Raw genomic sequence first — 72089 nt, 5'->3', positions numbered from 1 at the left:
CTATCTTAAGCTAACCAAAGATTCACTTGGGGTAATTAATTGTTTTTCCACTTAAGGCTAGTGATGTGGTAAAATATAGAACAAAAGGGAACTAAAAGGCTCAAGGTGGCTAACAAAGGTGATTGAAAGGTTAGGCTATTTGGGATAAGTAAGCTAATAATAAATGATGGCCTCAATCATATGCAAGCATGTAAATATACTAAACAATGGACATATAGAATGGAACAAACTATAGATTACAATCATAGAGAAGAAACAGACAAGAATAAAATGTTATGGTTAAATAGTGTAACCATGTAATTAAGCTCAAATCTCACAGGTTGTGTGTTCTTAGCTATAATTCATGTTCCAATTTACAATCCTGAAACAAGTTTAAACAAAAATTTTCAATTTAAATTAGTGAAATACTATAAAATTTCTTGAAAAAGAAAATATTACATCAACCAAGTAGTAGCTAAATGCACAAAATCAAACAAACATGCAATCAAACATGCAAATGCAACAACTAATTTAACAAAGAAAATTAAACATTGGTGTTGAGAAGAAAATAACTAACCCACGGAAGTCGGTATCGACCTCCCCACACTTAATGATTGCACCGTCCTTGGTGCATGCTAAGATGTGCAAGTGGACGGGTTGCTACACTGATGCTTTTCTCCAAAGATTGTACAGATGGAACTTGTTTGTTGCCCCATATAGAAGTTCTTCCTGTCCCTTTTCGGTGGCCATCCTGAAAGAAGAGGAAAAAGAAGAAAAGTAACCCAGAAATAAAGATAAGAAAACAAATAAAGTAAGGGTGGGTAAGTGCCAAATAACGAGGTTCTCAATTACATGGTAGCTACAACATGCAAGGGAGAAAACAGTAGAAGCAGATGGCATATCACTAGTGCAAGAATTGCAACAATAGGGAAGAGATAGTAGGTAAGGAAAGACAATATAAATTCATGTCAATGCAAAAGAAACACAGGTGTCATAAAAGATTGGCATTGGCAGATAATTAATATCATCCCACAGTGTAAAACAAGTTGTTAAGCACCAAAATAACTCAAGAAAAGATGCAACAGTTGAATAAGAACATATAACACCAATGGAGAAAGAATAACTTTAGAAAAGAAAATAAAAATAAAAATATGCACAAAATTAAAATGCAATGAATGAATGTATGCAAATAAATTAAGTAAAATAGAATGAAAGTGAAGAAGGATGAAAAGTTAAAGAGATGAAGAAAAAGAAAGTAAGAAAGAATGAAGAAAGAAGTAGAAAGGAGAGAAGAAAGAAGTAAGAATTTAGAAACGGGGCGCGACGCGTACGCGTGGGTGGTCTAAAAGCAAAAGGACGCACAAGCGTCAGGGACGCGTACGCGTGGGTGATGTTGTACCTCTAGCACAGTACCAGCCCCGGACCATCACAACTCTCTGTTCAACACGCTTTTACGCCGATTTTTCATGCCCATACGTACGCGTCGCTGACACTTATGCGTGATTTGAACTTTTTGTAGGGGACGCGTATGCGTGGGGTATGCGTACGCGTGGTATGGCTTGTGAGCCACGCACCCCTCCCACGCGTCTCTCGCCCAACTCTCTGTTCAGGTGCGCATACACATACGACGCGCACGCGTCGTGGACGCTTGCGCGTCGATCCCTTTTTTTATGCAGAATGCAAAATACAGAATGCAGATGAATATGCAGAAATTATGAATGAACACTAATAGAAATAAAATAAAATAAAATAACACTAAGAATGAAATTGAAAGATCATAGCATGGTGTGTTGTCTCCCACCTAGCACTTTTAGTTAAAGTCCTTAAGTTGGACATTTGGTGAGCTCCTTGTCAGAGCGGCTTATGCTTGAACCCTTCCCAGAATCCCCACCAATGTTTGCACTTCCAATAGCCTCCGGGGTCCCAAACTAGGCACAGAAAGCCTTCAAGTAGATTAAAGCAAGTGATAAGGCCCCAAGAGTGTTGATTTCTAGACTGAATTCTGGGGTCCCAGACCTTGCTTTTGCACCCGTCTTCTTGTTGATCATCATTTTTCCACCCGGGTGGCAAGCAATTTGAATTCTCACTAAGACATCCAAACAACTTCCTAGACCCATTCAATTGAGAATTATACCAACCCTTGTACTTCAATTTGGAGCATGCAACCATATTGAACCTTGCATGACAATTCTTACCACTAACTATCTCCCTCTTACTCTTATAGCCACAAAGAGCTCTAAGTTGCCCATCCGTCTCAAGAAAAGCATATTCAAGTGGGCTAATTAAGCTTAGAGATGAAAGATTTACCCACTTGAATGAAGGAATGGATGGTGATGGCTTTGGGGGAGAGGTCTCCAACAACTTTGGCAAGGTGATTTCCAGCTCCATTCCCTTGAGCTCTTCCTTGACAACTTCCACCTCTTGAGAAGCTTCTACAACAGTAACCTCTTCCTCTAGTTCAATGGGAGAGAGTTCAATTATAGGTAGAAACTCATTGACTATTGAACTCATCTCATGATCAACAACTTCCAAATCTTCAACCATGATATGCCTTGGAGGTTGTACACCCTCTTCAACATCAAATTCAAACGTCTTGGAAGGAGGCTCTATGACTGGACTTTCCCATGGAGGTTTTGCATCTCCCAAGTCTTCAACCACTTCCTTTTCTTCTATAATTTTGGCTTTGTCCAGTTGTTTTAGTATAAAATCATACTCCTCCTTGATGATTTCCTTTCCATGACAACTCCTTTCAACTATTCCTTCATCTTCAAGCACAAAATCCAGCTCCTCCCTATTGACTTCCACCTCTTGACAACTTCCTTCAAGGGTCTCTCCTACCTCTACCTTTAGAGCCTCCTCTAGCTTCTTGTGAAGTATGAATTTGTGAAACTGATCCCTTCTCTCTTGTTCTGGGTCAATAGCATAATTGGGATCATGTTGCTCTTGGATTGATGGATGTGGGCGCTCTTCCATGGAGGGCGGTGATGGGATGGAGAGATCATTATGTAGCGGTTCAACACTCTCCATCTTTTCCACTTGTTGCTCAACATACTCATCCGTGGGAATGCCTTGTTTATTGCATTAGTCTCTTGGGCCAAACTGTTGATAGATGGTTGCTTAAAGTTGATCCATTGCTTCATTAAGACGATCCCTTGACTCTTGTTCAGCTTGAATAACATGATTAGGATCATATAGCTCTTGGGTTGATGGATATGGACATGGTATATATGGAGGTGGTGGTTCTTGGGAGTAATTGGGTTGGAATTAGGGTGGATCTATATACGGCTCATTGATGAGCAGATAATTTATACGCTTTTTGGCATTGTTTTTAGTATGTTTTTAGTAGGATCTAGTTACTTTTAGGGATGTTTTCATTAGTTTCTATGTTAAATTCACATTTCTGGACTTTACTATGAGTTTGTGTATTTTTCTGTAATTTCAGGTATTTTCTGGCTGAAATTGAGGGACTTGAGCAAAAATCAGATTCAGAGGTTGAAGAAGGGCTGCTGATGCTGTTGGATTCTGACCTCCCTTCACTCAAAGTGGATTTTCTGGAGCTACAGAACTCAAAATGGCGCGCTTCCAATTGCGTTGGAAAGTAGACGATATAAAAGGGCGTTGAACGCCAGTTCTACGCTGCTGTCTAGAGTTAAACGCCAGAAACACGTCACAAGCTAGAGTTGAACGCCAGAAATACGTTACAAACTGGTGTTTAACTCCAAGATTGACCTCTACACGTGTAACATTCAAGCTCAGCCCAAGCACACACCAAGTGGGCCCCGGAAGTGGATTTATACATCAATTACTTACTTCTGTAAACCCTAGTAACTAGTTTATTATAAATAGGACTTTTTACTATTGTATTAGACATCTTTGATCAGTTTTATGCTATCTTAGACTTTCATGGGGGCTGACTATTCGGCCATGCCTGAACCATTATCACTTATGTATTTTCATACGGTAGAGTTTCTGCACTCCATAGATTAAGGTGTGGAGCTCTGCTGTTCCTCAAAGATTAATACAAAGTACTACTATTTTTCTATTCAATTCAACTTATTCCACTTCTAAAATATTCATTCGCACTTCAACCTGAATGTGATGAACGTGACAATCATCATCATTCCCCCATGAACGCGTGCCTGACAACCACTTCCGTTCCACCTTAGATTGAATGAGTATCTCTTGGATCTCTTAATCAGAATATTCGTGGTATAAGCTAGATTGATGACGGCATTCATGAGAGTTTGGAAAGTCTAAACCTTGTCTGTGGTATTCCGAGTAGGACTCTGGGATCGAATGAATGTGACAAACTTCAAACTCGCGAGTGCTGGGCATAGTGACAGACGCAAAAGGAGTTGAATCCTATTCCAGTATGATCGAGAACCTCAGATGATTAGCCGTGCTGTGACAGAGCATTTGGACCATTTTCACAAGAGGATAGGATGCAACCATTGACAAGGGTGATGCCTCCAGACAATTAGCCATGCAGTTACAGCGCATCGGACCATTTTCCAGAGAGGATTAAAAGTAGCCATTGACAACGGTGATGTCCTTACATAAAGCCAGCCATGGAAAGGAGTAAGACTGATTGGATGAAGACAGCAGGAAAGCAGAGGTTCAGAGGAACGAAATCATCTCTATACACTTATCTGAAATTCTCACCAATGATATACATAAGTGTTTCTATCCTTATTTTCTATCTATTTATTATTTATGTTCAAAAACTCCATAACTATTTTATATCCGCCTGACTGAGATTTACAAGGTGAGCATAGCTTGCTTCATACCAACAATCTCTGTGGGATCGACCCTTACTCACGTAAGGTTTATTACTTGGACGACCCAGTGCACTTGCTGGTTAGTTGTATCGAAGTTGTGAATGAAAAACGATTTATTAAGACTTGCGTACAGAGTTTCTGGCGCCATTGCCTGAGATCATAATTTTCTTATCTTTTCTCTTCTAATCCTAATTTCTTCCTTCTCTCTCCTTTCTCACTTTTCTTTTTCTACTTCTCATTCTTTTTCACTTTTATTTTATTTTATTTAATTTATTTGCATACTTTCATTCATTGCATATTTTATTTTTCTAAAGTTATTATTGGTGTTCAAATATTCTTATTCAACTGTTATATCTTTTCTGGTATTTTCCTGGTGCTTAGTGGTTTGTTTAATTCTGATTGAGTAATAGTACTTAAATCAATGCCTATATTTTATATTTGTATTACTTTTGCATTGACATGAATTTATATTATCTCTCCTCCCCCACTCTTTTCCCCATTGTAGCAAATTTTGCACCATTGGTATGCCATGGCTTCTATTGTTTTCTCACTTACATGTTGAAGCTTCCATGTAAATGAGACCCTTATCATTTGGCATTAACCCAGCCATACTTCTTTTATTTTCTTATCTCTATTTCTGGGTTACTCTTCTTCCCTTTTTCTTTTAGGATGGCCACCCGGAAGGGAACCGGAAGACGTTTACATGGGGAGACAGACAAGTCCATCTGCACAATCCTTAGAGAAAAGCAACAGTTGAAACAACCCGTCCACCTGCACATCTCAGTATGCACCGAGGACGGTGCAATCTTTAAGTGTGGGGAGGTCGATACCGATCTCCATGGGTTAGTACTTTCCTGTCTCAAACACCAATATTTTATTTTCTTTGTTAATTGTTGCATTTGCATATCTAATTGCATGTTTATTTGATTTTTGCATTTAGTTACTGCTTGGTTAGAATAATAAGTTTCTTCTTAAGATCCTATTTTTTGAAAATTTTCACTAATTTAAAACCAAAATTTTTGTGTTAAACTTGTTTGAAGTTGTATTTGGAACATGGTTTTTGAGCCAAAGAACACACAACCTGTGAGACTTTGAGCTTATTTACATGGTTACATTATTTAACCATAAATATTTTATTCCTGTGTGTTTCCTTCTCTATGATTGTAATCTGTATTTTGTTCCAGTCTATATGTCCTTTGTTTAGTATATTTACATGCTTGCGTATGATTGAGACCATATTTGATTATCAACTCACTTACCCCAAATAAGCCTACCTTTTACATCACCTTTGTTAGCCCCTTGAGCTTTTAATCCCCTTTTGTTCTATAACCACATCACTAGCCTTAAGCGGAAACCAAATTAATTATCCCAATTGAATCTTTGGTTAGCTTAAGATAGAGATTGTGTAGCAAATAAGTGTGGGGAAATTTTGGGAACTTGGGTTGATAAGGGAATGTAACATGTTTCTAATTTATTTGAATATTAGGAATTTGGGAACCTACTCATGAAAAACCAAAATAGAAAAATAATAGAAAAATCCATGTGCATTGATAAGTTATGTTTATTTCTCTACGAAAAAAAAAAGAGAGAGAAAAAGAAAAAAATATATATAATATAAATAAATAAATAAGGAGACAAAATTACCCCAAATATTAAGTTTAATAAAAGATCAATGCACATGTGATAAAAATTAAAGAAAATTTGGTACATGAGTATGGGAATTATACAAAAGTGGGAATTATGGGTAGCTAGGCATAAATTTAAAAGTATATAGAGTATATGTATATTAGGTGAGAGCTTAGGTTAATTAAAGATTCAATTTATAAAGCTCACTTAGCCATATATATACCTTTACCCTTACCTTAGCCCCATTACAACCTTGAAAAAAACCTCATGACGTTTGCATTGGTATATTAAATATTGTTGATTGGTTAGATGAAGAACAAGGTTTAGAAAGCATGACTAGAGAAGAGTAGAGTGAATAACCCTATACACTTGAGAGATTAGAGTGATACACACTACCAGTGAGGGTTCAATGCTTGATTCTATGTTCCCTGCTTTCATGAGCTGTCTTCTTACAAGTTTACTTGCTTTTTATTGTATGATTTGAATTAGTGAAATCTGGTTTATGTTTGTCTTGAAGAGCTTATTTACTTTTAACCAAGTAGGTAGAAACATTTTTTTTTTGCATGTAGTTGCATTCATATAGATAGGTTGCATTTCATGCATTCTACCATTCCTCTTCATTTCTTTATAGTTTCTCTTGAGCTTAGCATGAGGACATGCTAGTGTTTAAGTGTGGGGAGGCTGATAAACCACTATTTTATGGTCTATCTTGTGCTCAATTGAGTGGTTTTTATCTACTCTTTACCCACTTATTCATACTATTTGCATGGTTTTACATTTGCCTTCCTAATTATGTGCTTTGATTGAAAACATGTTTCTTTGGACTTATATTTGCTAATATTAATCCTCTCTTATTACCATTAGATGCCTTGATATGTGTGTTAAGTGATTTCAGAGATTACAGGGCAGGAATGGCTCAGAGGATGAAAAGGAAGCATGCAAAAGTGGAAGGAATACAAGAAGTTGAAGAAATTGCTAAGCTGTCCAGCGTGACCTCTTCGCACTCAAACAGCTATAACTTTAGCTACAGAGGTCCAAATGACGCGGTTCCAGTTGCGTTGGAAAGCTAATGTCCGATGCTTCGATTTGATATATAATATGTTATAGTTTCTCTGACGCTAGACGACGCGACCGCGTGATCCATCCGGCCGCGTCACAATGACAGAAATCAAGCGTGGCAAAATTCGAACCCAGCGAATTCTGGACTATTTTTGACCCAGTTTGCGGCCCAGAAAACACAGATTAGAGGCTATAAAGTGGGGAAATGCATCCATTCAGGAGGAGGCTTTCATAATTCACAATTTTAGGAGTAGATGTTGTTTTTAGAGAGAGAGGTTCTCTCCTCTCTCTTAGGATTAGGATTTAGGATTTCTCTTAGTTTTAGGAGTGACTCTCAATCCCAGGTTCTTTATTTTTATTATTTTCCCAAATTTATTTAAGAATTCTTCTATGTTACAGATTACTCTTTGAATTAATATTATTTGAGGTATTTCAGACTTATGATTGCTCTCTTTAATTTATTAATGCTCTGTGTTTATCCAAATTATTTTCATTCAAGTAGACTTTCTTCCCTTTTGGCTTTGGTTAGGTAATTGGTAACACTTGAGTTGTCAAACTCAGGAGTGGTTGAAATTGGCAGATTTTTCTTTAGCTAGGATTGCTCTAACACTAGTCTCTCCACAGGAGTTGACTAGGACTTGAGAATCAAGCTAATTAGTCCACTTGACTTAACTAAGTGGGATTAAAATCCAATTCTCATCACATCTGATAAGGATAACAAGGATAGGATTTCTGGTTCTCATACCTTGCCAAGAGTTTATTTTACAGTTATTTATTTATTTTTATTGCTCGAAAATATACCTGTGCGCATTGCCCAAACTTCCAAAACCCCCAATTTACAATCTTCATAACCAATAATAAGAACATACTTGGTTATCAATTTCAAGGGGGTTTGTTACTTGTGACAACCAAAACGTTTGTACGAAGGGATTTTTGTCGGTTTAGAGACTATATCTACAACGCGACTGTTTTTATGACATTCTTTACTGGCAAAAATCCTAACGTCAGTCAGCCGTGGCATGTCTGAGTTACATACTAAAGCTTGGTTGGCTATTAAGCCATGCCTAACCCTCGGATTGGAGCTTTAGACTAAGAATACAAGATTCCTGGAATTCATATTAAAAAATTTTGAAATCCTTATTTTCTTTTTCCTATATATTTTTTCGAAAAAAAGAATATACAAAAATCCAAAAAAAATAAAAAAATCATAAAAATAAAAAATATTTCATATTTCTTGTTTGAGTCTTGAGTCAAGTTGAAAGTTTGGTGTCAATTGCATATTCATTTTGCATTTTTCGAAAAATTCATGCATTCATAGTGTTCTTCATGATTTTCAAGTTGTTCTTGGTAAGTCTTCTTGTTTGATCTTGATGTTTTCATTGTTTGTGTCTTTTCTTGTTTTTCATATGCATTCTTGCATTCATAGTGTCTATACATGAAAAATTTTTAAGTTTGGTGTCTTGCATATTTTTTTTGCATTAAAAATTTTTCAAAAATAAGTTCTTGATGTTCATCTTGACATTCAAAGTGTTCTTGGTGTTCATCTTGACATTCATAGCATTCTTGCATGCATTCATTGTTTTGATCCAAAATTTTCATGCATTGAGTCTTTTTCATTTTTTTCTCTCTCATCATTAAAAATTCAAAAATCAAAAAAATATCTTTCCCTTTTTCACTCATAAATTTCGAAAATTTGAGTTGACTTTTTCAAAACTTTTTAAAATCTAGTTGTTTTTATGAGTCAAATCAAATTTTCAATTTAAAATTCTTATCTTTTTCAAAATCTTTTTCAAAAATCAAATCTTTTTCATTTTTCTTATTTATTTTCGAAAATTTTAAAAGTATTTTTCAAAAATCTTTTTCTTATCTTTATCTCCTAATTTTCGAAAATAACATCATCAATTAATGTTTTGATTCAAAAATTTCAAGTTTGTTACTTGCTTGTTAAGAAAGATTCAAACTTTGAGTTCTAGAATCATATCTTGTGATTTCTTGTGAATCAAGTCATTAATTGTGATTTTAAAAATCAAATCTTTTTCAAAACTAATTTCAATCATATCTTTTCAAAAATATCTCTTATCTTATCTTTTTCAAAATTTGATTTTAAAATATCCTTTCTAACTTCTTATCTTCTTATCTTTTCAAAATTGATTTTCAAATTTGTTTCAACTAACTAACTAACTTTTTGTTTGTTTCTTATCTTTTTCAAAACTACCTAACTAACTCTCTCTCTCTAATTTTCGAAAATATCTTCCCTCTTTTTCAAAATTTCTTTTAAATTAACTAATTAATTTTATTGTTGATTTTAATTTTCAAAAATTACTAACCTTTTTCAAAAACTATTTTCGAAAATCACTAACTCTTTTTCAAAAATAATTTTCGAAAATTCTCCTTCTCTCTCATCTCCTTCTATTTGTTTATTCATCTACTAACACCTCTCTTCATCCCACATCTCTGCTCTCCTTACCCTTTTGTTTCTTTCTTTACATTACATTCTTTTCTTCTTCTACTCACACAGGGGAACCTCTATACCTGTGGTAAAAAGGATCCCTATTATTATTTTTCTATCCCTCTTTTTCATATGAGCAGGAGCAAGGACAAGAACATTCTTGTTGAAGCAGATCCAGAACCTGAAAGGACTCTGAAGAGGAAACTAAGAGAAGCTAAATTACAACAATCCAGCAAGCACCTTTCAGAAATTTTCGAACAGGAAGAGGAGATGGCAGCCGAAAATAATAATAATGCAAGGAGGATGCTTGGTGACTTTACTGCACCTAATTCCAATTTACATGGAAGAAGCATCTCCATTCCTGCCATTGGAGCAAACAATTTTGAGCTGAAACCTCAATTAGTTTCTCTGATGCAGCAGAATTACAAGTTTTATGGACTTCCATCTGAAGATCCTTTTCAGTTCTTAACTGAATTCTTGCAGATCTGTGATACTGTTAAGACTAATGGAGTAGATCCTGAAGTCTACAGGCTCATGCTTTTCCCTTTTGCTGTGAGAGACAGAGCTAAAATATGGTTGGACTCTCAACCTAAGGATAGCCTAAACTCTTGGGATAAGCTGGTCAAGGCTTTCTTAGCCAAGTTCTTTCCTCCTCAAAAGCTGAGTAAGCTTAGAGTGGATGTTCAGACCTTCAGATAGAAAGAAGGTGAATCCCTCTATGAAGCTTGGGAGAGATACAAAGAACTGACCAAAAAGTGTCCTTCTGACATGCTTTCAAAATGGACCATCCTGGACATATTCTATGATGGTCTGTCTGAATTAGCTAAAATGTCATTGGATACCTCTGTAGGTGGAACCATTCACTTAAAGAAAACGCCTGCAGAAGCTCAAGAACTCATTGACATGGTTGCTAATAACCAGTTCATGTACACTTCTGAGAGGAATCCTGTGAGTAATGGGATGCCTATGAAGAAGGGAGTTCTTGAAATTGATACTCTGAATGCCATATTGGCTCAGAATAAAATATTGACTCAGCAAGTCAATATGATTTCTCAGAGTCTGAATGGAATGCAAGCTGCATCCAACAGTACTCAAGAGGCATCTTCTGAAGAAGAAGCTTATGATCCTGAAAACCCTGCAATAGCAGAGGTGAATTACATGGGTGAACCTTATGGAAACACCTATAACCCCTCATGGAGAAATCACCCAAATCTCTCATGGAAGGATCAACAAAAGCCTCAACAAGGCTTTAATAATGGTGGAAGAAATAGGTTTAACAATAGTAAACCTTTTCCATCATCCACTCAGCAACAGACAGAGAATCCTGAACAAAATACCTCTAATTTAGCAAACTTAGTCTCTGATCTATCTAAGGCCACTGTAAGTTTCATGAATGAAACAAGGTCCTCCATTAGAAATTTGGAGGCACAAGTGGGCCAGCTGAGTAAAAGGATCACTGAAATCCCTCCTAGTACTCTCCCAAGCAATACAGAAGAAAATCCAAAAGGAGAGTGCAAGGCCATTGATATAGTCAGCACAACCGAACCTGGAGAGGAAGGGGAGGACGTAAATCCCAGTGAGAAAGACCTCCTGGGACGTCCAGTAATCAATAAGGAGTTTTCCTTTGAGGAACCAAAGGAATCTGAGACTCATCTAGAGACCATAGAGATTCCATTGAACCTCCTTATGCCCTTCATGAGCTCTGACGAGCATTCATCTTCTGAAGAGAATGAGGATGTTACTGAAGAGCAAGTTACCAAGTACCTTGGTGCAATCATTAAGCTGAATGCCAAATTATTTGGTATTGAGACTTGGGAAGATGAACCTCCCTTGTTCACCAATGAACTAAGTGATCTGGATCAACTGACATTGCCTCAGAAGAAATAGGATCCTGGAAAGTTCGTAATACCTTGTACCATAGGCAACATGATCTTTGAAAAGGCTCTGTGTGACCTTGGTTCAGGGATAAACCTCATGCCCCTCTCTGTAATAGAGAAACTGGGAATCTTTGGGGTGCAAGCTACTAAAATCTCATTAGAGATGGTAGACAATTCAAGAAAACAGGCTTATGGACAAGTAGAGGACGTGTTAGTAAAGGTTGAAGGCCTTTACATCCCTGCTAATTTCATAATCCTTGATACTGGGAAGGATGAGGATGAATCCATCATCCTTGGAAGACCTTTCCTAGCCACAGCAAGAGCTGTGATTGATGTTGATAGAGGTGAATTAGTCCTTCAATTGAATGAGGACTCCCTTGTGTTTACAACTCAAGGTTACCCTTCTGTAAACATGGAAAAGAGGCACAGTAAGCTTCTCTCAAAACAGAGTCAACCAGAGTCCCCACAGTCAAACTCTAAGTTTGGTGTTGAACTCCCATATCCAAACTCTAAGTTTGGTGTTGGGAAGTCTCAACAATGCTCTGAACATCTGTGAGGCTCCATGAGAGCCCACTGTCAAGCTATTGACATTAAAGAAGCGCTTGTTGGGAGGCAACCCAATTTTTATTTATCTAATTTTATTTTTCTTGTTCTTTCATGTTCTATTAGGTTCATGATCATGTGGAGTCACAAAATAAATATAAAAATTAAAAACGGAATCAAAACCAGTAGAAGAAAAATCACACCCTGGAGGAAGACCTTACTGGCATTTAAACGCCAGTAAGAAGCATCTGGCTGGCGTTCAACACCAGAACAGAGCATGGTTCTGGCGCTGAACGCCCAAAATGGGCAGCATCTGGGCGTTTGAATGCCAGAATTGCACCCTGGAGAAGAGCTGGCGCTGAACACCCAGAACAAGCATGGTTCTGGCGTTCAACGCCAGAAATGGGCAACAAATGGGCGTTCAACGCCCAGAACAAGCACCAATCTGGTGCTGAACGCCCAGATTTGTGTGCAAAGGCATTTTGCATGCCTAATTTGGTGCAAGGTTGTAAATCCTTGAACACTTCAAGATTTGTGGACCCCACAGGATCACCTCAGGATCTGTGGACCCCACAGGATCCCCACCTACCTCCACTCACTTCTTCTCACTCCTTTTTCACACAATCCCATAAACACTCTTCCCCAAAACTTTTCACCAATCACCTCAATCTCTCTTTCCTATAACCACTTTACCACTCATATCCATCCACTCTTCCCCAAAAACCTACCTCATAAACCCCACCTACCTTCAAAATTCAAAAACAATTTCCCACCCAAAACCCACCCTTATGGTCGAACCTTACACCCCTCCCCCTCTCCTCCATATTTTCTTCTTCTTCTTCAGCTATTCTTTCTTCTCTTGCTCGAGGGCGAGCAATGTTCTAAGTTTGGTGTGGTAAAAACATAAGCTTTTTGTTTTTCCATTACCATTGATGGCACCCAAGACCGGAGAATCCTCTAGAAAAGGGAAAGGGAAGACAAAAGCTTCCACCTCCGAGTCATGGGAGATGGAAAGATTCATCTCCAAAGCTCATCAAGACCACTACTATGATGTTGTGGTCAAGAAGAAGGTGATCCCCGAGGTCCCTTTCAAGCTCAAGAAGATTGAGTATCCGGAGATCCGACATGAAATCCAAAAAAGAGGTTGGGAAGTTCTAACAAACCCCATCCAACAAGTCGGCATCCTAATGGTTCAAGAGTTCTATGCCAATGCATGGATCACAAGGAACCATGATCAAAGTAAGAACCCAAACCCAAAGAATTATATTACAATGGTTCGGGGGAAATACTTAGATTTTAGTCCAGAAAATGTGAGGTTGGCATTTAACTTGCCTATGATGCAAGGAGATGCACGCCCCTACACTAGAAGCGTCAACTTTAATCAAAGGTTGTACCAAGTCCTCATGGACATATGTGTGGAAGGAGCTCAATGGAAGATTGACTCCAAAGGCAAGCCGGTTCAATTAAAAAGACTGGACCTCAAGCCTGTGGCTAGAGGATGGTTGGAGTTCATCCAACGCTCCATCATCCCCACTAGCAACCGATCTGAAGTTACTGTGGATCGGGCCATCATGATCCATAGCATCATGATTGGAGAAGAAGTAGAAGTTCATGAAGTCATCTCCCTTGAACTCTACAAAATAGCTGAAAAGCCCTCTCCTGGGGCAAGGCTAGCTTTTCCTCATCTTATTTGCCATCTATGTTACTCAGCTGGAGCTTTCATAGAAGGAGACATTCCCATTGAGGAAGAGAAGCCCATCACTAAGAAAAGGATGGAGCAAGCAAGAGAGCCCATTCATGGATCTCAAGAGACGCATGAAGCTCATCACCATGAGATCCCAGAGATGCCTCAAATGCATTTTCCTCCACAAAACTATTGGGAGCAAATCAACACCTCCCTAGGAGAATTAACTTCCAACATGGGACAATTAAGGGTGGAACATCAAGAGCACTCCATCATCCTTCATGAAATAAGAGAAGATCAAAAAGCAATGAGGGAGGAGCAACAAAGACAAGGAAGAGACATAGAAGAGCTCAAGGAAATCATTGGTTCCTCAAGAAGGAAATGCCACCATCACTAAGGTGGACTCATTCCTTGTTCTTACATTCTCTATTTTTCGTTTTCTCTATGTTAAGTGCTTATCCATGTTTGTGTCTTCATTACATGATCATTAGTAGTTAGTAACTATGTCTTAAAGTTATGAATGTCCTATGAACCCATCACCTCTCTTAAATGAAAACTGTTTTAATTCAAAAGAACAAGAAGTACATGAGTTTCAAATTTATCCTTGAACTTAGTTTAATTATATTGATGTGGTGACAATGCTTCTTATTTTCTGAATGAATGCTTGAACAGTGCATATGTCTTTTGAAGTTGTTGTTTAAGAATGTTAAATATGTTGGCTCTTGAAAGAATGATGATAAGGAGACATGTTATTTGATAATTTGAAAAATCATAAAAATGATTCTTGAAGCAAGAAAAAGCAGCAAAGAACAAAGCTTGCAGAAAAAAAATAGCGAAAAAATAGAAAAAAAAAGAAAAAAAAAAAGAGAAAAAGCAAGCAGAAAAAGCCAAAAGCTCTTAAAACCAAGAGGCAAGAGCAAAAAGCCAATAACCCTTAAAACCAAAAGGCAAGGGTAAATAAAAAGGATCCCAAGGCTTTGAGCATCAGTGGATAGGAGGGCCTAAAGGAATAAAATCCTAGCCTAAGCAGCTAAACCAAGCTGTCCCTAACCATGTGCTTGTGGCGTGAAGGTGTCAAGTGAAAACTTGAGACTGAGCGGTTGAAGTCAAGGTCCAAAGCAAAAAAAGAGTGTGCTTAACAACCCTGGACACCTCTAATTGGGGACTTTAGCAAAGCTGAGTCACAATCTGAAAAGGTTCACCCAATTATGTGTCTGTGGCATTTATGTATCCGGTGGTAATACTGGAAAATAAAGTGCTTAGGGCCACGGCCAAGACTCATAAAGTAGCTGTGTTCAAGAATCATCATACTGAACTAGGAGAATCAATAACACTATCTGAACTCTGAGTTCCTATAGATGCCAATCATTCTGAACTTCAATGGATAAAGTGAGATGCCAAAACTATTCAAGAGGCAAAAAGCTACAAGTCCCGCTCATTTAATTAGAGCTATGTTTCATTGATAGTTTGGAATTTATAGTATATTCTCTTCTTTTTAAACTAATTGATTTTCAGTTGCTTGGGGACAAGCAAAAATTTAAGTTTGGTGTTGTGATGAGCGGATAATTTATACGCTTTTTGGCATTGTTTTTAGTATGTTTTTAGTAGGATCTAGTTACTGTTAGGGATGTTTTCATTAGTTTTTATGTTAAATTCACATTTCTGGACTTTACTATGAGTTTGTGTGTTTTTCTGTGATTTCAGGTATTTTCTGGCTGAAATTGAGGGACTTGAGCAAAAATCAGATTCAGAGGTTGAAGAAGGGCTGCTGATGCTGTTGGATTCTGACCTCCCTGCACTCAAAGTGGATTTTCTGGAGCTACAGAACTCAAAATGGCGCGCTTTCAATTGCGTTAAGAAGTAGACATCCAGGGATTTCCAGCAATATATAACAGTCCATACTTTGGCCGAGTTTAGATGATGTAAAAGGGCGTTGAACGCCAGTTCTACGCTGCTGTCTGGAGTTAAACGCCAGAAACACGTCACAAGCCAGAGTTGAACGCCAGAAATATGTTACAAACTGGCGTTCAACTCCAAGATTGACCTCTACACGTGTAACATTCAAGCTCAGCCCAAGCATATACCAAGTGGGCCCCGGAAGTGGATTTATGCATTAATTACTTACTTCTGTAAACCCTAGTAACTAGTTTATTATAAATAGGACTTTTTACTATTGTATTAGACATCTTTGATCAGTTTTATGCTATCTTAGACTTTCATGGGGGCTGGCCATTCGGCCATGCCTGAACCATTATCACTTATGTATTTTCATACGGTAGAGTTTCTGCACTCCATAGATTAAGGTGTGGAGCTCTGCTGTTCTTCAAAGATTAATGCAAAGTACTACTGTTTTTCTATTCAATTCAACTTATTCCGCTTCTAAGATATTCATTCGCACTTCAACCTGAATGTGATGAACGTGACAATCATCATCATTCCCTCACGAACGCGTGCCTGACAACCACTTCCGTTCCACCTTAGATTGAATGAGTATCTCTTAGATCTCTTAATCAGAATCTTCGTGGTATAAGCCAGATTGATGGCGGCATTCATGAGAGTCCGGAAAGTCTAAACCTTGTCTGTGGTATTTCGAGTAGGACTCTGGGATCGAATGACTGTGACGAACTTCAAACTCGCGAGGGCTGGGCGTAGTGACAGACGCAAAAGGAGGGTGAATCCTATTCTAGTATGATCGAGAACCTCAGATGATTAGCCGTGCTGTGACAGAGCATTTGGACCATTTTCACAAGAGGATAGGATGCAGCCATTGACAAGGGTGATGCCTCCAGACGATTAGCCATGCTGTGACAGAGCATCGGACCATTTTTCAGAGAGGATTAAAAGTAGCCATTGACAACGGTGATGTCCTTACATAAAGCCAGCCATGGAAAGGAGTAAGACTGATTGGATGAAGACAGCAAGAAAGCAGAGGTTCAGAGGAACGAAAGCATCTCTATACACTTATCTGAAATTCTCACCAATGATATACATAAGTGTTTCTATCCTTATTTTCTATCTATTTATTATTTATGTTCGAAAACTCCATAACTATTTTATATCCGCCTGACTGAGATTTACAAGGTGACCATAGCTTGCTTTATACCAACAATCTCCGTGGGATCGACCCTTACTCACTTAAGGTTTATTACTTGGACGACACAGTGCACTTGCTGGTTAGTTGTATCGAAGTTGTGAATGAAAAACGATTTATTAAGACGTGCATACAGAGTTTCTGGCGCCGTTGCCTGAATTCACAATTTTGTGCACCACTCATAAGGCTCATAGGGTAGTTTATATGGTGGATAAGGGTTAGGGTCATATAGAGGTGAATGGTGAAAAGGGACTTGTGAGTGTGGTGGTTCAAAGTTATGTTGAGGAGGGGGTTCATATACATATGGTGGGGCTTGTTGGTAACCACAAGGGGGTCCACCATATTCATCATCTTGGTATGCACCTTGGAATGGCTCTTGACAATAGTAATTTGGTAGAGGCTGGTTGTCACGAGAAGGTACACCATAACTATTGTCTTGGTATGCATCATATAATGGTTGTTGGTTATAGCGCACTAGAGGGGGTTGTTACCGAAAGGGTTGATCAAATCCTCGTGGCTCCTCCCATCTTTGATTATTCCAACCTTGATGCATGTTCCAATTATAGCTTCCATTCCTTACAATAACATTGGAACCAAACTCATAGCAACAGGGGTGAGAATTCATAGTATCTAATAAAAATTAAAGACAAAAAAAAATAAACAAGCAAAAGCAAATATTTACAATAACCAATAATAAGGCACACGATTGCAATTTCCCGGCAACGGCGCCATTTTGACGATCGGCTTTTTGCTAGTAAAGAATTTCACAAATAAGTTCTCGTTGTAGGTATAGTTTCTAAACCAACAAAGAATCCTTTCATACAAAAACTTGTTTTTCACTAAAGCAATCCCAATAAAAATAATAACCGAAGTATTTAAACCTCGGGTCGTCTCTCAAGGAATTGCAGGGAGGTATAATTATTATTGGTTATGAGATTGTATCTTTTTGGGGTTTTTGAATAAGGAACAAGAAAAATAAATTGCAAGGAAGTAAATTAATGATTTAAGAAAACTCTTGGCAAGTTATGAAAACTGGACGTCCTATCCTAGTTATCCTTATCAATTGTGATGAGAATTGTTCATTGCTCCCACTTAGTTAACCCTTACTAAATAAAAAAAAGTCAAGTGGACTAATCAATTTGATTCCTCAAGACCTAGTCAACTCCTATGGAAAGACTAGCTTTAGAGGTATCCAAATCAATCAGCAATTTTCAATTAACAAGCAACAAAGGAGTTTGATAACTCAAGTGTCTCCAATTAATCAATTCAAGCCAAGAATGTAAAAATCTAAAATGGAGTTCATAAATCTGAAATACCTCAAATTATATTAAATAAAGAAATCAAATCTAACATGGAGTTCATAAACCAAATAGCAACATAAAGTAATCAACAAAGGGAATAAATAAATTAGAAAGCTAGAACAAATAGAAGTAGAAGAGAAATTAAATTAAAGGAACATTGAACCTGGAATTGAGAAGAAGTAATCCTAAAACTAAGAGAAATCCTAAATCCTAAAACCTAGAGAGAGGAGAAAGCCTCTCTCTCTAGAAACTACATCTAAAACCTAAAATTATGTGAATGAATGTTGTCTGAATGAATCCATTGATTCTCCTACTTTGTAGCCTCTAATCTGTGTTTTTTAGGCTAAAAACTGGGTCAAAAACAGCCCAGAAATCGCCCCTAGCGATTTATGATACGTCCAGCACGTGGCACTGTTATGCGTACGCGTCGTCCACGCGTACGCGTGGATTGAATTTTCTCCAGGTCACGCGTGCGCATCGCCTAACAGCGTGGAAACTATAGCAAATTATATATCATTTCGAAGCCCCGGATGTTATCTTTCCAACGCAACTGGAACCACCTCATTTGGACCTCTGTAGCTCAAGTTATGGTCAGTTATGTACGAATAGGTCAGGCTGGATAGCTCAGCAATTCCTTCAGTTTCTTGTATTCCTTCCACTTTTGCATGCTTCCTTTCCATCCTCTAAGCTATTCCTGCCCTATAAACCTTGAAAACACTTAACACACGTATCACGCCATCGAATGGTAACAAGAGAGGCTTCAACATAGCAAAATTAAGGCCAATGAAGCATGTTTTCAATCATAGCACAAAATCAGGAAGGAAAATGTAAAACACGCGATTTCTATGAATAAGTGTGAGAATAGTGGATCAAATCCACTCAATGAAGTACAAAATGTATCACGAAATAGTGGTGCATCAAGCTAGAACTCTCCTTTGAGGCTGGCCATTGTTATTAGCCACCTCTTCTAGTGGATTAGGGGCATTCCCTTCCATTTCCCAACAACTCCCTTGTCTCTTGCTTCTCTTCTCAATCTCAAGAGTGTTTTCTCTTGCTCAGGATCAAAATATGTGGATTCACCTCTTCTTCTTCTTGACATAAAACTCACACAAAACCAGAAACCAAAAGTAATTCACTCTACTGCTAGAATGAGGTTAATGTTAACTTAAACAAAAACTCAAACAGTTAGTGTGCTTGACAAAAGTAAAGAAAAATGCTTAATCTAAATTATCACCCTACTTAATCATTGTCAATCTATATCAATCCCCGGCAACGGTGCCAAAAACTTGATGAGGGAAAAACGATTCCACACAAACTCACCGGCAAGTGTACCGAATCGTATCAAGTAGTAATAACTCACAAGACTGACGTCGATCCCACAGGGATTGATGGATTGAGCAACTTTAGTATGGTGATGAATTTAGTTAAGCAAATATTTGATGATTTGAGTGAAACTTGATTAACAGAAGTAAAATTGAATGGAAATAAAAGGGAAAAGGTAAATTGACAAAATCTTAAAGTGCAGAAGAAGTAAATTGGAAAAACTTAAAGTGCAAGAAAGTAAAAGAGCTGAAACTTAAATTGCAAGAAAGATAACTAAAACTTAAAGTGCAAGGTATTGAAATTTCTGAATCTAAATTGACAAGAAACTTAAATTGCATTAAGAATAAAGGGATTTGGGTATTGGGATTCAAATTGAACTAGAAAATAGAAGTGCAGTGGATTAAAGAAGTATGTGATGAAGAGAAATTGCAGAAGAACTAAAACAGAAATGAAAAATTGCAGAAGAATCAAAACAGTAAGAAAGCTTAGCTCAATTATGAAATCCTAAAAGAGAAATTTGACAATTGCAGGAGAGTAACAAGAACATACAGCAAGCAAATCTAGATCTTAGTTACTCTCTTGACCAAAAAGTAAAGAAGAAATTGCAGAAGAAATAAAATGAAAACAGAAGAGAAGATTCAGATCCAATTTCCAATTCTTAGAACTATAAAAAGGAAAGGTAAAAGATGATTCTCAGATGAAGAATTTCAGTGGAGTTCTTCAATCTGAGTTCAAAACCCAAAACAGAAAATAGAAGTTACAGAAGAAAAGAAAAATGAACACAGAAAGCAAACTTAGATCTGATCCCAATTCCCCCAAATTCTAAAATTCTAGAAAGGAAAAATAAAAAGAGCTCAAAAAGTCCTTTCTCAAATCAAACTTGCTCCTATTTATACACTTTCTATTTTTAGTCATTGAGCAATTAGAATGGGCTTTTGGGTTGGCCTTGAATGAAAGTGGGTTGGGGTGCATTGTAGCTCCTTCCAGTGGAGCGCTCCGTGCATTAAATGAGCTTTACGTTCATTCCTTGTGCGTGCCCTTTTGGTGCGCATGTTGCCTCCTAGCACTCTCCTAGTGAGGGCTTCGCACCTTTAGTGAGCGCTCTCCCTTGGTGCCAATTTCCTCACTTGGAGCGCGCCCTTCTTCCTTGGCGCTCTCTTATTGAGCGTTACGCTCTAATTTTGAGCGCTGCTTAGTGCGGATGGCACAAGGCTTTCCTCCCAAGTTTGAAAATCATGAAAAAGGTGACAAAGTGAGCACCACACTCACTTTAGAAGTGAACATTAGCCATGTTTGCTAGTGAGCGTGGAGTTCTTCTTCTTAACGCAATGTTTCCCTGATTGCTTCCCCTTTCTCTTCATTTCTTCACCTACAAGCAACCAAACAAGCAATCAAAGTCTCACCAAAATTATAAGCTCTTTGCATCATTCATAAAATCAATTAATTCTAGCATAGACCTTATGATTTTGTGTAAAATAAATGATGTTTGATTGATTCAAAATAATTATGAAAATCCACTCCAATCACTTACTTATTGTGCAAGAAAGCACATAAAACCTAATGAAACAAGTGAAAAATGCTTGTAAAACTAGCATAAGATGACTTGTCATCAAGCCCCAAGGGTCATCTCGCCCAAGCAAGAAGATAGACAAAACAAGATCTGATCAAAAAGAGGTCGGACACCAGAGTACCAACACTCTATAATGATCTACAAAAGTTGCAAAGGTATGAACAATATATCAGAGAAATATACCAATCAAAATAAAAACATTTAAAGACTCAAAAGGCCACCTAAGAGGCAGCCTCAAGAGTTTAAAAGTGTTTTGTTTTCAAAATGAAGTTACATAGAAGCAACTAAGGTCAAGAAGTCTACCACATCAAAAGTTACAAAAATAGAGTTCAATAGCCCACAAATTGGGCTGTACAGATAAAACAAAGAAATCATAAGGGGTCCAAAGTTTCTCCAGTAGTAGCATCCGTGTCTGAAGGAGGAGGAATGATCTTCATGGGGGTGGCATCCACAGTCTCATCCTCCCGATTAAGAATTTGACAATCAGGATCAGGTTCGGGATGGTCGACCTCAGCAGAAGGAGTTGAAGAAGTCGTGACTGCAGAAGCTTTGGCTGACGGTGTAGGAGTGATGAACGAACTCTTGACGGTTTAGAATTTATCTAATGGAGTCTCGTTGTAAAGTATAGCTTCTAAACCAACCAAGAATCCTTTCATACAAAAATTTAGGTTGTCACATGTACAAACCCCAAATAAGAATTAACCGAAGTATTTAGACTCCGGGTCATCTCATAAGGAATTGCAATGAAGTGCTCAATTATTGGCTATGAAGGGGGTAAGGGGGTTGGTTTTATATTTTTGCAAGAAAATAAAGGACAAGAAAAATTAAATGACAAGAAAGTAAAATGATAAGAACAAAAAAAATAAAGGAAAAGAACTCTTAGCTAGACATAGGTAATTGAGATCACCATCCTTGTCTACAAACCATATATTGATAATTACGAGAGGCCAAGCTCATTAAGTCTACTTCCAAAAGTCTTAAGTACGTAATATCTACTCCTAAACTTGAAGTACGTCAAATGGCTTTGATCACATCAACCCATAAGTCCCAACCTACCTACTAATTAGATTAGTAGTGGGTTGGCGTCAATGAGTATCCAATTGATCACCAAGGGTTCTCAAATCACCAATTCAATGAGACCCAATGACTCAAGGTCACTCAATTCCCTTAGCCTAGGCCAATAGTCAAGAAAACTACTCAAAAACTAAAGGAAACATTTTAACAAACACCTAGTGTGCAAGGAAAGTAAGCATCATAAAATGCAAGAATTAAGGAAACCCATAACTATCATAAACAAGAAATCAATAATAGCAAGCAAGATCAACATACAAGAACATGGAAATATAGAATTGCATTAAAGAAAATTAAGATCCAACAACGTGCATCAACATAAAAGAGAGCGAAATAAGAAATTAACAAGAGAAACTACAAGATCAAAGACAATAGAATATTAAAATATCAAGAGAGTTGAAATCAAAATAAGAATTGAAAGACAAATTTGAGAGTGATTAACCTAACTCTACCCTAATTTCTATCCTAAATCTAGAGAGAGGAGAGAGCCTCTCTCTCTAGAATTCTACCTTAAAACATGATGAAAAACTAAACTATGACTACTTTGTTCATTCCCTCTTCAATCATTGGGTTCAATAGCATCAGAAATGAGTTGGATTGGGCCCAAAATGAGCTAGAAATCGCTGGGGGCGATTTCACTAAAGTGGACCCACGGGCAGAATCGGCGTGCACGCGTACATGGCGCGTGCGCGCCCCTGAGCGCGAAGTAACATATAGTAAATTTTATATCATTTCGAAGCCCCGGATATTAGCTTTCCAACACAACTAGAACCGCTTCATTTGGACCTCTGTAGCTCAAGTTATGGTCGATTGAGTGCGAGAAGGTCAGACTTGACAGCTTTACGGTTCCTTCATTTCTTCATGAGTTCTCCCACTTTACATGCTTTTCTCCTCACTTCTTCCATCCAATACTTGTCTTATGAACCTGAAATTACTCAACAAACACATCAAGGCATCGAATGGAATTAAAGTGAATTAAAATCACCAATTTTAGGGCCTAAAAAGCATGTTTTCACATTTAAGCACAAATCAAGGGAGAATTGCAAAACCATGCTATTTCATTGAATAAATGTGAGAAAAGGTGATAAAATCCTCCAAATTAAGTACAAAATAAACCACAAAATCGGGGTTTATCAAATCTCCCCACACTTAAACCAAGCATGTCCTTATGCTAAGAATAAAGAAGGACAAGAAAAGGGTATGAACATTTATTCAATGCAAATAAACTATATAAACCTATCTATATGAATGCAACTAAATGCAAAATGCTTCTACCTACTTGGTCAAAAGCAAATCAATCTCCAAGAACATGTATGAACAAGTTGGGTTATGATCATATGATGATTCATGAATCCTACCAATTTGAATATCAAAATAAAGTACAAATAGACTTGCAAGAAGAAAAGCTCATGAAAGCCGGGAACAAGGAATTGAGCATCGAACCCTCACCGAAAGTGTATCCGCTCTAGTCGCTCAAGTGTATAGGGTCGATTCACTCAATTCTCTTCTACTCATGCTTTCCAAGATTTGTTTTTCATCTAACAATCAACAATTATTCAATGCATGCATACATTCATCATGAGGACTTATTCATAGGTTGTAATGGGGCTATGGTAAAGGTAGGGATGCATATGGTCAAGTGAGCTTGAAATTTGAATCTTTGATTAACCTAAGCTCTCACCAAACACATATGACAACCTATACAATTCTAATACACAACCTAGCTACCCATGATTCCCACTTTTTTACATGCTCATACATTCTTTTTAATTCACGTTCCATATGCATTGATTTTTATTGATCTTTACTTTGGGGCCTTTTTGTCCCCTTTTTATTTCTTTTTCTCTTTTCTTTTCTTTTTCTATATATATATATATATATATATATATATATATATATATATATATATTTTACGTTTTTTTTTCACACACATTTTTTTTAAAGTATATACAAATGTATCTGTTCTGAGGGTTACCTGAAAGTGGAGGTCGATCTCGGATGAGATCTTCGGTTCTGGTCGGAGATGACGTGTCCGGCTGGCTGGTGGCGGCCGGAGCTGTTGTGTCCGACTTGTTGGACTTGCTGCACTGCTGATCCTCGACCACCGAAGGGTGGTGGTACCTGTAAGAGACTCCGATGCTTAAGTTAGCATGGGTATTAAACAAGTGTTATGTAGAATCAGAGTATGAGTTATACCTGGGTGCTCCAGTGTATTTATAATGGTGAGATGTGACCTTTTGGATAAGATAAGTTAGTTATCTTATCTTATCTTTATCTTTGAGTTGAGGTCAGCGTATCTTCAACGGAACCGCTTTCATCTCTATAGGCTTAGGCCGCCTTAGGATTCGGGTCGTGTTCCTCTATTTGGGCCCTTAATCTGGGCTCTCTTGTTGATTTGGCCGAGCTCTTTGAGAAGAGGTCAGATAGTCTGACCTGAAGAGGTCGGTCGCTCTACCTCGAATCATCCCAGGTCGGATAGCTCAACCCAGGGTATGAACAGTGCCCCTGCTTGAGCTCGATCTTCTTTTTGAGGTCGAGTCCTTGACTTCGGTCCATCTTAAAGTCGAACTCAAGCATTTTGTTGATTCCTTTCTTTGTAAAGTCTTTTTTGAATGTAGAACGTTTTCCTCTAAAAGCACGCGCTTTTGTATTAGCGCTTTTTTGGGAACGCAAGCGGTTTTAATATCCGCATTTAATTGGCATTAATTTGCCCTTCATTCTCTCTTGGCTTTTATTTTGAATTTCGCGATCAAAAACGGTTTCTCTTCTTCATTTCTTCTTCATAACTTCTCCCTTTACTCTCTTGTTTTCTGTTTCTGCTCTCTGTCTTCCACTTTTTGCTTTCTTGTGTTTGCGGCGTCGCTTGGCGTTTTTCTGGGCAGCCCTTATCTTTGCGTTTCCACTCTTCCTCGAAGCTTCTTCCGTCTCCAGGTTAGTCCCATTTCATATTTTCCTCGTTATTTTTGATTTTGCGATGGAGTTTTCCTTTTGATCTTCTTTTTGGAGAAAGTTTGGATCTTTCTGTTTTCATCATTCTTGATTTATTGCATGCTCTGGAATTTCTTCGTTAATTTTGGTGCGAATCTTTTTCTTGTTGCTTGAATCTTTTTTCTTTTGCATGTTGCCGTCGTTTCTGTTTGTTCCTTGGCTGATGATTTTTGCTTGATTAAAAAGTTTGCGCCTTTGTTGCTTGACCTTTTTGGTGTTTCTGATACACTGTAGAAGTAGTGCTTTTTGCTGGTAAACTGTAGAAGGGTGGACCTTTTTGCGTTTTTGCTTCCTTTGTTTTCTTTCTGGATTTTATTTTGATGAGTGCTGGGATGTGGGCTATAGAAATATCTTGAAGACCTTGTTTGTTTACTGCCTCCAAGGGATGCCCCGAGACTTTTGTCTTAAGTCTTGGGGTTTTCCTTTTTTGTTTATCCGCCTATCGAGATGTTTTGCCCCCTATCCGAGATGTTTTTAAGTAATCCATTCTTCTTTTATTTTGTAGGATTTAGTTGACCTCATGTCTTCCCGAAATAACATTGTAGAGATGCCTTCCCAGGTCCCTGCGGGTATGGCCGATTGGGTGGACTCCATGGTTCTCATGTGTGTCTCGCTTGTTGATTCTGAGTTTTGTGCTCAGCTTAGGCAGTTTCATAGTGTCTGTAGTAATTCTAGTGACGAGAAGATCTATGAGCTTGTTCCTCCTTCTTCTGACTAGAGAGTCTGCTTCTCGACTCGAGTTGTTGATAATCGCCCCTTCTTTTATGCTTACGATTTTTTCTTTGGTCAACTGGGTATTACCCTTCCTTTTACTCAATTTGAAACCGATCTGTTATGGTCTTGTAATGTTGCCCCTTCTCAACTTCACCCCAACTCCTGGAGTTTTATAAAAATTTTCCAATTGCTGTGCAATGGTTTTGGTATTCCTGCTTCCCAATCTCTCTTTTTCTATCTGTTTGTTTTGACTAAGCCCGGTGTGGTAAAAAAGAAGTCAGCTTGGGTCTCCTTTCGTTCTACCCAAGGAAAGAAGGTTTTTTCCATGTTTGACGAGTCGTTCCGTGATTTTAAGAACTACTTTTTCAAGGTCCGAGCTATTGAAGGAGCTTGGCCCTTTTTTCTGGATGAGAATGACGAACCTGCTTTTTCTTTGGAATGGCAAAAAGATGTGAGGGTCTCCCGGTATTCGTGGGAGATGTTGGATGAGGCCGAGCGAGCCTTTGTGACTATCTTGGAAGAACGCTGGGGTCAACCTCCCCATCTTGACACAAAGAAATTTCTGAACAATCCTTCTCTTCTTCAAACTGAACTGGGTATTTTGTTTACGTTGCTTGTAGCTATCTTTTCCGACTTATTCGACTTGTAGCTGAACTTTCTATTTTGATTGCAGAGGCAATGAAAAATAATGAAGCTATGAAAGCTTTTAAGAGGGCACAGAGGGCGACTGCTGCCAGAAATGATGCTGCCAAGGCAGCTGGGGAGGGATCCTCCCAGGCGCGCGAGAAGCCATCAATGCAGAGTTCTGCTGGTGTGAAGAAAGTGATTCCTACACCCCGAGTTCGTTTGGTAGATCCCCACATCGCCTCTGCTGCTCCTTTTGTTGCTCCTCCCAATAAAAAACAAAAGACTACTGAGCCCTTCGACCACGATGCTCCTGATTTTAATGCTATTGAATTCGTGGATCAACAAATCGGTCCCTACGGTGCTCTTTCCATGGATGATGTGTCCATCCTTCATCACTTGGAATTCATGGCCCGAAATCATGTGAAGATGGCATATATGTCTGCTGCCATATATCGGACTGCTCAGAATCTCCCTCTCCACGCCACTAAAGCGTTTATGGAGGAGGCAAAACAAGAGTTTGATCGGATGAAGGAGTTAAAGGAGGAGCTTGAGAAGAAGGTGGCCAAGCTGGAGAAGGACTTGAAGAATGAGGAGGCGAGTTCTCAATCATTAGCAGCTTCGTTGAGGTTAGCTGAGGACGCCGTCTTGATGCACAAGGATAGTTAAGTTACCTCTTATCGAGAGGTGCTGCGCCTGAGGGAGGAGCTCGATCATGCCCGGGAAGATTATTCTGAGCTTCAAGGTCATCTCGTTGGCAGCGTGACTGCTGCTTACGAGAACTTGAAGGAGCAAGTTCGGGTCATTGCTCCTGAGGCCGATCTCACCCTTTTCAGCCTGGATAATATAGTCAGGGATGGCAAGATTGTCCCTGATGATGAGGGTGATGATGATGATGTTGTTCCTCCCCCTGTGCCTTCTACCAAAGTGCCGACCTCTTCGGTTCCTCTTGTTGTGCCCGACTCGGATTGCCAGATCCTGAATCGGGATGATGGAACTGTGGATGCTGTGCCGATCCAGACTCGCCCTCCTTTTCCTTGTCTTGATGCTGCCATGAAGGTTCCTGAAGCTTGCTGATGTTTTCTTGAAAATCTGTGTAGTTGGCCCGGTTTGTGGGCTCTTTTAGAACTTTTTTATTTATTTGCTAACGCTTTCTAGTTGCTTGTCTAGCAACATTTTATTTTGAAAAACAAAAGGTAACTTGTTATCTCTTTGTGGTAAGTTTTGGTGGCCTTCCAGGCCTTATAACTTTATAAAGTAGAAGTAGTTGTTTGTCTTGACATCTTTTTTGTTTTTCTATTGATGTTCGAAATCTTGCCGCTCGACCTCCTTGGATTACTTTGTTGTTTGTAGCTTGAATCCTTTGAGGTTACGATTTGTGGGGTCCAACTTGTTTCTCGGTTTTCCGTATTTGTGGCCGGTTCCTTTGCGTTGGTCCCTTTCTAAGTTATTATTGTAATCCCTTCTTTCAGAGATTACTTTTATAACCGGTTTATAGGAGATTGACTTCGTTAGGTCGATCTCTTTTTAAGTTATTTTTGTAATCCTCCTTCTTGGACCTTTTGTCCGGTCTCTTTCAGGGATTACTTTGATAACTTCTCGGTAGTAGGAGTCCGACTTGGTTATGTCGGTCTCCCTTAAGTTATTTTTTGTATTCCTCTTTCTTGGATCTTTGTCAGATCTCTTTTAGGGACTACTTTGATAACTTCTTGGTAGTAGGAGTCCGACTTGGTTATGTCGGTCTCCCTTAAGTTATTTTTTGTAGTCCTCTTTCTTGGATCTTTGTCAGATCTCTTTTAGGGACTACTTTGATAACTTCTTGGTAGTAGAAGTCTGACTTGGTTATGTCGGTCTCCCTTAAGTTATTTTTTTGTAGTCCTCTTTCTTGGATCTTTGTCAGATCTCTTTCAGGGACTACTTTGATAACTTCTTGGTAGTAGGAGTCCGACTTGGTTATGTCGGTCTCTCTTAAGTTATTTTTTGTAGTCCTCTTTCTTGGATCTTTGTCAGATCTCTTTTAGGGGCTACTTTGATAACTTCTTGGTAGTAGGAGTCCGACTTGGTTATGTCGGTCTCCCTTAAGTTATTTTTTTGTAGTCCTCTTTCTTGGATCTTTGTCAGATCTCTTTCAGGGACTACTTTGATAACTTCTTGGTAATAGGAGTCCGACTTGGTTATGTCGGTCTCTCTTAAGTTATTTTTTGTAGTCCTCTTTCTTGGATCTTTGTCAGATCTCTTTTAGGGGCTACCTTGATAACTTCTTGGTAGTAGGAGTCCGACTTGGTTATGTCGGTCTCCCTTAAGTTATTTTTTGTAGTCCTCTTTCTTGGATCTTTGTCAGATCTCTTTTAGGGACTACTTTGATAACTTCTTGGTAGTAGGAGTCTGACTTGGTTATGTCGGTCTCCCTTAAGTTATTTTTTTGTAGTCCTCTTTCTTGGATCTTTGTCAGATCTCTTTCAGGGACTACTTTGATAACTTCTTGGTAGTAGGAGTCCGACTTGGTTATGTCGGTCTCTCTTAAGTTATTTTTTGTAGTCCTCTTTCTTGGATCTTTGTCAGATCTCTTTTAGGGGCTACTTTGATAACTTCTTGGTAGTAGGAGTCCGACTTGGTTATGTCGGTCTCCCTTAAGTTATTTTTTTGTAGTCCTCTTTCTTGGATCTTTGTCAGATCTCTTTTAGGGACTACTTTGATAACTTCTTGGTAGTAGGAGTCCGACTTGGTTATGTCGGTTTCCCTTAAGTTATTTTTTGTAGTCCTCTTTCTTGGATCTTTGTCAGATCTCTTTCAGGGACTACTTTGATAACTTCTTGGTAGTAGGAGTCCGACTTGGTTATGTCGGTCTCCCTTAAGTTATTTTTTTGTAGTCCTCTTTCTTGGATCTTTGTCAGATCTCTTTCAGGGACTACTTTGATAACTTCTTGGTAGTAGGAGTCCGACTTGGTTATGTCGGTCTCCCTTAAGTTATTTTTTGTTGTCCTCTTTCTTGGATCTTTGTCAGATCTCTTTCAGGGACTACTTTAATAACTTCTTGGTAGTAGGAGTCCGACTTGGTTATGTCGGTCTCCCTTAAGTTATTTTTTGTAGTCCTCTTTCTTGGATCTTTGTCAGATCTCTTTCAGGGACTACTTTAATAACTTTTCGTTTTGGGCTGACTTTGTTATGTCAGGCCCTTCTAAGTTAAAGTAATCCTCTTTAATAGGGTTGGCCAGACCTCTTTCTAGGGTTTACTTATAACTTGGTTTGACTTGGTTCGACTTCTTAACGTTCGACCAGTCTTTAAGTTATTATTTTAGCAATCCGTAAGACCTCGTCAGGTTCTTTTTTAGATCACTTTCGATAAATTCTTACATTATTCTGTGTTCATCTTTGCCGATTTGTAGAAAGTGGTTGTCATCTCTAGATCATCCTTTGGGTGAATCGCGTTTTCACCTTTATCGGACGGTTTGTCTTTATCGTGATCGTGCAGTGAAATTCTTTTTCACTTTCTGCCGATCTGTTGCTTTATAATCGGACGATGAATGCTTCAGATTAATGCGTCTTGAAATCTTTGTAGAATATCTAAAATATATTTTATTTAAAGGAAAAGTGCAAATAGATACATATAGGATATGGGATTGTCTGAGTCTCAACTTGGTGCCTCATTAAAAAACCTTTTCAGGAAAAAGAGTGCATCCAGTGATGAGATCTTTTATCTCTTCTTAACTGTAGTACCTTCTTAGGTTGCAAGCGTGCCACGATCTGGGAAGCTCTCGTCCATCGAGTTCAGACAGTCTGTAGTAGCCCTTTCCAAGCACTTCTACAACTGGGTCCTTTCCAGTTTGCTGCCAGCTTTCCTTCTCCTGGTCGAGTTGTTCCGATATCGTTTCGGATTAGGATGAGATCATTCTCTGCAAAACTTCTCGGCACTACCTTTCGATTATATCTGGAAGCCATTCGACGCTTTAGAGCTTCTTCCCTGATCCGAGCTCTTTCTTGGAGTTCGGGTAACAAGTCGAGCTCTTCTCTCTGAAGTTGGGAGTTTACTCCCTCATTATAGTGAACTACTCTGGGTGACCCTTCCTCGATTTCTACTGGAATCATTGCCTCTATTCCGTATGCTAATCGAAAGGGGGATTCCTTCGTTGTGGAATGCGGCGTTGTTCGATATGCCCATAAGACCTGTGGAAGCTCTTCTGCCCAGGCTCCCTTTGCATCTTGTAATCTCCGTTTTAGTCCGGCCAGTATGACTTTGTTAGCAGCTTTGGCCTGTCCGTTAGCTTGTGGATGTTCAACGGAGGTGTACTGGTGCTTTATATTCAAGTCGGCTACTAGTTTTCTGAAGCCTGCGTCTGTGAATTGGGTGCCATTGTCTGTGGTTATTGAATATGGAACCCCGAACCTTGTGACAATGTTTCTATATAAGAATTTCCGGCTTCTTTGAGCGGTGGCATTGGCTAGGGGTTCTGCCTCGATCCACTTTGTAAAGTAATCTACCCCTACTATGAGGAATTTAACTTGTCCTGATCCCTGTGGGAAGGGTCGAGAAGATTGAGTCCCCATTTTGCGAACGGCCAAGGCGAGGTCACGCTGATGAGCTCTTCTGGCGAGGCGATATGAAAGTTGGCATGTTTCTGACATGGTGGGCATGTCTTCACAAATTCTGTGGCTTCTCTCTGTAGAGTTGGCCAATAAAATCCCGCCCGGAGCACTTTTTTGGCGAGAGCTCGTGCTCCGAGATGATTGCCATAGATACCACCGTGTATTTCCTCTAGCACTTCTTTTGTGTTAGAGGTTGGCACGCATTTTAGTAAAGGTGTTGAGATTCCTCTTTTGTACAGGATGTTGTTTATGATGGTGTAGTACTGTGCCTCCCTTTTTAGCCTTTTTGCGTCCTTTTCTTCTGTGGGGAGTATTCCTGTTCTGAGGTAGTTGGCTATAGGGGTCATCCATCCTTGGTCCTGACTTGTTATAGTCAGGACTTTTTCCTCTTCGGAGATTGACGGGTTCTGCAACATTTCCTGGATGAGGCTTCTATTGTTGCCTCCTGGTTTGGTGCTGGCTAGTTTTGAGAGTGCGTCAGCTCGGGCATTTTGTTCGTGGGGTATATGGCAGATCTTATACTCCCCTATTTGTCTGAGCTGTTCCTTGGTTTTATCCAAATATTTTTTCATGGTGGAATCTTTGGCTTGGTAGCTCCCTGTTATTTGCGATGTGACCACTTGTGAATAGCTGTAAATGTTGAGTTTTTGAGCTCCGACTTCTTTAGCCAGCTTTAAACCAGCTAATAATGCTTCATATTCCGCCTGGTTGTTTGAGGCCGGGAACCCGAACTTGAGGGAGAGCTCAACTTGGGTTCCTTGGTTGCTTTCTATTATCACGCCCGCACCATTTTCAGTTTTATTTGAAGAACCGTCCACGTAAAGATTCCATTCTGTGGGGGTTTCTAGGGCATCTGTGAATTCTGTGATAAAATCGGCCAGATACTGTGATTTAATGGCCGTCTGAGCTTCATATTAGAGGTCAAACTCTGACAACTCGACTGCCCATTGTAGAATTCTGCCTGCTAGATCTGTTTTCTGCAATATTCCTTTTATGGGCTGGTTAGTTCGAACCTTAATGGTGTGAGCCTGGAAGTACGGGCGAAGTCGTCGAGATGTTAGGATAAGAGTATAGGCAAATATTTCTATTTTCTGGTAGTTCAGCTCGGATCCCTGTAGTGCCTTGCTAATGAAGTAGACGGGTTGTTGTCCATTTTCGTCTTCTCTGACTAGTGCTGATGCTACTGCCTTACTTCCCACCGCGAGGTATAATATGAGTGGTTCTCCAACTCGCGGTCGGGATAGGATAAGTGGCTATCCTAAGAACTTCTTGAGGTCTTGGAAGGCTTGTTCGCACTCTAATGTCCATTCGAATTGTTTTCCCTTTCTTAAAGTAGCATAAAAGGGAAGAGATCTTATCGCGGCTCCCGCTAAGAATCGGGATAGGACGGCCAGTCTCCCGTTGAGTTGCTATACTTCTTTAACACAGGTTGGGCTCTTCATGTTAAGTATGGCCTGACATTTGTCTGAATTTGCTTCAATTCCTCTTTGAGTGAGCATGAAGCCTAAGAATTTGCCTGCTTCTACTGCAAAGGTGCATTTCGCGGGATTAAGTCGCATGTTATGCTTCCTAATGGTGTCGAATACTTGAGACAAGTCAGACAACAGTGTCTCTTCGCCTTGTGTTTTTACTAGCATGTCGTCCACATAGACCTCCATGATGTTTCCGATGTGATCCGCAAAAACTTTATTCATTAGTCTTTGATAAGTAGCTCCTGCGTTCTTGAGACCGAAGGGCATCACGACGTAACAGTAGTTTGCCTTTGGTGTTAAAAATGAGGTCTTTTCTTGATCTGGTGGATACATGGGAATTTGGTTGTATCCTGAATATGCGTCCATAAACGAGAGATATTTATATCCAGAGGAAGCATCTACCAGGGCATCAATACTTGGGAGTGGGTATGGATCTTTTGGACAAGCTTTGTTGAGATCGGTGTAATCGGTGCACATTCGCCACTTCCCATTCGAATTTTTCACCAGGACGATGTTGGCTAGCCATAGCGGGTATTTAACTTCTCTTATAAATTCGGCTTCCAGTAGTGCCTGTATTTGCTCTTCCACAGCCTGGGATCGCTCTGGCCCAAGCTTTCTTCATCTCTGCTGTACTGGTCGAGATCCTGGGTAGACCGCCAACTTGTGGCACATTAGCTTAGGGTCTATGCCTGGCATATCCGCGGCTTTCCATGCAAAGAGGTCGACATTATCTCGTAAGAATTGTATTAGCAATTCTTTTAAATATCCTTTAAGGATGGTGCCGATATTAGTTATTTTTTCTGAGGTGTCCCCGATCTGAATTTTTTCTATCTCGCCCTCTGGTTGGGGGCGAAGATCTTCTCGTCGTTGAACTCCGCCCAACTCGATTGCGTGGAACTCTTCTCCTTTGCCTCTGAGGTTTAGGCTTTCGTTATAACAGTGTCGTGCCATCTTTTGGTCAGCTTTTATCGTGGCTATCCCTTTTGGAGTTGGGAACTTCATACATAGGTGTGGGGTCGAGACTATTGCGCCGAGTTGGTTGAGTGTTGTCCGACCTATGAGAGCATTGTAAGCTGAACTTGCATTGACTATGATGTAGTCTATTTTGAGGGTCCTGGATTGGTCTCCTTTTCTGAAGGTTGTATGTAATGATATATATCCTAGTGGTCAAACCAGGGTATCTCCTAACCCGAACAGACTGTTTGGATATGCCTTAAGTTCTTTTTCTTCTAAGCTGAGTTTGTCAAAGGCTGTCTTGAATAAGATGTCGGCAGAACTCCCTTGGTCTATTAAGGTGCGGTGTAGGTTGGCGTTTGCCAATATGATGGTGATGACCATGGGATCGTCGTGTCCCGTGATGATGCCGGACGCGTCCTCCTTAGTGAATGTCATCGCTGGGATGTTGAGTGCTTCCTCCTCTCCTTCGACATGATATACTTCTTTGAGATACCTTTTGCGGGAAGATTTGGAGATCCCTCCTGCTGTGAATCCACCATGTATCATGTGGACATGTCTTTCTGGTGTCCGAGGTGATCGTTCTGTTCGCTCGGTATCTTCATCCCTTCGCCTTTTTCTTTGATCATCATCTCGGGTGGCCAGGAATCGATCTAATTTTCCTTCCCTTACCAATTTTTCTATGATATTTTTTAAGTCGAAGCATTCGTTGGTAGCGTGTCCTCTGACCCGATGATATTCAAAATATTCCTTCCGATTTCCTCCTCCCCTTTTTCCTTTGAGGGGCCGTGCTGGGGGGATTTTTTTTGTATGGCAGACTTCTTTGTATATTTCGACTAGGGATGCTCTGAGGGGAGTATAATTATGGTATTTTTTAATTTTCTCCCCTTGTCGGTCTTCTTTTCTTTTAGATTCCTTGTCTCTGTCACGGTAGGAGGCCCCCGATTTCGAAGTCTCTCCTAACCGAGCATTTTCTTCCATGTTGATGTATTTTTCTGCCCATTCCTGCACTTCGTCTAAGGAGGTCGGGTACTTTTTTGATATAGACTGGCTGAAAAGTCCCTCTCGTAGGCCGTTGATAAGTCCCATGATGGCGGCCTCTGTGGGTAAGCTTTGTATGTCCATGCATGTTTTGACGAATCTTTCCATGTAGTTGCGGAGGCTTTCCCGATCTCCTTGTTTGATCCCTAGTAGACTGGGGGCGTGTTTAGCTTTATCTTTCTGGAAGGAGAATCTGGCAAGGAACTTTCCGGCTAGGTCGTCGAAGTGTAAGATGGACATGGGAGGTAAGCTGTCGAACCATCTGATCGCCGTCTTCGTGAGGGTTGTCGGAAAGGCTTTGCAGCAAATGGCATCTAAGGCATCGGTAAGGTGCATTCTGCTTCTGAAGTTACTGAGATGATGATTGGGATCGGTGGTGCCATCATACAAAATCATATCCGGGAGTTTGAAGTCTTTTGGAATTTTGGTTTTCATGATTTCCCTGGTGAACGGATCTTGTTCTTTGCGTGAGCTTTTCTCAGGAGTGACCCGAGGGGCTTTTAGATCGGCTTCTAATTGCTGTAACTTGTCTTCCAATTCTCTACGTCGCCGTACTTCCTTTTGTAGATCTTTTCCGATTTCTCGTTGTCGTTGGGTTTCTTCTTCAAGTTGTTTCACGCGATCTTGAAGGGCTTCTATTGCTCCCGGTTTAGCTGAATTTTTGTCTCCATTGGATTCCAGAGTGTCTTTTGGTGGGGCGTCCGCATTTTTGTGCGGTGTTCTATTTTCTAGATCTGAGTCGTGGTCATTGTCATGGTTGTCCGCCATGGTGATGGGATGACTTCCAGGTCCCCGGCAACGGCGCCAATGTTCCGAGGGTTACCTGAAACTGGAGGTCAATCTCGGATGAGATCTTCGGTTCTGGTCGGAGATGACGTGTCCGGCTGGCTGGTGGCGGTCGGAGCTGTTGTGTCCGACTTGTTGGACTTGCTGCACTGCTGATCCTCGACCACCGGAGGGTGGGGGGTACCTGCAAGAGACTCCGATGCTTAAGTTAGCATGGGTATTAAACAGGTGTTATGTAGAATCAGAGTATGAGTTATACCTGGGTGCTCCAGTGTATTTATAATGGTGAGATGTGACCTTTTGGATAAGATAAGTTAGTTATCTTATCTTATCTTTATCTTTGAGTTGAGGTCAGCGTATCTTCAACGGAACTGCTTTCATCTCTATAGGCTTAGGCCGCCTTAGGATTCGGGTCGCGTTCCTCTATTTGGGCCGTTAATCTGGGCTCTCTTGTTGATTTGGCCGAGCTCTTTGAGAAGAGGTCGGATAGTCAGACCTGAAGAGGTCGGTCGCTCTACCTCGAATCATCCCAGGTCGGATAGCTCGATCCAGGGTATGAACAGTATCAATGCATATGGTTTTACATATTTAATGCATAAGCATGTACCCAATCCCATAATTTTCAAAAAAAAAATAAAAAAAAATACACTTTTACTTCAACCAATGTCCCAAGGTTCCCATACCCAAATGATACGCACCCTCACTAGCCTGAGCTAATCAAAGATCCAAATTAAGGACATTTATTATTTTTCGCTTAAGGGTAATGATGTGCTAACATTAAGAACAAAAGGGATTAAATAGGCTCAAGTTTGGCTAACAATGGTTGATAAAAGGTAGGATATTTGGGTAAGTGAGCTAAATGAAATGATGGCCTCAATCATATAAATGCATGTATACATGGAATAATGGACATATAGAATCAAACGAATCAAAGATCACAATCATAGAAAGAGAACAATGCACACAAGAATGAAAATAAGTGGTTATAAGATGTAACCATACAATTGGGCTCAAAACTCACATGCTTCTGTTCTTAGCTCAAAAACCATGTTCCAAAATACATTCTTCAAGCAAGTTCAACACAAAATTTTTTTTTTCAAATTGGTAGGGTGCCCTAAAAACAGTTTCTTGGAAAAGAAATCATCACCCTAACCAAGTAGTCCTAATATAAAAAGAAGTGGTAAAATATGTACAATTTCTAACTAGCATGCAACCTATCATGCAATGCAACAACTAACTAACAAGGACAAAAATTAAGAATTTGGTGTTGAAAAAGGAAGTTGTTACCCATGGAGGTCAGTCGGACGACCTCCCCACACTTAGAAATTTGCACCGTCCTCGGTGCATGCAAAGAAGAGCAAGGTGGATGGGTTGCTACAATTGATGAGTTCCTCCAAAAGGTTGTGCGAAAGGACTTGTTTGTTGCCCCATTTAGAAGCTTTTCCTTTTCTTTCCTTCTTGGTGGCCAACCTCAAAGGAGAGGAAAAAGAAAGAAAATTAAGCCTCAAACAAAGATATGAAAGCAATAGAACATAGGCAAGGGCTAATGCCAATTAAGGGTAGGGTTCTCACTACATGTTAGCTACGCATGTGAGTGAGGAAGCAATATAGGCAAATGGCATATCAATTAATACTTGATGCAAGAGTAAAGTCAAGGCATGAAGAGCACTTAAAAGCATCAAGTTCGACTAGAAAGAGTGGGTCATGAAAGACATGTAAGCTCATATCAATGCACAAAGAATATAAGGATCATCAAAGGTTAAGCATTGAATTAAATATTTCATTACCCATCAATATCAAACAAGTCTAGAAGCACCAAGATTAACCAAGAAATTCTCAATAATTGAGTAAGAGAATTCAACACCATTATTAAAACAAAATTAAAATGCAATAAATGAAAATAAGCAAATGTAATAAAAGAAAATGGAAGAAAAGAATTTTTTTTTTTACCGGCGCGGACGCATCATGCACGCTTCCGCGCCGATGCACAGTTTGGCTAAAGGAGGCGTACGCGCCAGGTGCGCGCACGCGTGGGTTATAGGCACAGGATAGACACAAACTGGGCATAACTCTCTGGGACATGTACCAGGAGGGTAGGTGACGCTATCGGCGCGCACGCGCACAGCGTGCGTGCGCGCGCATTGCGCGATTAGCTTCAACGGCGCGTACACGCCAGGTGCGCCCACACGCGGGTGGTTTGTGCCTCAGGCATGGTGCTGGCGCAGTGTAGGCGCAACTCTCGGCTCAATGTATGGAGCGGTGAGATTTTTGCATCCACGCGTCCGCGTACATGGCGCGTCCGCGTGGATGGTCAAAAATGCTTGAGACGCGCGTACGCGCCAGGTGCGCGCGCGCGGGTTGGTGCTCTGTTTTTCAAAATTTTTCCAAGTTCTTGCACCAAACCAAGCATTCCAAACCTCCAAACAGCTACCCAAACACCTTAAAACCTTATTTAACATATTATACTACCAAATAAACTCAACAAACAAAAAAAAAACATGAAATCAAACCTATTCTACCAATATTTACAATAGAGAAAAATGAAAAGAGTTTACCATGGTGGGGTGTCTCCCACCTAGCACTTTTAGTTTAAGTCCTTAAGTTGGACATTTGGGAAGCTCCTTGTTATGGTGGCTTGTGCTTGAATTCATGTTGGAACCTCCACCAATGCTTGGTTTTCCATTGTGCTCCAAAATTTCTAATGAGTTGCAACAAGTCTTGATGAAGTCCTTCACAAGCTAAGAGTTCCCAAAATTGATCCTCATATATACCCGGATCCCAAATCTTGTTTCTACACCCATCCTCAAGTTGATCATCACAATTCCAATTGGGTGAGAAGTGATCCGAATTCTCAAGTAAACACCAAAGCATCTTCCTATACCCCTTTAGTTGAGAATTATACCAACCATTGCACTTAGACTTTAGGCTTCCAACCATAAGGAACCTTGATTGGCATTTCCACCCACTACTCAATTTCCTTTTGTTCTTAACCCCACAAAGAGCTCTAAGTTGCCCATCCGTCTCAATCAAATCATATTCAAGTGGGAAAGTAAAGATTAGAGATAAGAATTTTACCCACTTGAATGTTATGTTGGATGGGGACTTAGGAAGGGACATCTCCAATGGTCATGTGAGTTACATTCCCTTGTGCTCTTCTTTGACTACCTCCACCTCTTGGCAAGCTTTTTCAACTTCAATTCTTTGCCCACCAACTTCTTCCACACATTCTTCATTGGTGGAGCTTGCCTCTTGATCACCCTCTTCCAATCTTTCATCATTCATACTATGCCTTGGAGGTTGCGCATCATCCTCCTCACCATCAAATTCAAGCTCATTGGAAGAAGGTTCAACAACTTCCACTAAATCATCGACAATGTCACTTGGTGTGGAAGTGCTCTCAAGTTTGAAATTCACCTCTTGTTCAACTTCCTCTAACTCTTCAACCACTTCTTCTTCTTCAACCACTACAAGAAAAATACCCATTCAGGTACACATGAAAAGTGTAGCCAAAAGTGAAAAAAAATGATGCCTTAGGCTACGGCTACGCTTTTTGGAGTGATTCATATTCGGCCGTTGCCTATTCTCAAAGGCTACGCTTTTCGCATTTGAGAATAGGCTACGCTTTTCAAGTGATGCTGTCCAGGACCAAAGGCTACGCTTTTCAGCTTTCATTTTTCCTGAATAGGCTACGCTTTTCAACGTTACTGCATCACTTGTAAAGCGTAGCCACATTGTATACCATAGCTACCTTTTATAAGCGTAGCCTTAGATCCCTCTTTTTTTTGTATATTATAGCTACTGTATATAAGTGTAGCCTTAGGTCCCTCATTGTTTTTTTTTATTTTATATATATATATATATATATTCTAATAATTTTTTTTCTAAAACCTAATATTTAGTAATATGATTATATGTATAATCCTATTTTTTTTAATTAAATTAGTCAAAAATTATAAAATAAAAATAAATACATAATAAAACCATACAATATTTTTTTAAATAATAAAAATTATCCTTTAACAAAATATATTTATAATGAACTAAAAATATTGGGATGATCATAAATGAGTATTCATACATCTCACACTAAATTAAACATACCCATATCAAAATATACATTAGACCACTTAGAATTTACTACTAATAAACTATAAAAAACCAAAATATTGTATCCTACATAAGTATCTTCTAATAAAAGCTATTAACCTTCTGATAGAAGAGAAAAAAATCTTGTTCTTTAAATATCTTGTTCGACGGTTGGGTGAGTGGAACGCAGCTCCCTCTTAAGCTTCAGTCAGCTCCCTCCTTGGCCATCATTCTCTTTCTCTTGGTGCTATGATTGATGAAGAGCAAAAAACTTGAAGAACGCTCCTGTTTTTGCTCCCTCTCAATGTATAAAAGAATGCACAGCTTCTAGGACTAGTAGAGATGGATCACTTAAAAGATGGTGCAAAAGAAAACGAAAATGGAACATAATGTTGATTACTTATTGAAGCTGGCAAAGTGCAGTTGGAAACTTGAGCAATTCATTCACTTAGAACCATCAAGATTTAGGATAAAAATTCATTCATGTGATTTCATAGGAACAACTTTAGCTCAAACCATGTTCAGAAACTGAACTTATGATATGTATGTATACCAGCATAAACAAATAGCATAATATTCTCTATCTAAACAAGAAAATAAATAAAAGTGCTTTAAAATAATTGCTGAATTGTAATGGCTCAGATATATCAATTATTTGTTAATGAGAACTTATTACACTGGGTTGAAAATAAACAGAATAAAATTTTCCAAAAATTGGGTTACTTTCGATGTATATAATTGAAGATTTTGATTAATGAGTGTTAACAAACTAAAAAGAAAACCTGGGGAGAAATCACACGTCTGTCTGGATCTTTACTCTCCAAATCCTTTACACAACTTTCGGGATTCCATACAACAACACCACCCCACATCTGCAATATTCCAAAATAGGCTCTTCATAACAATCACAAATTTGGAATTTTATAAGACATGTAATATTACAAAATGATAAAGTAAGGAAATTTTGAAGGTGAGATGAATAACAGGAGATATAAAGCCATTAGTCTTGGAGAGATCTCTATTTGGAAGCTCCAATTGCAGAGGACATTCCTTTGCAGATGGTATATACCTGCCATTATATACAAGGAAACATTTAATGTAAGCTCTGTCTAAACGCAGATCAGAATCAACAAACTAATCACAATAGAGAATTGTAATAGCAGTAGAGACAATGAGACAGAAGAAATTTCAATTTTTTCCATTTAATGCTAGCACTAGGAAGGCTATCAAAAGTAAAAGAAGAAACGAATTCTTAGATTATGAAAAGAAGTAAATAAATCTAGGATTGAGCTGAAGAGTATACACCACAAGTTGCAATACTTTAGATCTCCCTCCCGCTGCAACTGAAGTATCTAGATGCCACTCATTTGAATTAAGCTGTTCAACATCAAAATATTTACATCAAATACATCACCAAATTTATTATTGTTGTATCTCAGATAGATATTAAGTAAATACTACAAGAAAAATTGCAAGGTTCTGCAGATACTTTCTAATGCATTAGCAGTGATAAAGAACTCATGTAAGTTGAACCATCTCTACAAAAGACATATGCATAACTCAATAGACACAGGAACTTCAAAATGTTCAAAGCGCTGTGACTTTATCTGATAATCACTAATTATGCCAACAAATCAAATATTTTCGAGTAGAAAGGCACATCATCTATCCAATGATACAAAAGTAGAAAGGGTCTAAAGTTAGAACTAAATAATGGTAAATTTGCTACAAACTATAAATAAGTCAAGACCAAAGAGAATGTATACAAAGAAAGGAAGATCTTTGGTACTGAATATGTGGCTTCCGTGTATATCATCCCAGTACGAAAAAGAAGACTTTGGCGTGTAGTATAAAACCTGCCAATTAGGAACAAGAAAATCATTCAAATCTAAACAATGCCACAACTTTTTAACCATCACATGTATAAAAGGCTATACCTGGCTTTCAACCGTTATGTTTGCTATAGGTTGCAAAGCTTGGATCACAGGATGCAACAGAGTCTTGTCAATTTCATGAAAACCCCTATATTAAGATCACCACAGAAACTTCAGGATGAAACTCTTTCGAAGAAAACTAAGCTAATAATATTCATGACAACACATATAAAAGCAAAAGAACAGTTCAACAATGATCTAGAATAACTGTTAAAGCCTCTATGTCACCACTTAAAACATGTGAATTCTGAGTGCCTAACTTATAAATAACACATCTAGATACAATATAGCAAAATAAATACTTATCATCCATCTAAGATAAATTTCTATGCCCTTCAATGTAAAAAGTTTTACACTATCCATCAATCAAATTGCAAGTGAGAAATCATAATGGGTACTATTGTAAAGGGTATACTAATCTGACACTTAATTGTATTTTCATTTGCTGACAGTGACACTTTACACTGTCAGTAAATGGAACATTAATTCCTATTTATAAAACATCAATAGCTAGTTTTTGAAAGAAAAAAAAATTGAAATAAAACCTCATTAAAAGAACACTGAAATGGAGTCTCAATTTCACAATCCATACCAATCATATATCCAATCTTGTGGCTCTGAATTGAGCAAACTGAACCTGCCATCAGCACCAACCGGCATGAACTCACTGCGAATCGAATTCCCTTCACTCCCGCCACTCATAAACAACCTGGCAAAGATCTCAGCTGTTCTTGAAGCCGCCTCATCCTCTGAAACGTGGCCGAGTACCCACGCATGCCGGTACTTACCCACCACAGCCCTCACTTCCCCTTCCTCCTTGTCCCCATTAAAAACCACAACACTATAACCCTTCCCTCCACCGCCTACATTCCCCAAACAACGCTTCAGCATCTCATCAAAATCTTCGTCACTCAACTTCCCGCCAAAAATAACTTTACCACACTTCAACGGACACTGAGCTTCCGAACCCTCCGTCTGCGCGCAACTGGAGCCCGAATCGATGACCACAGAGACGTCGTAGTCACCGCCGCCGCAATTGCCGCATCGCGAGGAGTTAGGGTTCAGTTGGGACATCTTGCGGGTAATTGCTGCTGCGACGTCGTTTGGACCGAGGCCGCGAGAAGCAAAGAAGTCAAAGCCGAAAGTGAGAACAGGAGCATGGCAAGCCCTAGCAGCGGCGGTGGCTTCAATTGACCCCAGGAGCGATGACAGTGCACGACGGAACAGCCTCCTTCTCTCTCGCGTCACGTCTTCGTCCTCTCTCTCCATCTCGTCTGTGAATCGTCTTTCTCTCTCTCTCCTCCGGACTCCCTCCTCCACGAAGGCGATGGCAGCGGCTGTAGCGACATTGCGGCGGTGACCCCCTCTCACTCTCTGTTCTCTCGCTCGTGCTCTCATCTCTGTCTTCCTCCTCTCCTCCCTCTGGTTCACTCATTCTCTCGGATCTGGGTGTGTGTGTGAAAGGAAAGGCTGCGTGCATTTAAACAATTAATTGGAAGGGGAGTTAGGGTTTTGAACAATTAATTGGCAGGGTTGGGAGGGTTTACGAAGTAGGTGCAGGGAGGTAGGGTTGCGAGGATGAATGAAGGTGCGTTCTTTGGAGGGAATGACAAAAATTTTACTAAGTGTATGTGACTTTGCTTTCAGGGAAAAAAGGGAAAAAATTCACTGAGTGTCAAATTTTTTGCTCTAGACACATTAGGCATCACTTTTAAAACACACCCAAAATTTAATAAATAGGCTACTCTCTAAAAGCGTCCCCTTTGATACAAAAAGTGAACCTATAGATATCAACCTACGGCTACGCTTTATAAGTGATTTTTAAAATACCTAAGGCTACACTTTTTAAATGATGCCACAATTGTGTATCTTTTTCTCATATAAAAAGGCAACACGGAGAAAAGCGTAGCCTATTCATAGAATAGGCTACGCTTTTCAAATGTAACTTAAAAAAAGTGTGGCTGAATGGGTATTTTTCTTGTAGTGAACAATCTCTTCCTCCACCACTTGTTGCAAGACATACCCCATCTCCTTGTCCTCAGATTGAGATTCTAAAATCTCCTTCATGCTCCTTCCTTCGGTTGATTTCTCACACTCATCCGTAGAGATGCTTTGCTTGTTGCAAGAGTTCCATGAGTCCAAGTTGGCTTTAATTTTGGCAAGGTTAGCCTCGATAACTTCATTCCTTCTCCTTTGGGCTTCCTCTTGCTCATTTTGACGGATTATTGCTTGAAGCCGATCCATTGCTTCATTGAGACGATCCATTGGCTCTTGAATGGATGGGTACGGGTGTTCTTCCATAGAGGGTTGTGGTGGAGAGGGGAATTCATTTTATGGTTGAAAGTTATCACACATGGGAGGTGATTCATCTTGGTGATAATATGGAGGTGGTGGTTCTTGAGGGTATTGGTGGTGGAATTGGGGTGGTTCTTCATATGGTTCATATGGTTCACAAGGTTGTTGGTATGGTGGATATGGGTTGGGGTCATATGGAGGTGTTTGGTGAAAAGGGGCTTGTGAGTAAGGTGGTTCAAAATTATGTTGAGGAGGTGGTTCATAGGCATATGGTGGTGGTTGTTGACAATCATAATAAGGGTCACCATATCCATTAGATTGATATGCATTAGGATGAGAGTTATACCCATAAGAATCCGGAGGTTGTTGTTGCCTAGAAGGTTGATCAATCCCTTGAGGCTCCTCCCATCTTTGATTGTTCCATCCTTGATGCACATCCTCATTATAGTTCCTATTTCCTATAACATAAATTGAACCAAACTCATAGCCAAAGTGATGAGAATTCATAGTAGCAAACAAAAACAAAAACTAACAAAAATAAGCAACAAGGTCCTAAGCCTAACAAAAACTAACAAATAAGTAAAAGGCAAACATATTCACAATATTCACAATAGCCAATAACATAACACCATTGCAACTCTCTGGCAACGGCGCCATTTTTGATGATCGAATTCTTGACGGTTTAGAATTTATCTAATGGAGTCTCGTTGTAAAGTATAGCTTCTAAACCAACCAAGAATCCTTTCATACAAAAATTTAGGTTGTCACATGTACAAACCCCAAATAAGAATTAACCGAAGTATTTAGACTTCGGGTCATCTCACAAGGAATTGCAATGAAGTGCTCAATTATTAACTATGAAGGGGGTAAGGGAGTTGGTTTTATATTTTTGCAAGAAAATAAAGGACAAGAAAAATTAAATGACAAGAAAGTAAAATGATAAGAACAAAAAAATAAAGGAAAAGAACTCTTAGCTAGACATAGGTAATTGAGATCACCATCCTTGTCTACAAACCATATATTGATAATTACGAGAGGCCAAGCTCATTAAGTCTACTTCCAAAAGTCTTAAGTACGTAATATCTACTCCTAGACTTGAAGTACGTCAAATGGCTTTGATCACATCAACCCATAAGTCCCAACCTACCTACTAATTAGATTAGTAGTGGGTTGGCGTCAATGAGTATCCAATTGATCACCAAGGGTTCTCAAATCACCAATTCAATGAGACCCAATGACTCAAGGTCACTCAATTCCCTTAGCCTAGGCCAAGAGTCAAGAAAACTACTCAAAAACTAAAGGAAACATTTTAACAAACACCTAGTGTGCAAGGAAAGTAAGCATCATAAAATGCAAGAATTAAGGAAACCCATAACTATCATTATCAAGAAATCAATAATAGCAAGCAAGATCAACATACAAGAACATGGAAATATATAATTGCATTAAAGAAAATTAAGATCCAATAACGTGCATCAACATAAAAGAGAGCGAAATAAGAAATTAACAAGAGAAACTACAAGATCAAAGACAATAGAACATTAAAATATCAAGAGAGTTGAAATCAAAACAAGAATTGAAAGACAAATTTGAGAGTGATTAACCTAACTCTACCCTAATTTCTATCCTAAATCTAGAGAGAGGAGAGAACCTCTCTCTCTAGAATTCTACCCTAAAACATGATGAAAAACTAAACTATGACTACTTTGTTCATTCCCCCTTCAATCCTTGGGTTCAATAGCATCAGAAATGAGTTGGATTGGGCTCAAAATGAGCTAGAAATTGCTGGGGACGATTTCACCAAAGTGGACCCACGGGCAGAATCGACGCGCACGCGTACATGGCGTGTGCGCGCCCCTGAGCACGAAGTAACATATGGAAAATTTTATATCATTTCGAAGCCCCGGATGTAGCTTTCCAATGCAACTGGAACCGCCTCATTTGGACCTCTGTAGCTCAAGTTATGGTCGATTGAATGCGAGAAGGTCAGGCTTGACAGCTTTACGGTTCCTTCATTTCTTCATGAGTTCTCCCACTTTGCATGCTTTTTTCCTCACTTCTTCCATCCAATACTTGCCTTATGAACTTGAAATTACTCAACAAACACATCAAGGCATCGAATGAAATTAAAGTGAATTAAAATCACCAATTTTAGGGCCTAAAAAGCATGTTTTCACATTTAAGCACAAATCAAGGGAGAATTGCAAAACCATGCTATTTCATTGAATAAATGTGAGAAAAGGTGATAAAATCCCGCAAATTAAGCACCAGATAAACCACAAAATCGGGGTTTATCAAGGAGGATGCCCGTCCACTTCATCATCCGGGGCAGGCACTATCTTGCCATCCTCTACCACATTGTCCAAGTTGAAGAGAGTCAGGTCAAGTTCAGGGGCTAGAACTTGGACCTGTGCCTTTAAATTTTCATAAGCACCCGTCACAGCATCTACCATATGACCCTGGAGATCGGCCTAATCTGCATGGGCAGAAGCAAGTCTCTCCTTCAACTCCAACAACTCAGCATAAGTACGGGTATAACGTTCCTTGTGTTTCTTCGCCATCTCCTCTGCCAAGTTTGCAGCTGCCTCAGCCCTGGTAGCCCGGGACTTTTCCTTCTCCAAATCCAACTCCAGCTTAATTACCCTGGCATCAAGCTCATCCTTCACCCCCTTTATTCTATTGAAACCCAATTTAGCATCCTCCAGAAAAGCCTTAGTCGCATGGACTGGGGAACCCAGAACAGTACGGAATAGGGCTGCACCCATATGGGCCATCCGAATACTGTTAGTGGTGATGAAATTCAAGTGATGAAGGATGGACACATCCTCCATTGGAAGTCGACCATAAGGAGCAATTTGATTATCAACAAACCCCACAGCATCAAAATTAGGGGCATCTAAGTCATAAAGATCCACAGTCTTCTGTTTTTTAGGAGGAGGACCAGCAGTAGGAGAAGAGACAGCACCAGAGGTTGACTGGAGAGGAGCAGAAAGAACCAGACGAACCTGAGGAGTCGGGATGATTTTCCTCGGCCTAGAAGTGTCCAAGGTCGGCTTCCTCGGAGGAACTTGAGTGGATCATTCTCCAGAAGCCTTCGCCGAGATGTTTTAAGCTGCAGTCGCCTTCTTAGCCCGACGATAAGCCTCTATGGAATCTTTAGACTTCACCATTTCTGAAAAAGGAAAACAGCAAAATCAAGTCACAAGTAAGAAAGGGATAGATTGGCAAACAAACAAACAAATAAAGAAAAGCTAAAAAAGAAGTCGGCAACTACCCAATTCAGCCCGAAGAAGGGAAGGATCTCCTAGAAATTTCTTCGTGTCGAGATGGGGAAGCTCTCCCCAATTCTCCTCCAACACATGCACAAAGGCCTGCACGACCTCATCCAGACTTTCCCAAGAATACCTAGCCACTACAACATTCTTTTGCCAGCACAAAGGGAAGGTAGGTTCATTATTTTCATCCAAAAAGAAGGGCCGAGCTCCCTCAACAGCTCGGACCTTGAAATAGTAATTCTTAAAATCCCTAAAAGACTCGTCATACATGGAGAACACTTTCTTTCCTTGGGTAGCTCGGAAGGAAATCCAGGAAGCTTTCTTCTTAGCTACCCCAGCCTTCGTCAACACAAAAAGATTAAGAGAGTTTGGGTAGGTCGGATATCCAGTTCCTGACATAACAATTGGAAGATTTTTATGAAACCCCATGAGTTCGGATGGAGCTGAGAAGGAGCTACATTGCAGGACCACAACAGCTCGGTCTCAAAAGAGGTAAAAGAAATGGTAATATTCAATTGACTGAAGAAGCAGTCATAAGCATAGAAAAAAGGACGTTCCCTTTGAGTCAATAGAGGAAAACTAACCCTCTCCTCAAGGTCAGGTGACACTAACTCATAATTTTTCTCCTGGTCCCGATTACTTCAAATCTTATGGTGTCTCCTAAGTTACACATAGTACTCAAGGTCAGCCACAGTAACACACATCAAAACAATAGAGTCCAGCCAATCAGACATGCCATCCAGGATCTTAGTAGACATCTCAACAATATTTTTGCTGGAAGACATGGGTCAACTATTTCTACAGTAAGAAAAAAAATGGGGTTACTACCAAACAACTCAGGCAAATAAGGAAACAGCTTGGACAATAACATATGAACATCAAGAGTCAGATACGGCAGTAAAAGGGAAATCCCAGGACTCACACTAAAGTCCAGGGGCACCCTTTGGAGGCAAGAACCCGGAAAGAAAGAAATCGACAGTCTATCCCCTAACATCTCTCAAACAAGAAAACACAATCCTTCTCTGGCAATGACACTCCACACAAAACAGCAAGAAAGTCATCATCACCAACAAAAAGTTTATCAACAAAAACCAACTGACAATTTATCATCAAAGCGACAAAAAGTTTTCAAAGCTATAACCTCAATATACCAACAAATCCGCAAAAGCCAAGACTTTGATCAGGGGGATACAACCACGAAAAGAGACAGAAATTCTGAAAAACAAAAAAACCCTAAGGAGGCGAAAACTATCAGGCGCACGTCACAGCAAAAGAGTGTAGGGATCACCACAAAGATGCAAGCTTTTTCAGAAAATCATGAAAACAAAATGTCAAAAAGAAAGACACAATCTTTTTTCGAAGTGGTCAAGATTCTCAGAGACAAAATTGGTAAAAATCACATGCAACAGTGGAGACATACAACAAGGCGACTAACGAAAACATAAAAGGGAAAGAAAATACCAACCTGTAGAGGAAGAAGAAGAAAGCGCGAGGGAAGGATCAGGAAGAAACAGCGACGAATCCACACCAACAATCGCTTTCGAAGCAAGGAAAGGGGGAAGCACGAAGAAGTGAAAACAGAGAGGGTAGAGGAACGAAGCACTGTAGCGAGCAAAAGCAAAGTGAAAGGAGAGGAGAAACTGAAAGATGAGGCTTAAAAATTCAAAATGAAATGAAAAAGAGGGAAAGAAGGTAACAGCAAAAGAGGAGTTAATGAGCATTTAACCCTCACACATTCCCAAGAAAGCGCAAACGTGCGCTACAATTAAAGAGAAAAAAGAAAAAAATGCTCCGCATTCAAGACCCAGCAAGAGTCATACTGGAGATCGATCCAAAGCGAAATGCTCGAGCTCGATTTCCTCAAAAGGATCGAAGTCTAAAGGACATGACCTTAAGGGAAAAGTCAAGCTCAAGTAGGGGCACTGTTCATACCCTGGGTCGAGCTGTCCGACCCAAGCTGATTGAAGACAAAGCGACCGACCTCTTCAGGTCGGGTCTCCCGACCTCTTCTTTTAAGAGTTTGGCCAAATCTCCACAAGAAGCCCAAGCAGGCCCAAACAAAGGGACAAAGCCCAATCTAAAGGCAGCTAAAGCCTAGAAAGATAAACGCAGTTCCCCTTAGAGATAAGATGACTTCACTTAAAGATAAGATAAGATAACTAACTTATCTTATCTAGAAAGGTCAGCCCACACTACTATAAATACACTGGAGCACCCAGGTATAACTGATACTCTGATTCTACTAAAATCCTGCTTAAAGCCCATGCTAACTTAAGCATCGGAGTCCCTTGCAGGTACCACCACCCTCCGGTGATCAACGATCAGCAGCATCACCAGATCCAACAAATCCGACACGATAGCTCTGGCCACCATAGCAGATCTCATCCGAGATCGACCTTTAGTTTTAGGTAACCCTCAGAACAAGTATGCTAGCCTAGGTGTGTGTGTTTTCACTTTCACTAGTGTTAAATGCTTGTTTATCCCCTGAGTCTTTTCAATTTGAATAAAAGAAATGGTTGAACAGAAATGGAATAGTTCTTTTTTAGCAAGAAGTGAAATAACAGTAAGTGGTGGTATATATGTTTGATTGTGTAGTAGCTCACTTATAATGAATAAAAGGATAGACTATCTCCCTTTTTAGTATAAACTAGCATGCTGTCTATGAATCTTAGCAAATAAGGGTCCTTGGATGAAAGAAAAACAAATAGAAAGAAAGAAAAAGAAAAGCCAAAAGTGGCAACCAAAAATAGAAGAAAGCAAAAGAATAAGGCTAGACGCCAATAGCTTGGACCTTAGGACATATGCTTGTAGTGTCTTTGTACTAGGATCTTCTTGGATGATTAGGTTCTATGAAGAGCTTTAACACTTGTTAACTTGGATTAGCTAACCCGGGATTATTAACCGAAAGTCCATTATCAAGAGCAACCTAGTTACAAGGCATTTAGTAACCCAAAGAGGTGCTGGGCACCAATGTCTTAAGAAGAATTGTGAGCCAAGTGTCTGTAGCGAATATGTGTTGAGTGAAAATAAGATAAGAAGCTGCTACAACACATGACACTAAGCTACAAGCAATGTTCTGAAAACCGGTTCGAACCGGCCGGTCGAACCGGTTGAACCGCGAACCGATGAGAAAAACGATTCGGTTATATGCTAAAACCGAAAAAAATGAAAACCGTTGTTGAACCGCTAAAACGGCCGGTAACCGGTCAGTCGAACCGAACCGGGACCCGGCCGGTTTTTTTCACTTTGCCCAAAAACTCTCAAAACGCGTCGTTTAGCACTCAGTAACCCCAACCTTACCCGTTACCAACCCTAACTCACTCCAACACTCTCTCCAACGGCGCAGCAACAGACCCTCCCTCGTCCTTCCCATCACCCTCGAGCTAACCGTTCCTCTCAACGTCGGCGAGCTCAGTCCCTCCTTTTCGTTCAGCCGCCGGACTACTCCTGACGCCGTCGCTGGTTGGAGCTTCGAAGCTCACTCAGTCCCTCACTCAGCTAACGTTTCAGACTCTCAGCAGTGGAAGCATAGTCGCCGGGTTCGTCTCCTGCCTCCGTCGCGAAGCTTTGTTCCACCGTCGCCAGCTCTCCGTTTCCAGCGCCGTCATCCTTCCTTGCATTTGAATCTGTAATTGAGCCTCTGTTTGATTTTGATTCTGATCTGTTTTTATTCTGAACTTTTTTATTCTGATTGTTGGTTTGATTCTGATTTATTTTTATTCTTCCGTCGTCCTCCCTATTGTTGATTCTGATTTGTTCTTTGGTTGGGTTGTTAATTTTATTTTTTTTACTTTGAACTTTTTGTTCTGGTTTTTTTATTAGTTGCCAAATCAGAAGGTACAATTTAGTATTACTGTTATGGCTGATTTGGATTTGCTGAGGAAGATTCAAGATTTATTATCCCTCTCTTGAGTTGAATGAAGTTTTTGTCAAAGTTAAAAGAATGTATCTGAGCAATTGCAACATGCATTATTACTATTACACACAGCAATTTGATGATTTGTTTGATCTTTGTTGCCTGTGTTGGTATGTGTTGATGGCCTGGAGTTTTGAGCTATTTGTTAGATATGAGTTTAGATTGTGATAAATTTTGATAATTGTTATGTTTTGAGAAAGTTTAGCTCAGTGATTACGATGAGCTTAATTGCAGAAGAGGTCTTGCTACTTTGTTGAATTTTGAGGTATACATACTTGCTTCTCTCGCTGTCTTTGTCTGTCTCTCCTTCTGCAACCATTGTCTCTTTTATAGTGATATCTGATATGTGGTCAAATTGCTTCTCTTTAATATCATGGTTACTAAAATTCAATTAATCTTTCCCCTAATCTGATGAGAACTCGATCAACCAAATTGGATTTCAATAGAACAGTTACATAAATATAAAGACATAGAATTGAAACTGAAATTGAAATTTATAATCAGACATGGAATTACAATCGACAGATTTGAAAAAGAAATAATAAACGGGGATACTTATCCCCTTATATAACCTACATGCTTGTTACATATACTTAGAGAAATAATATCCGAGGATACTTATATAACCTACATGCTTGTTACATAGATCTAGAGAAACTTACAGTATATGCTTAATCGAACTAAACAGCCCTAATAAAATCTATGACAAAGAAGGGGTTTTAACTTTTAACAAGAGTAATTGTAGTGAGAACATGTATGTAGTGAAGCTATGCGAACTCTGATTCAAGTAATTCAACCGTGAACTGAAATGGTGATATAGTGATATAGTTTTTTTGTGAACTGTGAAGTGTGAACTGATATAGTGATATAGTGATTGAATAAATAATTGAATATTGTTCTTGCTATTTTAATTTTCAGTTTTGATTGATCTTATTAACTTGTTAATTTGATAAATTATTGTTTTGGTGTTGTTCTTGACCTTTTGACTTTTATATTGTGTTTTGCTGTTATTGATTTAATAAATTGTTCATTGAGTGGAAGATGAAAATTTTCCATGATAAACCTACTCTTGCCATGTTAAACCTGTCATGTTAAACCTATTCAATTCATTTCATTATTGGCATTCATAACAAGGCCTCTCATCTCCTCTGTTTGTTCTGTTAGGCATATCCACAAACAAGTCTCGCAAGCCACAAGGGTTTACATAAGTGAGGGATTAATGTAGCAAAACTGCAGCAAGTTATAGCGGATTTTGATGATTGATGATAAACTTAGATGTTGTCATTTTATGTTTGGTTGGTTGTTTTTGTTATTTGATTTTTGAGTATGTATTTGAATGAGATTATAACATTTTGGTTTATGTAGTACTTTTAATTTGGATGATATTTTAAAATTTATATTAGACTATAATTATGTTTTAGTGTGTTTATTTATATTTTATTTATTATTTTATTATAAAACGGTTTTTTCGGTTCAACCACGGTCAAACCGGTTGAACCTATAAACCAGTAAACCAGTAACTAAAACGGTTCGATGACCGGTTCGGTTTTCAGAACCTTGGCTACAAGTGAGAAATAAGCTCACAGGAAAAGAGAAACAAAGAAAAGCAATTACCAAGGATGAGTGAATAATAAGAGGTCACAGCAGTATGTTAGTTGATGCTTAAAGGAGACATTCTAGTCCTAAGGATTAATAAGAAGTGAACTACAACATTTTCTGCATAGAACCCCATGAACTACTAAAAATGACTTGCTGATATGAACATCACTTTTTGTTTCATTCTTTCTTCTCAATAATTCAGTACTTGCTTAGGGACAAGTAAGATTTAAGTTTGGTGTTGTGAAGCCAGGGCATCTTAGGCTAGTTTCACTAGCCTTTTTCTTTGTTTTTAATAAGTTTTATGCACTTTCTTGAGTTATAAGTAAGCAATTGGGGTAGAAATTTATGCATGCCTAGATTCATCCAACCATAGTTAATTTGATGCAATTTCATGAGAATTATGCTTTAATTACTTGTATGCTAAGAATGATGAGAATTCTTATGACTTTAGCAAGGCTTTGATGCATGTATTGGTTGATGACAGGTGAAGGAAGGCATGGAAGGAAGTTGAAGAAGAAGCATGAAAAGATGAATGATGGAGGGCGGAAATCAGCCAATTAAGAAATCAATATAGAAATACGTTGCGAGTATAGTTCTTAACCAGCAAAAATCCGCTCATCAATTTAGAAAGGTTGTCACAAATTTAGAATAAAAATACTGGGAGTATGAATCCCAGTCGTCTCCCAACGAGTTGACAAAAGGGTGCTATCTTATTAATCAGGAGTTTTCCGAGAAATTTGAGAGTTGAATGACAGAAAATAAATAATTATAAATTAAAAGAGAATTATATATTCAGAATAAAAAGCCTTGACTGGGGGAATGATTAATTGGAAGTTCTATCCTTGTTAGAATTCTCTCAAGTGTAGTATAAAGAGGTTGTTATTTTCAATTAGTTAACCCTTACTAAATAAAGGGAAGTTAAGTGATTGAGCTAACTCTTATTCGCAAATCCTAGTCCTCTCCCTTGGGAAGGTCTAGCGTTAGTAAATAGAGAATTAGCCAACAACTTCCAATTTAACTAATCACTTGAGCATTCCAACTCAAGTGTCTCCTTTTAATCAACCCCCATGTCAAGTTGGGAGTATACTCCATTGACATGAAAATTACTTGCACAGAATTGAAAAGGGAATAAAAGGAAGACATGATAGACAATAACTACAAATTAATTAAAAGTAAAAGTAGTTCTTTGCATTAATAAATTCTAAAAACAACCCAATTATAACTCTAAACAAGAATTAAGAATATAGAAGAGTAAGGGAATAAGAAAACAAACTAGAATAATAACTTCAATGGAGGTTATGACTCTTCTCAATATCCAAAGCAAAAGCATAAAACTAATAAACTATGAATGTAAAGAAAACCTAGAGGAAGAGTGATTTTCTCTCTAGATTTAGATCTAAAACTAAAACTATGCTAATGAGAATGTGTGTTGAGTCTCTGCATATTCCCTGGCTATAGTCTGTGTTTTTGGGCCAGAAACTAGGTCAAAACTCCGCCCAAAATTGCCCCTAGTGTTTTCTGTTATTTCTGCAGATTGCGCATGTCACGCGTACGTGTCAATCACTCATACGCGTTGCTGGTCATCTTCGTGTGTCACGCGTACACGTCATGCACGTGCACGCGTCGTCTTGCAGAACTCCAATCCACGCGTAGGCGTCAGGTACGCGCATGCGTCGCTGTGAAAATCTCCAGATCATGCGCACGCGTGAGCCATGCGTGCGCGTCGATGCTCGCTGGTTGTCTCCTTTATTTCTTATGCTCCTTCCATTTTTGCAAGCTTCCTCTCTATCCTCTAAGCCATTCCTACCCTATAAAGCCTAAAAGCACTGAACACACAGATCACGGCATCGAATGGTATAAAGAAGGATTTAAAATACACAAATTAAAGGCTTAGGAAGCATGTTTTCAATTATGGGACAAAACTAGGAAGGAATTGTAAAACCATGCAAATTGTATGAATAAGTGGGCAAAGACTTGATGAAACCACTCAATTGAATACAAGATAAACCATAAAATAGTGGTTTATCAACCTCCCCGCACTTAAACATTAGCATGTCCTCATGCTTAGCTCAAGGAGATTAAAAGACTAAACAAGGGAAAGTAAGACTCATGAAATGCAACCTATGTATGAATGCAACTATATGCCAAGATGATTCTGCCTACTTGGTTAAAAGTAAATAAGTTCTTCAAGACAAACATAAATCAGATATCACTAATTAAAATCATACAGTGAAGACAAGTAAACTTGTAAGAAGACAGCTTAATGTGGCAGAAATTGGCGAGTTAAGAAATTGTTATAAGAGATACGTTGCAAGTACAGTTCTTAACCAACCAAAAATCCACTTATCAATTTAGAAGGGTTGTCACAAAATTAAAATTAAAATACTGGGAGTATGAATCCCAGGTCGTCTCCCAACGAGTTGCAGAAAGATGTGCTATTTTATTAATTAGATGTTTTCAAAAAATGGTTGAGTTGATAAACAAGAAATTAAATCAGAGAATTTATGTAATTTAAATAAAAACCTTGACCGGGAGTAGATTATTTGGAAGCCCTATCCTTGATGGAGTTCTCCCAAGATAAAAGTGATAATTAAAGGTTTCCTGCTCAGTTATTGTTCACACCCTGGGTCGAGCTATCCGACCCGGGATGTTCAGTAACAAAGCGACCGACCTCTTCAGGTCAGGCTATCCGACCTCTTCTCAAAAGAGGTCGGCCAAATCGACAGGAAACCCCAGTAAAGGGCCCAAATAGAGGAACACGACCCAAATCTAAAGGAAGTCCAAGCCTATAGAGATCAGGGCGGTTCCCTTGAAGATAAGCTGACCTCAACTCAAAGATAAAGATAAGATAAGATAACTAACTTATCTTATCTAAAAAGGTCACTCCACACCATTATAAATACACTGGAGCACCCAGGTATAACTCATACTCTGATTCTACAATAAACCTGCTTAATACCCGTGCTAACTTAAGCATCGGAGTCTCTTGCAGGTACCCCCCACCCTCCGGTGACCAAGGATCAGAAGTGCAGCCAGTCCAACAAGTCAGACACAATAGCTCTGGCCGCCACTAGCCAGCCAGACACGTCATCTCCGACCAGTATAGAAGATCTCATCCGAGATTGACCTACAGTTTTAGGTAACCCTCAGAACATTGGCGCCGTTGCCGGGGAACCTGGAAGTCATCCCATCCCCATGGCGGACGACCATGACAACGACCACAATTCAGATCTAGAGGACAGAACGCCGCACAAAAACGCGGACACTACACCAAAAGATACTCCAGAATCTAACGAAGACAAAAACTCATCGAATCTAGGAGTAATAGAAGTACTTCAGAATCGTTTAAAGCAACTTGAAAAAGAAAGCCAGCATCAACGAGAAGTTAGCAAGGATCTATAAAGAGAGGTAAGGCGACGTCGAGAGTTAGAAGATAAAATCCTACAACTCGAAGCCGATCTCAAAGCAAAGGCTACCCGGACCACCCCTGAGGACAATTCACGCAAAGATCAAGATCCATTCACTAGGGACATCATGAAAACTAAAATTCCTAAGGACTTAAAACTCTCGGATATGACTCTGTATGATGGCACTACAGATCCCAACCATCACCTCAGCAACTTCAGAAACAGAATGTACCTCACCGACGCCTCGGACGATGTTCACTGCAAAGCTTTTCCAACGACTCTCACGAAGACAACAATTAGATGGTTCGATAATTTATCTCCTAAGTCCATCTCAAGCTTTGACGACCTAGCCAAAAAAATTCCTGGCTAGATTCTCCATCCAAAAAGACAAGGCCAAGCACACCCCCAGTCTACTAGGAATCAGGCAAGGAGATCGGGAAAGTCTTCGCAATTACATGGAGAGATTCAACAAAACATGCCTAGACATACAAAGCTTGCCAACAGAGGCCACCATCATGGGCCTCATCAATGGCCTACGAGAGGGACCTTTTAGCCAATCTATATCGAAGAAATATCCCACATCTCTGGATGAGGTGCAGGAGCGAGCGGAAAAATATATCAACATGGAAGAAAACTCTCGGTTGGGAGAAGCCTCAAAATCCGGATTCTCCTACCGAGACAAAGATAAAGAATCCAAAAAAAAAGGAAGATCGACAAGGGGAGAAAATTAAAAAATATCACAATTACACTCCTCTTAGGGTATCCCTGGTAGATGTCTACAAATAAGTCTGCCATACAGAAAAGATACCCCCAGCTCGATGATAAACCCTGATTTCGTGGTTTATCTTGTGCTTATTTTGGGGGATTTTATCAATATTTCTCACACTTATTCACAAGAAATGCATGGTTTTGTGTTCACTTCCCAATATTGCTCTATGATGAAAAACATGCTTATTTTACCTTAAAATTGCCATATTTTAATCCTCTTCTATTGTCATTCGATGCCGTGATATCTGTGTTGAGTAATTTCAGGAATTATAGGTTAGGAATGACTCAGAAGAGAGGGAGAAAGCATTTACAAAAAGGGAGGAACATGAAGAATTGAAGTCTTAGGAGCAGCAGCATCGGCGCGCCCGCGCACTCCACGCGCTCGCGTGGATGGAACTGACTAGAAGCGGCGCCAAGGATGGACGCATCCGCGCAGATTGGAAGATTTCCATCGACGCACACACGCAACTGGCGCGCACGCGTGGATCACAAAAGTAATCGGCGCACGCGCACACATGGCGCACACGCGTGAGAAGCTGCACGTGACCTCATTAAGAGAAATCGTGCCTGGCGATTTCTGAGGCCAAGGAGGCCCAATTTCAAGCTGTTTCTGCATGGAAAAGACCCAAGGATGCTTGGGGGGGAAAGGGGGATGACTCATTTGGAGACTAGGAGATAATTTTAGAGTTTTTTGGTTCTTTGGTGATTCTAGAGAGAGAAACCCTTGTTCCTCTCTAGATCTAGTTTCCATTTTGATTTTTCCTTGTTGATTTGTGAATTGGATTTGTTGATTACAGTTTTAATTGTTCAATTTAATTTCCTTGCTACAATCTTGCTTACATCTAGTGATAGTTTAATGATTCTTGTCAATTGTTATTTTACCCATTTCAAGAATATTGTGAATCTTGTTTTGTTGATGTTACATTGATGATTTCTATGTTTAATCTTGTTGATTGTTTGATTGTATGTTGATCATTGTTAGTGGGTATTTGTAGAATTCAATTTAATTACTATTTTGAACATGTCTCTTGTTAGCACTTACCAAGTGTTAGATGAATTGTTTACTTTGATTATAGAGTAGTTCCTTCTCACTCTTGGCCTAGGTCAAGGAAATTGGGTAAACTTGAGTCATTGGATCTAATGGATTTGATGATTTGGGAGCCCTAGGTGGTCAATTTGATACTCATTGACACCAACCCACTACTAATCTAATTAGTAGGTAGGTTGGGACTTATGGGTTGATGTGGCCAGGGCCATTTGACGTACTTCAAGTCTAGGAGTAGATATCACGTACTTAAGACTTGGGAGTAGACTTAATGAGCTTGGTTCCTCATAATTGTCAAGATGAAGTGTTGGACAAGGATTGTGACCCCAATTCCCATGTCTAGCCAAGAGTTATTTTTATCATTCATATTTGAAAACCGATTTCCAATTTCAAGTGTCTTAGTCATAGTTATTCGTTTAGCTTAAGGTAGAATTAAGTAGAATATTGCTTGCTCATTGGAATTGCTTAGTTTTTGCTTACGTAGTTGAATTCGTTTATTGCAATTTAAGATTACCTGCGTGTTGAGTTTTCCATTTATTTTCATGCTCATAACTCTCAACCCCAGATTTCTAACCAATGTCGAAGCACATGTTTGCCCATTCTTCGTGAGACGACCCGAGGTTTGAATACTTCGGTTATTTCTATTGTGTTGAACTTGTGACAACCAAATCTCTCTTCTAAATTTGAACCCCGAGGATTGTTGTTGGTAGGCTATACTCACAACGAGGTGATATTAAAGAGAAAAATCTTACCAATATAACATCCCTTGGTTGAACATTGTCAAATTTATGGCGCCGTTGCCGGGGAATGGTTGCAACATATGCCTTGATATTGGTTATGTGAATATGTGAATACTGTAGATATTTTTCTCTTTCAATACTTAGCTAAAGTTTAAATTTCTTTTGCAATTGTACTATGACTTTCAAGTTTGATGACTCGGTCTCAACCGAATTCTAGCTTAGCCAATTTTGATCCTGAAATTGAAAGAACTTTCTTGCACACTCGGCAAGCTAGAAGGCGATTGGACTACACGCCTAGTACTTCGGCCTCTCTTGAGGAAAACACCGAATCATTAGACGCCACCGAGGGTGACTTGGAGTCTGTTACTTCCTATTCCTCTATTGACACTACTAATACATCTTTGCATCCTACAAGTGAGCCATACATGGCGGAGCCACGCCGGATCACTTTGCATGAGCAAGGAGCTCCGGATATCATACTTCAACCGTTACAAGCAAGGTATCCTAACCTTGATCTAAACTTTGAGTTGAAGAGTAGCTTGATAAATCTACTTCCTAAGTATCATGGGTTGCCGGGTCAAGACCCCATCCGACATTTGAAGGATTTTCATGTTGCTTGTTCTACGGCTCGAAGGCATGGAGCCGATGAGGTAGCCATCATGGTTTTTGCCTTTCCTTTTTCTCTTGAAGCACAAGCAAAAACATGGTTTTATTCGCTACCGGATGATATTGTGACTAATTGGGATTTCCTGAGAAGAGAGTTTCTTGACAAGTTCTTCCCACCGGAGAAGACCGAGTACATCCGGAAAGAGATTTCGGGCATAATGCAAAGAGACCAAGAGAGCATGTATGAGTATTGGTCTCGGTTCAAAAGGCTATTGGAGTCATGTCCACATCACGGAATGACCACTCGCTTGCTCATTAGCTACTTTACCGGAGGTCTTTGTGCGAAAGATAGAAGATTGCTTATCGCCTCTAGTGGCGGATCCCTTTCGAAAAACAAGACGGAAGGAGAAGCTTGGGATTTGATAAAGGATGTCACCGAATCTACACAACACACAAGAGTGAGGAATAACCCCCTTAAGGGTGTGGTAGAACCGTCCCCCTCCGAAGCAAGTCTAACCAAGGCACTTGGGGATATGGCCACCATCCTTACACAAATTCAAAGAGATCAAAGGGAGTATTACTCCAGCAAAGCCATCCAAGCCCCTCTTCCGGTTGCTCAACTTGAAGGCCCTCCTAGGATTTGTGGATTGTGCTCTAGCACTACACATTACACCGACCAATGCCATCAAATTCAAGAGGAACATGCCCTTGTGGTAGCCAATGTGAATTACAACAACCGTCCACCATATCCTTCTCAAGGCCAAAATAACTACCACCAAGGTAGCAATCAACATCAAGGGTGGAGAGATAATTCACAAGGAAGCAATCAGAACCAAAGATGGAACAACCCTTCTTCTCATCACAATAACAACCAATCTTCATCCCAATACCACCACAATAACACTAACTACCAAGCCAACCAAAACCAAAACAACTACACCAAGTACCAAACACCACACCATAGACAACAAAACCAAACTCATACATCTTCCAACAATCAAGTTGATGAACTTAGAGCCACTATGGAAAAACGAGATAAGATCAACAAGGCTCAATTTGAGGCCTTGAACACTCAATTGACTAACCTCACCAACATACTCTCAAAGATGAACATGTCAAACCAACCACCAACTCTCAATAACAACACCACCCAACCCTCAAGTTCATCCAACCTTCCATCCCAACCCCAACCAAACCCAAGAGGCGGTCTCAATGCCATCACTCTACGGTCGGGGACTACATTGGAGGAGATACCCCCAAGAGTCATGGGAGAGATGCATGAGGAAGAGGTAGTTGTTGGAACTCCACATGAAGAAGAGGTGGTAGACAAAAGGCATGAGGAAGAAGGATTAAACCTCAAGGAACCCAAGAGGAAAGCCATAGTCAATGAATCAATTCCTATTCCATTTCCTTCCATGGTGAAGAAAGCAAAGAAGACACCGAAATTTGATTTAGACATGCTCCAAGTGTTCAAAAAGGTCGAGGTAACCATACCACTCCTTGACGCTATCCAACAAATCCCCAAGTATGCAAAATTTTTGAAAGACTTGTGTACACACAAGAGTAGAATAGGGGAATTGGAGACACTATCCTTGGGTAGTTCGATTTCTTCCTTGATGGAGCATATTCCAAGAAAATATGGTGACCCTGGACCGTGCTTAGTGTCTTGTTGTATTGGTGGATACACTTTTCATGACTGTATGTGTGACTTGGGAGCTTGTGTTAGCATCATGCCGCTTTCCATCTATGTGCGATTGAATTTAGCCCCATTGAAGAAGTCGGTGGCGAGGTTTGCCTTAGCCGATAAAAGTGTGATCACAGTAATGGGAATAGCTGAAGATGTACTTGTGGCAATTAAGGATTTGGTTTTTTTGGTTGACTTTTACATCCTTGAGATGCACCCAACGGAAGGTAGAAGCTCATCCTCCGTCCTACTTGGTAGACCTTTCCTCAAAACCTCCAAATTCAAGCTAGATGCTTTTACTGGTGTATATTCCTTTGGAGTTGGAGACAAGATTATCAAGTTCAATTTAGAGGAAGCCATGAAACATCCTCCCGAAGAACATTTTATGCTCCGATGCGACATAATTGATGAAGTGGTAGCGGAAGTACAAGAAGAAGATCATGACAAGTCGAGGTACCTCACCGTTGAGGACATAGATGACCAAGAGGATGAACTTAAAGAAGTTGTCAAGAATGAGTCTCACAAGCTTGATGAAATGGAACCTCATCTTGAGGTAGCAAGTGAACTGAAACCCCTTCCCTTCCATCTGAAATATGCATTCCTAGAAGACAACTGTGGGTTTCCAGTTATTATTGCCAGTGAACTCTCAAGTGAAGAAGAGAAAAAACTCCTAGACGTTCTAAGAAAGTACAAGAAAGCGATAGGATGGAGCCTTGCGGATATTGTGGGGATTGACCCGCATAAGTGCATGCAAAGGATATTTCGCCAAGATGGAGCCAAGCCGGTTCGGCAACCACAAAGGAGTCTCAACCCAACCATCCTTGACGTAGTGAAGAAAGAGGTCACCCGACTACTGGATGCGGATATCATATACCCTATTTCTGACAGTGAGTGGGTGAGCCCGGTTCAAGTTGTTCCTAAGAACTCGGGCATCACAACGGTCAAGAAGGAAGACGGAGAAATGGTCACTAAAAGAGTGCAAAATGCGTGGCGAGTATGTATTGACTAAGAAGATTGAATGCCGCCACACGGAAGGACCATTACCCCTTACCCTTCGTCGATCAGATGCTGGACCGCTTAGCAGGTAAATCTCACTACTGTTTTCTTGATGGATTTACTGGATATTTTCAGATACATATTGCTCCTAAAGATCAGGAGAAGACCACGTTTACATGTCCGTTTGGCACCTTTGCCTATAAAAGGATGCCATTTGGACTATGTAACGCACCTGCTACTTTTCAGCGGTGCATGATGAGTGTCTTCTCCGATCTAATGGAGAATTGTCTAGAAGTTTTTATGGATGATTTCAGCGTTTATGGTGTCTCATTTGATTGTTGTTTGGAGAGCTTGGCCAAGGTCCTAGCTAGATGTGTTGACACCAACCTTGTCTTAAATTTTGAAAAATGTCACTTTATGGTACAACAAGGCATAGTGTTGGGACATGTAGTATCTCATGAAGGCATTTCTGTGGACCCGACCAAGGTCGATGTTATTACTACTTTGCCTCACCCCTCATTCGTGAGGGAGGTCCGCTCGTTTTTGGGATATGCAGGATTTTATAGGCGCTTTATCAAGGACTTCAGCAAGATTGCCTTGCCATTGTCGCGCTTACTCCAAAAAGATGTGGATATTGAGTTTGACAGTAAATGTGTAAAAGCTTTTGAAGAGTTGAGGAAAATTCTCACCATAGCACCGATTGTGCGAGGCCCCAACTGGACGTTGCCGTTTGAGATAATGTGCGACGCGTCAAACTATGCTGTGGGTGCCGCGCTTGCACAGCGCGAGGGTAAACTTCCTTATGTCATTGCCTACTCTTCTAAGACACTAGATGCCGCACAATCCAACTATACCACTACCGAAAAAGAACTCTTAACCATTGTTCATGCCTTAGATAAATTCAGATCTTATTTGCTAGGTTCAAAGATAGTGGTATACACGGATCATGCAGCTTTGAAGTATTTATTGACAAAGAATGAGTCAAAGCCTAGGCTCATACGTTGGATCTTGCTTTTGCAAGAATTCGACATTGAGATTAGGAACCGGAGTGGATCTCAAAACCTGGTTGCGGATCATTTAAGCCGCATTGAGAATTTAAAAACTTATCCATTTCCGATCAATGACTCATTCCCATTGGAAAGTTTGCATGCTGTGTCAGCTAGTTTTCCTTGGTTTGCCCCAATGGCAAACTACTTGGTTGTAAGAATCTTCCCTCCCAACTTTTCGAAAAATCAAAGGGACAAGTTGAGGAGTGATTCCAAATATTACATTTGTGATGACCCTCACTTGTGGAAGAGAGGTGTAGACCAAGTAATCCGAAAGTGTGTCCCGGAATCCGAATTTCAACCAATTCTGGAAGCTTGTCATTCGTCCGACTGTGGTGGCCACTTTGGCCCACAAAGGACCGCTAAAAAGGTGTTGGATTGCGGATTCTGGTGGCCAACCTTATTCAAGGATGCTAATCGGCTATGTGTGTCTTGTCATCAGTGTCAAAAGTCAGGAAACATATCCCAAAGGGATGAAATGCCTCAGCAACCTATGTTGTTCTGTGAGATATTTGATGTGTGGGGCATTGACTTTATGGGACCATTTCCTAACTCTATTGGGTATCTGTACATTCTGTTAGCGGTTGACTACGTGTCAAAGTGGGTAGAGGCCGTGCCTACCCGCCTTGACGACGCTAACACCGTTGTTTCTTTCATTAGGAATCACATTGTATGCCGTTATGGGTCGCCACGAGCAATCGTGAGCGACCAAGGATCCCACTTTTGTAACAGGAAGGTAGAAGCATTGCTCAAGTGCTATGGAGTATCGCATAAAGTTACTACTGCTTATCATCCGCAAACAAATGGGCAAGCAGAAGTTTCCAACCGGAAAATCAAGAGAATCTTGGAAAAAGTGGTCAATCCATAAAGAAAGGATTGGAGCCTCTGGATAGGAGATGCACTATGGGCTTACAGAACGGCTTACAAGACTCCGATAGGAATGAGTCCCTTTCGGATCGTCTATGGTAAGGCATGCCACCTTCCGGTGGAGATTGAGCATCGAGCATACTGGGTGGTAAAGCAGTGCAACATGGATTTGGCCAAGGCAGGTGAAGCTAGGAAGTTACAATTAGAAGAGCTTGAGTGTTTGACGAACGAGTCATATGAGAATGCCCGAATTTACAAGGAAAAGACCAAAGCATTCCATGACCATCACATTCGGAAGAAGGACTTTAAAGAAGGAGATGAAGTCCTCCTCTACAACTCAAGGCTCCGATTTATGCCTGGCAAGCTCCGTTCTAGGTGGGAATGACCTTTTAAGATGAAAGAAATGAAGCCCTACGGAGTGGTGGAATTATTTGATCCCAAAGGTAAAGCGACTTTCAAGGTGAATAGGCATAGAGTGAAGAAATATCATGGTTGCAAACCTCCAAGGGAGCTAGAGGTGTACATATTGGAGGATGCACCAAGTAGAGATGAAGCTTGAGAAGAGGACCGTCCAACTTAAGGACGTTAAAGAAAAGTGCTTGGTGGGAGGTACCCCACCGTGGTAAGATCTTCCTTGTTTATACCATCTTGTAATATCTTTAATTCCTTGAATTTTATGATCTTTTGATGATTGATTGAGTGCTTAAGGATGCTAGCTTTGTTGATTCTGTTAGATAGGTAGAATGTTCATTTAGATAGGTTGTGAAAGAGATAAAGAAAACACAAAATTTTTCTTTGAAAAAGAGCACCGACGCGCAAGCGCACAGTGCGCGCGCGCGCCGGTTGCGAATTTCCATTTTCAGGCCAAAAACCCGAGAGTCAGGCCAACTTTGTGCCCAACTCGCGCCAGGCACCCACGCGTTTGCGTACATGCCGCCTGCGCGCACCATTGCCAGTTGACCATCGACGCTCAAGCGCACTATGCGCGCGCGCGCCGATGGAGCTATATGAAGTCTCTGGTACAAAAACCAGGGAGTTGTGTCACGATTGGGCCAACTTTGTGCCAAAACTGACGCGTCTGCGAGTATTGCGCGCCCGCACCATCTGTAGAATACCACAAGCACGCGCCCGCGCATGGTGCGCGTCCGCGCGCATGCCTCCCTGGGTCACCCTGGTACAAAAACCAGAGACTTGAGCCAGGTTTATGCCACTTTTGTGCCTGGGGCACAGCTCCTTTCGCGTGCACACGCCACTGACGCGTACGCGCCCTCAGTTAGCACCTTCACGACGCGTCAGCGCATCTTGCGCGCGCGCGCCATCTGCGCGAATCAGTTTAATACTTCGCGCCGTTTCACTCCTTTCTCACTCACATTCTCTTCTTTTTCTTTCTTAGTTCACTCTTCCCCTCTCTTCATCATTTCTCTTCTCTTCTTCTTCTTCTACAACCCACCACCATTGTCTCTGGCCACTCACCGGTGACAACCACCTTTTCCGGTGGCGCTACATTTCTCCTATTTTCTCTCTCATCTTCACAAAAGAAGATTCAACCTTGCTTTTTCATACTATTCAAGGTTTAACTTCTCCCTCCCCCTTTACCTTTGCTTTTTCTTATACTATTTCTTCTAATTAAAAATGCTTCTTATCATCTTACTTAGTTTCTCTTTTGCTTGATAATGATATTTCTTGTTTTTGTTTGCTTATTTGCCCTCTCTTTTCTTTGTTTCTCCATGGATGTTGAACTTGAACTTAATTTGCATTACTAGATCTTTTGTCACTCTTTTACCATTGTGTGATGTTTATGTGGTGATTGATGTTCTATTTTGGATTTTAGATTGGTTTAGTATTTCATAATTGCTCATTGCTTGATTATTGCTGATGCGCATAAACTAGTTATGCTACGATTTAGGAAATTGCACGATCGGCAAAATTCCTTCCGGCAAGTGCACCGGTTATCATCAAGTAAAAACTCACAATAGAGTGAGGTCGAATCCCACAAGGATTGGTTGAGTGAGCAATTCGGATTAGAAGTGTGTTCTAGTTGAGCGGAATCAAGATTTGAGATGAGAATTGCGGAATGTAAAATTGGCGGGAAAAGTAAATGACAAGAAAATTAAATGGCGGAATCTTAAATTGCATGAATTAAAGAGCAGAAACTAAATTGCTGAAATTAAAAGGGAATGGGGGTTGATTGCATGAATTGAGTTGCAGAATGTAAAGAGAAGATGGAAATTAGAATTGGGGGATTCATTGGGTTATAGGAGATATTGAGATCTCCGAATCAAAACATGTTTATCTCTTCCTCAAGCAATGCGTTCATTGAATTTTGCTTGGCAATCTTATATGATTGGATCCCAATCCCTTGGCTCACCAATTCTCTCTAAAAATGAACAAATTCCCAATCCCTTGGTTTAAATGTTCATAAGAAGAGATGATGCTCGATCACTGATTATACCACACAGTTTCATGAACCACAATTTGGTAGGATTACATGTCACAATATCCATCCAAACCCCAATCCAATTCACTGTGAGAAAGCTTCTCTAGCATGAATCCTCCATTCCTTTCCCAAGGTTCCGAAGGATTCCAATTATGGGTAGTTTCTTTCCCAAGAAAACTACCCAATGGAATTAGATCGAGAAGCTTTCTAACAAAATTCAAGAGAAAAGATTGAAGAAGAAGATAAACTATTATTGATTCATTGAATTACAATAGAGCTCCCTAACCCAATGAAAGGGGGTTTAGTGAGTCATAGCTCTGAATTCAATTACAAAAATATGAAAACTAGCTCAAAGTGAAGGTAAAAAAAAGTCCCCATCAGGGGCTGGATTCCCCTTCAATCCCCCTCAGGGGCTGGATTCCCCTTCAATCCCCCCTTTTCAGAATGCAGAAACTAAGGCCTTTAAATAGGCTCCCTAAATTACAAAATGAAAATGAAATTAAAAGCAAATTACAATCAAATGAAAATAAACTATTCTAGATGATTCTTGTGGCCTTGATTTGGTGTTGTTGATGGGCCTTGCTTGCTTGAAGGGTAGAGTGACATAATTGATCCAAAAAGGATAATGATCCATTAAACTACACTCAAACGTTGCACCCTCCTTTCTTGAGTCGTCACTTTGTTCTCTTGTCAACCTCACCAATTTGATGCCAAATATAGACTATTATACCTCGTTGGAAAGCTATGGATGTCAGATTTCTAACGCAACTGGAAGCACCTCAATTGGATCTCTATAGCTCAAGTTATACTCCATGGAAGGTGAAGAGGTCAGCTGGCCTGATTGCATGTTGGTACTATGCTCTTCTATGCACATTACAGGGCTGTTTTCTCCCTCAATTTTTAGTATCCACCATGCATGCCATATATGCTTGGAAAGCTCTAGATGTCTCCAATGCATTTTGAATCACCTCATTTGGAGTTTTGTAGCTCAAGTTATTTATGTTTGAAGAAGGCATCGTCAAGCTGTTCCATATAACACGTTTAAGCTTCAGTTTAAGGTTAAACTGAAGCTTAAACGTGGAAATGGAAAAGGTAGCCCTGGAGGTCGAACACGTTTAAGCTCCAGTTTAAGGTTAAACTGGAGCTTAAACGTGGAAATGGAGAAAGCAACCCTGGAGGAGAAAACTTGGTCGAACACGTTTAAGCTCCAGTTTAAGGTTAAACTGGAGCTTAAACGTGGAAATGGCTCCCAGGTGCATTTCCCATTTCTGGCGTTTAACCTCCAGTTTAAGGTTAAACTGGAGGTTAAACGTGGAAATGCTTCCTGAGTGGCATTCTCATTCTGGCGTTTAACCTCCAGTTTAAGGTTAAACTGGAGGTTAAACGTGGAATGCTTCTTTGGTGAGACTTTCATTCTGGCGTTTAACCTCCAGTTTAAGGTTAAACTGGAGGTTAAACTTCAATTCCAGCATTATATGGCTTGGTAGTTTAAGTTCCAGTTTAAGCTTAAACTGGAACTTAAACTCCACATGTGATATTCAAGCTTCCTTTATTGATTTTGTTGCTTCCTTGCCTAGCCTCTTCTTCCCTGAAATCATCCAAACAATTGCATCAAAGTCTTGCAAAAATTCATGAGAATTCTTCCATTCATAGCTTTCAAGGAATATAACTAAAAACTCATGGAATTTGCATCAAAATCTTCATGTTGAATGATTTAAGACAAGCATGACTATTTGGCCCAAAATGATTACTTAAGGCTCAAGAAAATGCATAAAACAACTAAAAATAAAAGAAAAAAGGCTAGTGAAACTAGCCTAAGATGCCTTGGCATCACAACACCAAACTTAATCCTTGCTTGTCCCCAAGCAAGTTCTGAATTATTGAGAAGAAAGAATGAAACAGAAAGTAAAATCATTAGCCATATCAGTAAGTAATTGACATTGATTAATGGCGTGTTCATGTAGAAAGTTGTTGCAGCATCACTTTATTGTTTCTTAGGTAAGAATGTCACTTTTTATGTTTCCACTAAAACACTGCTATGGCCTCTTGTTATTCACATATCCTTGGCAAGTTTCTTTTCTTTGTGTTTTCTTTTTCTTTGAGCTTATTTGCTCCTTGTTGCTCAGTGTCATGTGTTGCACAAGCCTTTGGCATTTTCTTTTTCTTATCAGTGCACTACACATATCCACTACAGGCATTTTAGTTCACATTTCTTCTTGAGACATTGGTACCCAGCACCTCTTTGTGTACTAAATGTTTTGTATTTAGGTTGCTCTTGATAATGGACTTTTGGTTGATAATCCCGGGTTAGTTAACCCAAGTTACCAAGTGTTGAAACACTCCTCAGAACCTATTCATCCAAGCATATCCTTAATACATAAACACCACAGGCATTTGTCTCAGAAGTTCAAACCATTGGTGCCTAGCTTATTTTCTCAATTTTTTTGCTTTTTGGTTGCCCTTTTTCAGTGGCTTTTTCTTCTTCTTTTTCTTTCTTTTTCATGGCCAATGATATTTATTCATCAAGATCCATAGACAGCATCCTAATTTCCACTAAAAGTGACAATTCTAACTTTATTTCTTAGTGAGCTGACTATTCAATCAAACATGCATACCACCACTTAATCTTATTTGATTTCTTACTAAATGGAATTGAATTACTTTTGTTCAAACATCTCTTTTATTTTATAGAAACAGAACAAGCATGGCAAGCATACATTTAAGCAAGTGAAGTTTATCCAGACACTTAGACTATCACTTATTTGGAAATTAAACAAACAGACAAACAAAAACTGCAATGACTCAAACTTAAAGCAGGGGTGCATGCAAACTTCAAATATCAGCAATTCAAAGTACAAGTAATTAAGTGACAATACAACCTTTTAGCATCTTCTTTGTTGTTCATCATCCTTCCTAGCCTTGGTGTTCTCTTTGATGATGATGTATATTCCTTCCATGAGATTGATTGTCTTCCTGCAAAGCTATTAGAAGTTGCTTGTTCCCCAAGCACTTTGAAAATTGGTTAGCATGCATGGATGTTTGTAGGCCTCTGAACTTAGATTGGTGTGTGAACACGAAACTTAGTTCCTTGCCATATGCAGCAATTGGGATCATATGCAGAAAACCTCATGTGCTTTTATTAAGAAAATAACTATGAACTAGAAAAAGAAACTATGAACTAGAAATTAAACTATTGTTTAAGTAGTTTCCCTGATTGGTTGGAGCTAGTGACTAGTCATGCTGAGGTAGAAATGTGCTTTTAATGAAGTTTTTTGGTGGAACACCAAACTTAGAATCTCACATTCACCCTTGAATTGTTTTGGTGTGCAACACCAAACTTAGCTCCTTGCAATACAGATAAATCTACTTAACTCTTTTATTGAAATAACTAGAAAAGAAAAACTACCTTTGGTTGGGTTGCCTCCCAACAAGCGCTTCTTTAACGTCATTAGCTTGACATGCTGTTCCTGACTTTCTTCCTCTTCTTCCAGTTTGTTAAGAGGAATGACTTCAAGTGGATAAAGGAGCTAGTTAGTGCCCCTTGTTGTGAATGCTTCTTTCCAGCAAGCTTTCCCTTGTGATTGGCTTGAGTGAACTTGCTTGTTGGCTCAGGAGTTGGATTGTTCTTCGACCTTCTCTTCTTCATGGATATGATCCTTTGTTTCTCGGTCACAATCCTCATTTTGATGCTTGTTTCTACTGCCTTCACATCCTTGATCTCAGAACTTGGTTGTTGTTGGACAGTTAGAGTATCCTGTTCATCAAAAGCTTCCTGAATTTGTGGTTCAATGAACCCTTCCTCTTTGCAACTCTCTGTGTCATTGGAGTGTGATCTCCCTTGATTGACTTTCTCCCTTTCTTGTTCTTCTGATTCCTCCCTTGGGTTTGCCATGGTATCACTAGAAGAATTGTGGGTAGGGATTTGCTTTGATAGATATCCAATTTGTGCTTCTAGCTTTTGAATGGCAGCACCATGATTTTGTAAGTTGGATATCACTTCTTCCTTAAAGCTTTTCAAATCGGCCACATCTCTGCCCATAGTTGCAATCATTCCTTCTATCCTGTTTAATTGATCTTGAAATTGTTGGTTCGGATTGGGTTGATGAGGTTGATTATCTTGGCTGTGATATGGTGGCTGGGAGTATGTGTTTTGTGTGGGCTGATAGAGTCTTTGGTTGGAGTGTTGGTAGTGGTATGACTCTTGTGTGTAGTGGAATGAGTCTTGTGGATAGTGAAATGAATTGTATGAATTTGAGAAGGAATTTTGTGCTGAGAAATGCTCAAGTGATGAAGAATTTGGATATGTAAAACTAGGAGGTGAGGTTGGATAATTCAGAGGTGATGGCTCTTGATGAATGGGGTGTGAATAAGTGAAATCTCTTTGGTTTTGATCTTCCCAGCCACAACTTGAGTAGTGATCAAATTCACCAAAACATGGACCATTTTGTGGCTCTGGGAAGTACCCCGTTTCCTGTTCCTGATACTCCCACCCACCATGAGCATAATAACATGAATCATTCTGTGGTGGTGGAGAGTTTCTCATGAATTTTGATTGACCAAAAGATGATGGATACTCCTTTCTTTTTTGCAATGTGCTCAGTCTCAAACAATACTCATCCAAAGATAGTGGAAATTCCATAGTGAGGCAATATCACAAACAGCTAGTGGTTAGTATGCTAACAAGTGAATAAGCAAAGAAAACAAATTAAAATTTGCAGAAATTAGCAGTAATAAACTGAAACAAAAACTATTAACAAAAGAAAAGAAAAATTGCTCAATCTAGTTAACTTCCAATTGGAGAATTGTCAATCGAAAACCAATCCCCGGCAACGGCGCCATAAACTTGATGCGCATAAACTAGTTATGCTACGATTTAGGAAATTGCACGATCGGCAAAATTCCTTCCGGCAAGTGCACCGGTTATCGTCAAGTAAAAACTCACAATAGAGTGAGGTCGAATCCCACAAGAATTGGTTGAGTGAGCAATTCGGATTAGAAGTGTGTTCTAGTTGAGCGGAATCAAGATTTGAGATGAGAATTGCGGAATGTAAAATTGGCGGGAAAAGTAAATGACAAGAAAATTAAATGGCGGAATCTTAAATTGCATGAATTAAAGAGCAGAAACTAAATTGCTGAAATTAAAAGGGAATGGGGGTTGATTGCATGAATTGAGTTGCAGAATGTAAAGAGAAGATGGAAATTAGAATTGGGGGATTCATTGGGTTATAGGAGATATTGAGATCTCCGAATCAAAACATGTTTATCTCTTCCTCAAGCAATGCGTTCATTGAATTTTGCTTGGCAATCTTATATGATTGGATCCCAATCCCTTGGCTCACCAATTCTCTCTAAAAATGAACAAATTCCCAATCCCTTGGTTTAAATGTTCATAAGAAGAGATGATGCTCGATCACTGATTATACCACACAGTTTCATGAACCACAATTTGGTAGGATTACATGTCACAATATCCATCCAAACCCCAATCCAATTCACTGTGAGAAAGCTTCTCTAGCATGAATCCTCCATTCCTTTCCCAAGGTTCCGAAGGATTCCAATTATGGGTAGTTTCTTTCCCAAGACAACTACCCAATGGAATTAGATCGAGAAGCTTTCTAACAAAATTCAAGAGAAAAGATTGAAGAAGAAGATAAACTATTATTGATTCATTGAATTACAATAGAGCTCCCTAACCCAATGAAAGGGGGTTTAGTGAGTCATAGCTCTGAATTCAATTACAAAAATATGAAAACTAGCTCAAAGTGAAGGTAAAAAAAAGTCCCCATCAGGGGCTGGATTCCCCTTCAATCCCCCCTTTTCGGAATGCAGAAACTAAGGCCTTTAAATAGGCTCCCTAAATTACAAAATGAAAAT

General features: G+C 39.7%; 1 protein-coding gene, 1 long non-coding RNA gene and 1 other non-coding gene across 3 annotated transcripts; 1 reads left to right on the top strand and 2 right to left on the bottom strand.

The window, feature by feature from the left end:
- Nucleotides 1–10557: 10557 nt before the first annotated feature.
- On the bottom strand, nt 10558–10665 carry LOC112724691 (small nucleolar RNA R71). Its single transcript, XR_003163842.1, has one exon. It is a non-coding gene; the product is annotated as a small nucleolar RNA R71 (small nucleolar RNA).
- Nucleotides 10666–40618: 29953 nt separating this feature from the next.
- LOC114924729 (uncharacterized) lies at nt 40619–42932 on the bottom strand. The gene is made up of 5 exons (XM_072205991.1): nt 42127–42932; nt 41538–41622; nt 41367–41456; nt 40921–40977; nt 40619–40669 (listed from the first exon to the last, which is right to left on the bottom strand). The coding sequence occupies exons 1-5, from the start codon at nt 42930–42932 to the stop codon at nt 40619–40621; spliced, it is 1089 nt and encodes a 362-aa protein (XP_072062092.1).
- Nucleotides 42933–50387: 7455 nt separating this feature from the next.
- Nucleotides 50388–52440, top strand: LOC112720839 (uncharacterized). The gene is made up of 2 exons (XR_003162393.2): nt 50388–50732; nt 52185–52440. It is a non-coding gene; the product is annotated as an uncharacterized lncRNA (long non-coding RNA).
- Nucleotides 52441–72089: the final 19649 nt, after the last annotated feature.

This window comes from Arachis hypogaea, chromosome 11 (genome assembly GCF_003086295.3).
Source record: "Arachis hypogaea cultivar Tifrunner chromosome 11, arahy.Tifrunner.gnm2.J5K5, whole genome shotgun sequence".
NCBI classification, from domain to species: Eukaryota; Viridiplantae; Streptophyta; class Magnoliopsida; order Fabales; family Fabaceae; genus Arachis; species Arachis hypogaea.
This window is presented reverse-complemented; position numbering and strand designations above follow the sequence as displayed.

Bases quoted from the DNA above. Each gene is read 5' to 3' on its own strand.
- LOC114924729 (XM_072205991.1), bottom strand. From the start codon at position 42,932: ATGAGAGCACGAGCGAGAGAACAGAGAGTGAGAGGGGGTCACCGCCGC. The intron at 41,623-42,126 runs GTATGGATTGTG...ATCTTAATATAG, and splicing joins CAAGATTGGATATATGATTG to GGGTTTTCATGAAATTGACA. The intron at 40,670-40,920 runs GTATTGCAACTT...ATATAATGGCAG, and splicing joins CAGCGGGAGGGAGATCTAAA to GTATATACCATCTGCAAAGG.